Below are 72,089 nucleotides of genomic sequence, written 5' to 3' on the forward strand. Positions count from 1 at the left end.
AGTCCCTGGACCATGGACATTCCTCCAGAAATATTGGTCTCCATGATGATGCTGAGACAGCAATTGAACTCAATTGGGAAAACTAATGGGATTTTTGTGTGAGTGACAACCGTTTAGAGAGGGGAAAATGCTAGTTTCTCCTTATTTGACTGCTGGGAGCTGATCATAAGCATCTCTTCTCAGTTCCACACTTAATGATATCATGTTGGTGTCTTGAAATGAGCCATGGTGGAAATATTTATATGGGAGAAATCAACAAGCAGTCCAGGCTGCTTCCCTCCCCACTTCCTGGCGAGCGGTTTGTCAAGTGCTTGCCAGCACACCAGTGACTATTTCTCCTCTTGGGTGGGAAGAGATACGATCTCAGTTATGTAATATGAAAATGAAACCATTTTTTAAGAAATAAATTTGCTTTTCCCTTCCATAATACCTCACCTACAAAACTGTGCTTATGTAAACAAAACAATACTTCTTGATTCATTAACTTAAAGTGGGTTTATTTCCTTCAACGTTTTTATTGTCATAAGGAAAAGCAGGGTCTTCAGAAGTGACTTAATAGGATGTATGACACCACACATTTTTTTAAATTAGGATATTTATCTTTATTTTATTTTTTTAAATTTTTTTATTGAGTCACCATGCGGAAAGTTACGAAGTTTTCAGGTTTAAGTCTTAGTTATACAATGCTCGAACTCCCATCTCTTCACCAGTGCACATATTCCACCACCAAGAATCCCAGTATAGCTCCACCCTGCACCCCTACACCCCTAGCCCCCCCACACCCCTAGCCTCCCCCACCCTTAGCCCCTCCGCCTGTGTAACTAATAAATTTCACTTTACTTTCACTTTGATTGCATTCAATATTTCAACAAAACTCACTATTATTGTTTGGAGAGTCTCTCCCCTAAAGTCAGACCTGCTGAAAAGGAAGCATTAGATAATTTGTTTTCCATTGCTGAGAATAAGGAGACGCCACACGTTTAACCCTGGTATTGGACAACCAAATTTCAGATATATATGTTAAAATTCTTTTTTTTTTTCTTTTTGGGTCACACCCAGCGATGCACAGGGGTTATTCCTGGCTCTGCACTCAGGAATTTCTCTTGGCAGTGCTGGGGGATCATATGGAATGCCAGGAATCGAACCCGGGTCCACCACCTGCAAGGCAAACGCCCTACTTGCTGTGCTCTCACTCCAGCCCCTATGTTAGAATTCTGAAGTCTGTGGGGCCGGAGTGACAGGGCAGTGGGTAGAAGTGCTTGCCTGGCATGCTGCCTGCCAAGTCTAGCCCAATGCGTAGCACTGTATACGGCCCGCTGAGGCTGCAGGGAGCAATCCCTGAGTATGGAGCCAAGAGTAAGTGTTAAGCACCGCTGAGTGTGCTTTGCAAGCCTCCCGCGCACCCTGCCTTACCCTCCTCAAAAAATAGCAAAAACTATTTAAAGCACAGAGGTGATAGATACAATAATAGCTTCTGGAATAAAGCCTGGTAGTTTATATTCTGGTTTTCAAGAGACTCGGGGTAGCCCAGTGGCAAAAACTGACTGCCTTGCAAGAGTGAGGTTGTGACTTCCATCTCTGGTGATGTCCGTGTGTCTCGAAGGTGGCCCTGGAGCTCTGTAGTCTGGGACCCTTGGCACCACAACACCCACCAGGAGACCCCAGCTAGGGGTGGATGAGCATCACAACCAAAATTCGCAATTCCCAGCAACCACTGCCTCTGGAAAGTGTCTAAGTAGCACAACCTAATGAAAAGTTTCGGAGGAGCATGTGTGAGAGCACTGTAGCACTGTAGCACTGTTGTCCTGTTGTTCATTGATTCACTTGAGTGGGCACCAGTAACCTCTCCATTGTGAGACTTGTTGTTACTGTTTTGGGCATATGGAATACCAATACTGATACATCTCAATCAAATGACGCAACCCTTGGTAGAGCATTGCAACTGAGTGTGTGAGCACTGCAGTGTGTGTGTGTGTGTGTGTGTGTGTGTGTGCACCCGCACACATGCGCTTGCCTCCCAAAACAGCAATAATACTGGAAAATGGACGGGAAATGAAGCAGCCAGTGAGGTCAAAAGTGATCACTGTCACTGTCACTGTCATCCCATTCCTCATCGATTGGTTCGAGCGGGCTCCAGTAACGTCTCTCATTGTGAGACTTATTGTTACTGTTTTTGTCATATCCAATATGCCATGGGTAGCTTGCCAGGCTCTGCCATGCGGGCAAGATACTCTTGGTAGCTTGCCGGGCTCTCCGAGAGGGGCGGAGGAATCGAACTCGGGTTGGCTGCCTGAAAGGCGAACACCCTACCGCTGTGCTATCTCTCTTTTTTTCACTCAAAAGTGATCACAAAAAAACATTTTAAGAAATCTAGTTTTCTCACTTAGGAGCCAAACTTAGATCAGTTAATTAACTTTTCTGCTGCCATTCCAGTTGTAAAATGCAGAAACTGCTCTGCGGAAGTCTGGAGCCCTCTTTGAAGCAATGCAGCTCAAGAGAGCCACAACAGTGCCTGAGACACAGAGATCTAGCATTAAATGCTGGCTTCCATGACCATACTGTACCAGAATCTGGACCTAAAACCATCAGTGGGATGGACGTGCAAGCAAAAAAAAAAAAAGATGGCAGGAACTAGAGCAAACAGTGCTGCCATTCTAGGGTCAGAGCTGAAACAAATCTTTCAAATGCTGGAATTTTGGGCCACCGGTAGGAAAGATGTTTCCATACATTTTAGAGCCAGGAGGATTTATAAGGCCTCAGGAATCTCTTGGTGTCTTTCCTGCAAAAAAAGGTGGGTGAGCTTTCATGATCTCAGATTTTCTTCAGTGTCAGAATCACACAGGAAACCTAAAAGTTGTATATTTTCTTTCCCCTATTCTAGAAAACTCAGCAATTGGGCATCTAAGAATCTCTCTTGACCCAGCTTTCCTTGCCCGAGCAGGGGATAGTGACCAGCCAGGTTTGACAAGTCCTCCGCAGAACTTTGCATCTGTAAAACAAAGCTATGACTAGTTCATAACGAATTGCAGACCCAGCTCTATGTTGATTCTTCCTCAGACTCCTGTACCAGCATTCAAGGTCTCTGTCAACCAAGGCTAACAGTATTTTTAAAGTTGCTGCTGGAATTCCAACATTAGTCAGGTCAAGTTCCTTCAAGAACCCTGGTTTATGCTGAGTACATGTCTGTCTCCCCCTAAGCTCTAGCCATAATGTCTATTGCCTTACCTCCTGACATAGTACTGGATTGCTTTAAAAATATCCAGGAGAGGAGCAATAGGACAGCAGTTGGGAAACTTGCCTAGCATGCAGGTGGCTTGGGTTCAATCCCTGGCACCACATATTGTCTTCTGAGCACTGTCAGAGTGCTCAAAAATTTCCCAAAGCAAAAATAAATATATAAATAGGTTAAAAATCAATATATCAGCAAACTGTCAGAGCTGCTCTCCTCAGAAAAGTCTTTCCAGAAGAAACAGAGGGATTTGTTCATTTGTTTGGTTTTGGTTTTGGATTCACACCAGGTGGTATCCGGGGCTTATTCCTAGCTCTAAGCTTGGGGATCATGTCTGGTGGGCTTGGGGACCATCTGGATTACTGAAGACTGAAGCTAGGTCAGCTGGTCACAAGGCGAGTCCCTACACACTGTACTATCACACTAGCTCACAAGAAACCAAGTTTTAATTAGACATTGAAGGAGAAGAAGGGTTTGCAGGAATGGAAATCAGGAGTTAAGGAAAAGTGATTTTCTTTTTTTAGAAAGGAACAAGATAAAAAAAAATCTTTAGAGCTGTCACTTATGTGATGGGATGGTAGAGGGAGAGAAGAGAATTCTGGGATCAAGAAAACTCCCTGCACTAATACTGCAGGCAGCAAGATGCCCAGGGTAGATTGGTGAGAAGGTTTTAAGGCCATTAAAACAGGGGTGCCACTGAGGGGAGCATACATTTCTGCATATTTTATTATTAATCTCATTCTATGTCTATGTCCCCCCTGCCTGATTATCCTTATCTACATTGTTGTATTTCATTTTGTTTTGTTTTGGTTTTGTTGGTCTTTGGGCCATACCTGATAGTGTTCAACATTTGCTCTTGACTCTGTGCTCAGGGATTACTGCTGATGGTATGTGGGGGCCATCGGCAGTGTCAGGGATCGAGCTGGGGTCAGCTGGGTTCAGGGCAAGTTCCTTCACCCCTGTACTATATCTCTGAGCCTGGAAGATACCTGCTTATCCTTATCTATCTTTTTCTCATCTAACATGAAAGCAAACTGAAGACAAGGAAGATCATGTTTGTCTCCAGGCCACCCATGAAGACAAAAAGAAAAACTCAAAACTGAGACCAGATTAGTCAAAATGTCAATATAAGGAGTCTTGAGACCTGTGGGAAGCAAAGGAGAGTAACAACACAGTCTTTGGCGGAAGTTAAGAGAATCACGGTCACTGTCACTCTCATCCCGTTGTTCATCGATTTGCTCGAGCGGGCACCAACAACATCTCCATTGTGAGACTTGTTGTTACTGTTTTTTGTAAAAAACTAAGGTTCGCCGAGGGGCACGCACACTCGCGGGCTCTCCAGGCGGCTCTGTCTCACCGCCCACGTTTGGTGCCCTGGAACCACTGTGTGTGCTGTCGGTCAAGGGCAGGTGATGGAAGGAAGAAGGCCAAACTGGTTGCTCAATCAGTTTATTTCATTCTCTCTCCCTGCTTCTCTCCCGGCTCTCGGTCTCTCTCTGGATCTCTGGATCTGGTCCCCCAACCCACTCTTACAGCCTAGTTAAATCTCCCCAGCACGAGGGGCTTGGGGTGTACACATAGGTATAGTCACCATCAATAGGGTTGAGGTTCCTTTCCCTTAGGGGATGCTTCTCCTAGGACTTAATTCTCTTTCAGCAGGAGGATCCACCCAAGGGCGGAGTCCCATGAGTGTGTTTCTCTTCTCCTCAGCCAGCAAACATATAAGAATTCATAATATTAATCATTTTGTATGGACACAATAAGAGATGCATTAAAGCTTATAGAATTGCTCTCCTGGGGCCATCTCAATCTCAGACTACAGTGCTCAGGCCAGATCAGTCTTTCCTATCCCTGGCAGGGTCCTAGTCTCATCATTACTTTTGGATCATAACAGCATTTGTCTATGATTAAGCTCTTAACTTATAGTTAAGAATTAGGCACTTTGGCCAGGCCCATCTCGATGCCAGGGTAGCACATAACTCACCGCTTGCCCTGGATCCATCCCGTCCCTCGTCGGGACCCTGCTTTTAGGGTGCTAGGAACTGAGGACAACTGAGGCTTAAGTGGAGAAAGCAGATGCCAGGGAGGGAATAATATTTGGGGCCAATTAAATCCCAAGTTACAAAAGCATAATATTGTCTTCTCGTGTCCATATAAAAAGGACATTGCTTTAAAGTAAATTATTCAAAAGGCACAAGAAGAGGAGAAAGGCAATATTAACTTATATAATATAAATTCAGTATCCTAGGAAGGTCTGACCTTACAAATTAGCAGAGCCAGATTAAGGGAAATCCACGGATTAACTGTTTTGGGGAAGAGAGCATAGAGAAGTGATTATAGCTAAACAAAGGGATGGGAGAGATTTGGGAACACCTTGATGGGTGTGACTGGGGTAAGCCTTAACTCCGGGAAAAACCAGGACAAGCTACTCATGCCAAGGGGGGAGAGGACAAAATAATGTCATCCTACAGTTTTGGCATATTGAATACACCACGGGTATTTTTTCAGGCTCTGCCATGCGGGTGAGATGCTCTCAGTGACTTGCCAAGGTTCTCCGAGAGGGGTGGAGGAATCGAACCCAGGTCAGCTGTGTGTAAGGCAAACGCACTACCTGCTGTGCTATCATTCCAGCCCATTAAGAGAATAGCTACCCAGAAAAGGCAAAGGAAAGGGAGAAACAGCTACATGTGTATGTCCACACACACACATATAGAAAAACTCACTCTAATTATCTACTTTATACAATCTGAGCAGGCCTGACCCATTGTCCTTAGCTACATATTCTGGATGAGTTTAGAGGATCTACAAAAAGAGAGCTCATAGAGAGTGAGTGATTGCTTGGGATTTACAGATAATCCCACTCTCCTCTTCCCAACCCTACAAGATGCTTAAGCACCTGCATTTTCTTTCTTCTTATTTTTTTTTCCATAATTACTGACCTAGATTTTGTCTCTTGCCCCACTGGTACTTTGGGAGTATGTACCAGGAAACAGGAAAAGATTGAATCTTTGCTAAGGGATACACAATTAATGAAAACCCAAAACTGTTGACATTGGGCTTTTACATTCAGACGGGCATGTTGTCTCTCCCACTAGGGGCTTTCGCTCAAATTAAACTATCTCCTGCCTGTTGTTACCACAGCTGTCTATGTACCTGAGGCCTCAGCACTTGAGATAATGGGCAGAATCCTCTTTGTTAGTCTGGGCCTCAGGAGACATCTCTGCTGTTACCATCTTCCAAAAAGAGCCTATTGTGTTTCTAGCCCTCAAAGTCCCATTCTGTGTTTTGTGGGATGAAACTCAAAGGTAGTCAAAGTTTCCGGGTTTCCTGATCCTTCAGTTCCTGCTATATGAAGCTCAGGAATCTTTAGCATCCATCAAAGCAATATGGGGCATAGCCTCCATGTTCTACTGACTGGTCCTTTAAAACTCTGGTCTTTCTCCCCTCAATTCAACTATCACATCTTCTCCTGAATTCTTGTAAAAGATTTTCTGATACTTCTGGAATTTTTTCTGAAACCTTCCTAGAATAAATAACTTTACACTTTCCAATCCCTTAGGAAACATTGTGTCCTTCCAGATCTGGTCCTCTGACATATTTCTTCCTGTCCCCTCTTCATTTCACAAATACTTTCACCATTGGACACAGTTGTAAAAATTGCCAATCACCAAGGGCTTAATAGGTAACCATGTGCCAATCCATATTTATTGTATATCCATTTAGATATTTCTCTCACTGCAATTCTCTGAGGGATGTATCTCTATTATCTTCCTATTACCAGGCAAAGAGATGCAATGCAGGCACAAGGGAGTTAAGGGAGCTGCTTTCAGTCACACACTTCTATGTTGTCTATCTGACATTTAGGTCTGTCTGTCAGAAAATGTCATACTATTAAACACGAATGTTTGCCTCATGTATATCATATTATAACTATACAACCTTTCTCAAAAAATTATCAATCTGGATAGGTTAAGAATGTGCTTTGGCTGTTTGCAGTAGCCAAATTCTGGAAACAAACTAAGTGCAAATAGACGACTAGATGAAGAAACTATGATACATCTGCACATTGGAATACTGTTGGATAGCATTGGTTTGTTCTTTCCCCCTGCCTCAGGGAGCTTAGGTTTATTGAGTTTCACCCATCACAGTGCTCTCAAGGCACTCACATTCATCTTTAACTTCTCCTTTGTGTTCTGCTTCCCCTATCTGGTAATCCCGCATTTCCTCTAATCAGAACTTGTCACTTGTAAAGTCAGATTCTTCAGAGATCTTGGATTTTGTATTAATAGGTGAAATATTGCTTTTCTCTTTCCTTTATGCCCTTTGCAGTTTACTTTAGAGAATGTCCTTTTTGTGTAGACACAGGAAGAAGGTTAATCCTATGCTCTCGTTACTTAAGAATTAACTGACTCTGAATAATATTTAATTGTGGGCATCTGTCATTTTTACTTGACTTAAGCCTCAGTTGTCCTTAGGTCCTAGTAACCCAAAAGGAGGATCCCAACGAAGGGACTTGGATGGACTCAGGCAAGCCGTGAGCTACCTCAGCATCAAAAAGGGACAGGCCAAGCACCAAAAAACTAAGATAAGAGCATGGTCGTGAACAAACTCTGTCATAACCTAAAAAGAAGTAACTGGACAAGGACCCTGATGATTCGGAAGGACTAAACTTTCCTGAGTTCTATAGTCTGGGATGTATACCAAGATGTCCCCAGGAGAGCTACCCTTTAAGCTTGGTAAATCTCTTGTTGTGTCCATACAAAATGACTAGAATTGCTATTAAGAAGTAAATTTAAGATGACTGCTTGAAGTAATACTGGCTAAGGAATGGGGAAGGTAATAGACCTTAGATGGGATTCCGCCCTTGGGTGGATCTCCTAGCAGGATGAGATAGTGTCCTAGAAGAGCTTCTCAGGAAGGAAGGGCTTTCCATGTGTTAACTATGCTCCCTCATTTATGTGTGGTTGCTACCCTCAACCTTCGATGTTTTTTTCCCTTAACTAATTCTGGGAGAGTGCTGGAGAGATAGCACAGCGGGTAGGGCATTTGCCTTGCATATGGCCAACCCAGGTTCAATTCCTCCATCCCTCTCAGAGAGCAAGGCAAGCTACTGAGAGTATCCCGCCCTCATGGCAGAGCCTGGCAAGCTACCCGTGGCATATTCGATATGCCCAAAACACTAACAACAAGTCTCACAATGCAGATGTTACTGGTACCTGCTGGAGCAAAAGGCTGAGCAACAGGCTAACAGTGATAGAGTGAATTCTAGGAGACAGGAAGGGGGCAGAGTGAAACTGGATGAGGAGAGTGAAACTAAATGAGCGGTGTGAGACTGGGATGAAGGGAATGTGAATCTGATATGGAGACAGAGATTAGAATAAATGGTGACTAATCACCAACCAGCTTGGCAGCTCTGTTCCCTCCTTCATGCATCCATTGGCAGCGGCCAGCTGGGGTGGGCAGAAGGCTCATGATCACCAACAGTACACGGTGCACCCAACACTTTTTGAATACACAGAATACAATGCAGCTGTTAGTAATAATGATATCATGAAATTTGTCTAAAAAATGAACAGACATGGAGAGTATCATGCTGAGTGAAATGTGTAAGAACAAGAGGGACAGACACCAAATGACTGAATTCATTTATGTGATATAAAATAAATTGCATGAGACTAATATCTTCGGCCAGGGAAAACAGGAGCCAAGAGGACTGGTCAATAGTTGGAAGCTTTCCACTAAAGTGTGTGTGTGGGGGGGGAAGGTGTAAAGGGAAGTTAGGACAGAGAAGGGATCAGTATTACAATAATAGATAGTTTGAAATTATCTTTTTTGGACAGGTACTGAGTCTGGAAAGTGGGTAAAGGTATGTACCTGATAACCATTCAGTGTCTATATTACAAATCATAAGATCCAAAAGGAGAGAGAGAGAGAGAGAGAGAGAGAGAGAGAGAGAGAGAGAGAGAGAGAGAGAGAGAGAGAGAGAGAGAGAAAGAGAGAGGAGGAAGAAAGAGAGAAGATAGAGAAGGAGGGAGGGAGGGAGGGAGGGAGGGAGGGAGGGAGGGAGGGAGGGAAGAAAAATGCCTGCCATATGCTTGGGAAGGGAGAGAAACTGGGAACAATTGTAGTAGGATGTGTACACTGGTGAAAGGATGGGTGATGGAACATTATATGACTGAAACCCAGCCACGAACAACTTTCTAATTGTCAACTTTACTGTGATTCAATTATTTATTTTTAAATAATAGAGCTTTGATGGTGGGGCAGGGGAGAAACCACAAGTGATAGATACATGCCTAGCAAATCTGAAACTCTGAATTCTACCCCTGCATGACTCCTTGAGCAAAACCCAGTACAATTCTGCTAGACCTAAGTATCACCAGGTTTGCCCTTATATATAAAATAAAAATAATAATACTTTTTGTTCATCGGTTTTGTGTTCACTGGAGTAAGGCCATGGCAGGCAAGTAGAAAATGGTTTCCAAACTGTTTTTATCTATTCTCTCGTAGAGGTACATGAAAGTATGATCAGAGCTAGAGTCTTGCTTCAGACTAATTCAAATCATCTTCCTCTGGAACTTTTCCTTTTCAGGATGGCAGTGGTTCTGTGCCTTACTTTCCTATCTGTGTAACAGGGTACAAGTAAAGAGTACGTTAATTCATAAGTCACACTTGCTCACCTTTGAAAACTTGCAGGTATGGAGAAAGATCTCCCAAGTGTACCCCAAGTTGTCAGCTGACTTCTTGACAAACCATAGCACTTTGTGTCCACTTTTAGGAAAATACTTGCCCTATTGCTCAATTCACTCTGCTGAACCTTCTGAGATTGGAGCTTTGGCTTTGCTGATGTTTCTTGCCACTTCCCTTCAGACCCTGGCAGATAGTATGAGCACCATTAAAGTTTTCATGTGTGTGCACGATATTATGACATTGTTCATTTCACAGCCAGTCTGCAGGGCTCTCCAACCCTCTCATTCCCAAGCCTCTGAGTACTACATTTCACTGCCTCTGAGGTCCTGCCAAACATTAGCACAGACTAGTGACCAAAGCTGACCACACGCTAGGCAGGACCCATGTGCCAGGCACTACCATAAGAATCTCCCATGTTTTAATGCAAACACATTTATGGCAGAACCCCCAGTATGGAGACAAACTGATGAATAACATGGGAAAACTATGCTACTTCTGGAGGTGACAGAGGAATAGAGCTCTACATTCATTCATTGAGCATTTCTTACACACTCCCAGATAGCTCAACCAGGAGGCCCATCAAACTAGAAAGAAAAAGGTCTAGATAGGCTTCATACAAGCCAGAAATTCCTCATGAACAAAGGATCTGGCTCCAAACACCCTTCTGAAACAAATTCTTTCATACCCAAATATCTGTAAAGCATCACCTCAGCACACCTTCCACCACACAGGTGAAAATGGTGGACCAACTCATCAGTCTAGAAAGGCTAAGTTGGGTCCAATATAGATATTTCTGCCCATACATCTGTCAAAGGAACTGTTAGACAATGAAATGAGATGTTTAGATCAGTTCATATCAAAAGGTATCATCTAGGCAATCAGGTAGAAGTAGATTTGTAGGGGAGGAGGCTGACATTCCAAACATTAAATTTTGGTTTCCGCTGCCCCTCCCTTTTTTGTGCAGGAATTAGATTAGAGTTTCACCTATGTAAGGCATGTGCCCTACTATCTAACTCAGTCACCAGAACTAGGCACCTGTGAGTTTTAGCCTTCCTTTTCATTTGCATCTTATGAAATAGTAAGTGACATGGATAAATAAATATCTCTAAGACTCAGTTTCATCCTCCTCCAAACATTGATTATAACATTTGCTTCACAGGGTTGCTGGGAACTTTAAGTGGGGTGATGGACATGAGTCACCCACAGAAAAATGGATGGAACATTATCACTGTTCAAATATTCTTTCATCAGAACGGGAGGCTAGCACCCAAGAATAGTAGAGATAAGTACCAGGAAGTTGGCTCCATGGCTTGGAAGCTGGCCTCATATGCTGGAGGAAAAGGCAGCTCAGATAGAGAAGGGAACACCAGGTAAAGTGTGGTTCAAGGACCCACTGGGGACAGGAGAATCGCTCTGAAAATAGACTATAGATGAAACACGATGACCTCTCAATACCCCTATTGCAAACCACAACACCCAAAAGGAGAGAGAGAACAAAAGGAAATGCCCTGCCACAGAGATGGTGCACGGTGGGGAGGAGGGGTGAGATAGGGGCATGGGAGGGATACTGGGATCATTGGTGGTGGAGAATGGGCACTGGTGGAGGGATGGGTACTCTAGCATTGTATGACTGAAACACAAGCACAAAAAGTTGTAAGACTATAACTGTACGTCATGGTGATTCACTAATAAAAAAAATTAAACCCCCCCCAAAAAAAAACCCTAAATACTGTTTCATTTAGAAGAAATTGGATTAATTGCTGGGGGTAGGGGGTAGAGGAGCTGGAGCTCCCAAGAAGTGCTCAGGAATCTTGGCAATTCTCAGTTAATCAAGCCACCCTGAAGGGTTATTTTCAGATATTTTACAAGTCATCTCTGCAGCTTAGCTGGTTTCTCTATAAAGATATTGGACCACTGTCTCTTTCATTTGTACCTTCCATCATCTGGTATAAAACTGCTTTCTGTGGAAACTCTTATCACTGACTCTAGACCTGCTGATTTCTTGGTGATGGTTTCTATTTAGCTGAAGTGTCACTCCAGGAAAACAAAATTGCTATGGCATAAATCTTTGACCTTTAAGCATAAAAAAAGAGGAAGCAGAAATTACTTAACCCAGTTACACAACTGACAATAATCTTTAAGTCAGTGACACATTCCCTTCACAATAGTGATTCTCCATCTCCGATGTTGAAACGTTCCAGAAACTCTTTCTGTTTCTTGAAAGGGAGGGTGGAATGACTCCAATTGCAGGAAGTTTTTAAAGCAAAACAAATAATCAGTCACATCTGATTTACCATTTCCTCAGTGTCACGCAACAAGTTTATGGCAATACCACAACAAGAATTTGAGTCCTTAATGCCCCAGGAACTCCATCAAGGAACTTTATGCTAAGAAATTGCCAAACTTTCATTCTGAATGTCTTCTAACTCTTAACAAAAGCACACCTATAATATTAGTATTTTTGAGTGATTGATCAGTGCCTGGTACATTACATATGTTAATTAATTTAGCATAACCTTTCCTGAAATAGAGCAAATTGAGACACAATTCTAATAAACAACTTTACCAGGGTCCATTTAGAAGTAGTTATTGTCATCTGCACAATTAACTATCTTCAATCTATCTTTTCATCACTCTACTATGACCTGATGTTCCATCTTCCAATTAAGTTGTGATTTCCCCAACTTAATCCTCTCTATTTATACTTTCTTTTTTGTGGAACAATTTCCTCTTTCCCTACGCTCTCTAACTGCAAAGATAATCTTTAAAAATGTTCAGCTTAAATACCACATCTGCTTTGAAGGCCTTTTTTCAGCTTCTCAAAAGAATAACCCTGCCTTCCATGGTGACCTAACAGTCTGGTGTGTGTGTGTGTGTGTGTGTGTGTGTGTGTGTGTGTGTGTGTGTGTGTGTGTGTGTTATTCCTTGGCACAGCTCCCTCACCAAGTTTAATCTGAATCTCACAACTTTGAGAGCATGTCTTTGTTATTTATTTCTGCAACCTTGTGTGTATACTGCAGTATGCTAATAACAGAGCAGCTTCTCCATAAATGTTAGATGAAAAAAATTAAGACTTTCAAGAGAAAGAAAAAGGCTCAATTTTATTAGTAAGCTATCAAAAACCATAGCAGTATGGGACAGAGAATGCTTACCTTGCATGCAACCAACCTGGGTTCCATCCCTGATAACATATATAGTCTCCCTCAGACCTGCCAATAGTGATCATTGAGCACAAAGCCAGGAGAATACACTTAAATTTTTAAATTCAGAAGCCATTTGTGGAGCTCATAAGTAAGGGAAGAAAGAAAAGAGGAAAAAGAAGAAATATCCGAAATACAAAGAGTGAAAAATTGAGCTGACAAGTAGTAGACGCAAAAAAGCACTTGGGCAAGAACCAACTTACTGACAACTTAGGGGCTTTTGTAAGACAAGGAAAAACCCTACAAGAACAACAAACCCCACAGAAAGATGACACAAAACCCCAAGACAATAATCTCTCTCAATGTCAATGACCTAAATGCACCAATTAAACGCACCAATTAAAAGACAAAGTGGGTTTTGTTTCGGAAACAAAACCCAACATTCTGCTGCCTACAAGAAACACACCGAACAGTCAGAGCAAACACAGACTCAAAGTCAAAGGATGGAAAACAATCCTGCAAGCAAACAACTCCCTCAAAAAAGCTGGGGTGGCCATACTAGTATCCGAAAACATAGATTTCAGGTTGAAAAAGATTAGAAGGGACAGCGAAGGTCACTTTCTATTTATCAAGGGATATGTACAACAGGAAGAAATCACACTCTTAAACGTATACGCACCTAATGAGTGACTGGCTAAATACTTAAAACAACTCCTAACAGACTTTAAGGAGGACATTGCTAGCAGCACAATAGTAGTCAGAGACTTCAACACCGCCTTATCACCTCTGGATAGATTGAAAAGAATAAAACTCACCAAGGAAATACTGACTCTGAAGGAAGAAATAGAAGAGAGAGGCCTAATTGACCTATACATGGCTTTACACCCCAAAAAGAAAGAATACACTTTTTTTTCCAGTGCACATGGAACATTTTCCAAAATAGACCATGTACTGGGCCACAAAGCATACCTCAATAGAATTGGAAAAATATAAATTGTATCAACTATCTTCTCAGACCACGATGCGCTGAAGATAGAAGCTAACCACACACAGATGCAGAGAATCAAAGCAAACACCTGGAAATTAAACAGCTCAGTGTTGAACAGTGAGTGGGTCAGGAAGGAAATCAAGAAAGAAATAAAGAGATACCTTGAAATAAATGAGAATGAAGATACAAGTTACCAAAACCTATGGGACGCAGCTAAAGCTGTGTTAAGGGGAAAATGTATAGCTCTGCAAGCATTCCTCAGGAAGAAAGAGAGGGCCTACACAGATAGCTTGACTTCACAGCTCAAGGCCTTAGAAAAGGACCAGAAAAAGGAACCCAAACCAGACTGAAGGAAGGAAATAATAAAAATTAGAGCAGAAATTAATGACATGGAAACCCAGAAAACAATCTGAAAGGTCAATGAAACCAAGAGCTGGTTCTTTGAGAAAGTGAACAAGTTTGATAAACTGCTAGCAAGACTCACAAAGAAAGAGAGAGAGAGAACCCTAATAAACCGAATCAGGGATGAAAAGGGGGACATCACAACAGAAACCAATAAAATTCAAAAGATCATCAGAGACTACTTTGAAAGTCTGTATGCCATGAAACAAGAGAACCTAAAAGAAATGGATGAATTCCTTGACTCCTACAATCTCACCAGACTGAACCAAGAAGATTTGGAATACCTGAATAGACCCATTGATATCAAGGAAATTGAAACTGTAATCAAAAGTCTCCCCAAAAATAAAAGCCCAGGTCCAGATGAATTCACTGGTAAATTCTTCCAAACATTTAAAGAAGACCTGTTGCCAGTTCTACTCCAGCTTTTCCAGGAAATTGAAAAAGCAGGAACTCTCCCAAACAGATTCTATGAAGCACATATCTACCTAATACCAAAAGCAAACAAAGGCAGCACTAAGAAAGAAAATTATAGACCAATATCCCTGATGAACACCAATGCAAAGATCCTCAACAAAATATTAGCAAATAGGATCCAACAACTCATCAAAAAGATCATACACCATGACCAAGTGGGATTCATCCCGGGAAGGCAAGGATGGTTTAACATTCGGAAATCAATTAACATAATCCATCATATCAACAAAAGTAAAGATAAAAACCATATGATCATATCAATTGATGCAGAGAAAGCATTTGAAAAGATCCAACATCCATTCATGTTGGATCCTTACCAAAATGGGTTTTTGAGGAACTTTCCTCAAGATAGTCGAAGCCAACTACCACAAGCCTATGGCAAGCATTATCCTCAATGGGCAAAAACTAAGGGCCTTTCCTCTAAGATCAGGGACAAGACAAGGATGCCCACTCTCAGGGCTGGAGCGATAGCACAGCGGGAAGGGCGTTTGCCTTGCACCCGGCTGACCCGGGTTCTAATCCCAGCATCCCATATGGTTCCCTGAGCACCGCCAGGGGTAATTCCTGAGTGAAGAGCCAGGATTAACCCCTGTGCATTGCCAGGTATGACCCCTTGCCCCCCCCAAACCCTCCCCCCCCAAAAAAAAACAAAAAACAAACAAAACAAAACAAAAAAACAAGGATGCCCACTCTCACCACTTCTGTTCAATATAGTACTGGAAGTACTTTTGATAGTTGTTAAGCAAGAAAAAGATATCAAGGGCATCCAGACAGGAAAGGAAGAAATCAAACTCTCACTATTTTCAGATGATATGATACTATATCTAGAGAAGCCTAAAGCCTCTACTAAGAAACCTTAGAAACAATAGACTTGTTCAGTAAAGTTGCAGGTTATAAAATCAATACCCAAAAATCTATGGCCTTCCTATATGCAAATAATGAGACAGAGGAAATGGACATGCCAAAAGCAATCCCATTCACAATTGTGCCCCAGAAAATCAAGTACCTCGGAATCAGCTTAACTAAGGAAATAAAAGACCTCTACAACAAAAACTATAAGAAGAAAATGCCATGGAATATTGCAGTGACATTGGCACAGATTTGAAAAGCACCAGAATTAAATCCCAGTAAATTGCACAAGATTTCTTCAAAACTGTTTCCAAAGCAGGAAAAAATAAAGATGACAAAGACAAGGACCCATACCCAGCAAAAGGAAAGAGTGGTTGAGAGGCAGAATCTCACAGTTCTGGAAGGGAAGACTTGAACGTGCTCCATGAGAAGAGAAGTACCCAGAAGTTCTGACAGCCTAGCCACCACGCACAGATTTTGTGGTGTTTCTTTGTTTGTTCAATTAATTTATCCCCCCCCCATTTTTTTCCTTACACTTTATATAAACATGATGGTTTACAAAGTTGTTCATGAGGATTAGTTATAGGTATGCAATACTTCAACAGCAATCCCATTGCTAGTGTTTTGGGTGGTGACATATGGGTAAGGAACGAGAGTAGCCCCATGGTGATAGAAAGTATAATTGTGGATGGCATTTTAAGAAAGAAAGCAGGGAGGAAGAAGAAACCAAATATCTCTGCTATTATCAATAGGCAATTGTGCAATTTTTGCAGTGTTTACACTCCCTGGTAAGAATTCACAGATGGCGGGAGGCACTAGGGGTCAGTCAGTGCCTCCATAACTAACTGCTTAGAAGCCTTCGAGATATCACTTTAAATGTCAAGTGTGGGAATGAGGGAAGATAATGACATGCCTTACAGTGCAAGAAATTGCTTGATTTTAGACAAATTGTAGTTTCCTTCTTCAAACAATTCATAGTAGCTAAGCATACATATAACCACTATCTAGTATAAAAGTGATGTGGACTCATTTGTTTCTTTTTTATTTTTATGAATATGTAAGCAAGATGGGAAGTATGCTTGGGATTACTCAGTTACACAGATGAGGTATGTTTCCTTAGGGAGTTTTCAATGCTGGGTGATACTAACTTCTTACATTTATGTATCATATACTAACTTGGACTGGAGCGATAGCACAGCAGGTAGGGCTTTGCCTTGCATGTGACCGACCCAGGTTTGATTTCTCTGTCCCTTTCAGAGAACCTGGCAAGCTACTGAGAGTATCCCACCAACACGACAGAGCCTGGCAAGCTACCCATGGGTATTCTATATGCCAAAAATAATAACAACAAGTCTCACAATAGAGACATTACTGGTGTCCACTCAAGCAAATCGATGAACAACAGGACAAAATGCTATAGTGCTATACTAACTTACCTCTTTTATTTATGTAGTCGAATCTTTTTATTTTTAATTGTTTTGGGGTCATACCTGGCAGGCTCAGGGCTTTCCTTGGGTTCTGTGCTCAGGAATCATTTTTGGCAAGTCTCAGGGGACCATATGAGGTGCTGGGGGTCAAACTTGGTTTGGGCCATGCCAGGCAAGCTTTCAGTCATCTGTACTATCTTTCCAGCCCCTTCATATAGTACTTTTTTTAACTGAAGTAACATTGGGTTATAACATCACATTCATTTATAAGAAAGTATGCCAGAAACCTGTGATGTATATTGTATATTGTATTTTATTATTGTTATATTTTATTATTATATTGTATATTATATATTTTATTATATATTTATATTTTATATCGATCTGTATATTTTATATTGTTAACTACTTAAATTCTAGTTTCCCCCATCACCAAAACACTGACCCCTTTCGTTTGCTTTATTTACCCCCTTTGCCCATTTCTCTTAGGCTAGCCATAATTTTGTTCTGATAATCTGATATTTCTTGTTATTTTGCTTCACCTAGTACTTACTTTCTAATTTACCACACGTAAGAGAGACCATATAATGTTTTGTCTTTATTTGGCCTCATTTCACTAAGTATCAAAACCTTCCAGGTCCATCAGTGCTGTCGCAAATGGCAGAATTCCAATCTTTTATTTTATGACTAAATTGTCGAGTAATATGGGCCACATCTTCTTTATCACGCATACACCAGTGTGCAATCGGGATATCTACACTTCTTGCTAAAATTTCAGAAATACTTTGTTTAATTTGATTCTTGTGACTGTCATAGAAGTAACTCTCTAGGGGTTTGAGCAATAGTACAGTGGGTAGGACAATTGCCTTACATGTGACCAATCCAGGTTCAATCCCTGGCACCCCATTTGTCCCCCTTAGCCCTGAAGAAGTCATTCCTAAGTACAGAGCCAGAAATAAGCTCTGAGCACAGCTGCGTGTGGCCCCAAAACCACAAAACAAAGACCCCTTACATGATTTTTCTGGACAAAGAAACAGAGACCATGAAACAGAATGCTTGTTAAACAGAGAGTGGAAAGGCTAATTTAACACGTAATTGTTTTAACTCTTGCTTCCAGAGTCCTTGTTCCACCCCTCAACTCAGATGACAACTAGATATTCTCAGGGTGAAGGAAATTGCAAATACATGACTAAACACCATCAATTATTGAGTTCCCTATTTTCATGTTGTGTCAGGAGCTTTAAGTGGTCAGAATCCTATTGTGATAATGCTGGAGCATCTACATGTTGTTGTTATACTTCTATTCACACAACACAGTTGCAGGAAAGGACATTTACTTAAGCTGTGCATTTTATAAATATGAAGCGGTCAGGCGAGGTGAAGAGCAGTACTAGAGTTTCAAGGAAGTGTTCTGACCCTCAGAAGTCATTTGGTCCATTGCTTTCCAATAGGCAATATTTCTTGGAGCAATTTATTCTGTTTCATTATTGTTGATGTTTTTAAAAAATGAGGACATGGTTAATTCACATTTATTTGCACATACACATATCTGTCCTATAGTCTTGGAACTGTTACTGTCTACTTTCAAGATTTCTACTACAGATGCAAATAAAAAGTGTTTTATGCTTTCTATCTCTTTGATCCTGGAAGTCAGGATTCAACAGGGAAATATAGGATAAATCCAAAGAATGTTAGCAACTCAGAAATACCTTTATAAGCAGTAATAAAAAAAACCTTATTTATCTCCAAAGAAGAATTGAAACTTTGAGTTTGTAAGGTGTCTCTAGAAAAGTGTTCCTCTATGCTTGTATTTCTGGTTCACTGCATTTATGAAAGCTAATGGGTAATGGGGCTGGAGTGATAGCACAGTGGGTAGGGCGTTTGCCTTGCACACAGCCTACCCAGGTTCGATTTCCAGCATCCCATATGGTCCCCTGAGCACCACCAGGGGTAATTCTTGAGTGCAAAGCCCTGTGCATTGCTGGGTGTGACCCAAAAAAGAAAAAAAAAAGCTACTGAAAGCTTTTTAACTTTCCACATGGTGATTCAATAAAAGAATAAATTTAAAAAAAAAAACAGCTAATGGGTTAAAACTGATTAAAAGTAATTCAGGGGAAGAATATGTATAAACAAAAGTATGTACATATGTACACACATATGTATATATATATGCAACATTTTAAGGGGTCATAGTCCTTACTCTTTACAAATCTTATCATAAATAGAAAACAACCATTAAAGGTAATATAACTACCTATTAACTGCATACAATAATTCTATTTACCATGATACCACCTTGGGAAATGATGACACTTAATTCTTCCATTTTACAGGTAAGAGACAAGTTCAGAGCTGAGCTCTAAAGCATACTGACATTATTTCTGCTCACTTGTTGGATCTCAGTAGCTGGTATTCCATTACTATAGAGTGTTTCTGTCCTTTGAAGTGCTGTTCCTAACCCTGGACACTGAGTCACAACCAGCTTAATAGAAGATGATGTGCAGGAAGGATCAGCTATGAGCTAATCATAAAGACATCCCCTGCCACTCATTTGAAAAGTAAATTTTTGCAGGTAGAAGTTTCCACTGTGGACCTTCCCAAAGGGTCAATTGACTTCTCTAGAAAACAAAGAATCTCAAGCTTTTTAAAAGACTGAACTGAACATCAACCTCAAAAGTTTATGATCTACTTCCACTAACAATATTATATAGGGGGCTTCTGGGGAAAATGACAGTGTTCCAGCATGTCATTATATAGGAGATCCTGGCGTTTCCAACAGAAAGGCATTTTTTTTTTGCATTTTTCATAGTTAATAGAGCTGAAGAGTCCATTTGCAAATGTGGCACTAATGGGCTTTGTTGGGGGAACAGAAACATTATACAAATTAAATAGACAGCAAATGACTTGAAGGGTTTGAAAAAAACCAATACTCTTTTTTTTTTTTCTGGTATAAGTTTATGCAAAGTTTCAGCTGTCCTGGAGAATGAAGACAGGGCTCTGACAATGTACCAAAAGAAACGAAAGAACCAATAATTCCCTTGGTCACAACACCTAGAGAGATATAGTAAGATCATAGTAAAACCAAACAATTCTAAGAATCCCAAGGAGTCTTACCTAAAATGATTAAGAATATGTACTGGTAGAAGGAGAAAGAAAGAGAATGGCTGTAATCAATTAAGGGTGTCTTTTCCCTTAAACAAGAAGAAATCATATATCCCATTCTCTTCGACCGTGCCTTGGCTGTTATGAATATTAGCAATAAACCTAAAGGACAAATCCAGTAACCATACTAAAAGTGGGATACTATCCTGCCTTTTCTACTGTAACTGTCATTCTGAGAACTGCCTGTGTTTTAAGAAAACTTGGAGGATAGTATAGAATATAGAATCTAAAATATAGACTTTAAATTCCCTGTTACCAACTGAGAATTACCAGCAGTTAAGATCATAAACAGGACTCAATCAATACACTCCAAGGTTTGGTGAACTTTATCATGTTGCTTTATGATTTCCATTTTTAATAGTTCTATCGACATTGTCTCAATTGCTCGCTGCATAAAGTGCTTGGATGAAAATAGATGCAAGTTTAAATGAAGGGTGAAAGACAATCTAGAGGAAAAAGAATGTGTGTGTGTGTGAGGGAGAGAGGAGAGAGAGAGAGAAAGAGAGAGAGAGAGAGAGAGAGAGAACAGAGAACTCTAAGGATATAAAAAAAATTAAAACATGTTAAGTCCAAGGAAATAGTACAGTGCTTGCATTCACTTCTCTAGGAGTGAACCCTAAGCAGAGGAAGCCCTGAGCACTGCCAGAAATCACAACCTCACCCCCCCTGGACCTCCTCCCCCCACCACAAAACAAAACAAAATTGTTAGATAAAGTAACTTCTTTTTAATTTCACGATTTTAGAATCTAGACTTCTGGGAGACTCTTTATCCATCTAGGAAATAAAGTTAGGGGCCAGGAAATAATACACAATGCATGCACCTAATCCAGACGTGACCCTCGCACCACCTGGCCCTAGTCAACACCAGTGTAGTTCTGGAGACCCCTCCCACCCAGCGCCACCACGGTGTGAGGGTAAACCTTAAAACTGCAGGACCCGAGTAGCACCACATCCTCTGGTCCTTACTATTGAACCTCTGACTAGGTTGGCCAAGAAAAGCTGGGCGGGGTCCTGACATCGTGAAAACCACCTAGGAGCTGCCACCCTCCCCCCTAAATAGAAAGAAAAAATAAAAGGCATTAAGAAACGACTTCTCTGAGAACTTTGTGTGTTGTGCAGAACCTCAACAGCATTTGCAAGTATTTGTGTATTTCACACCGATACATTTTCTTTTTAACTCTCCACTTTCCTATAGTTAATTCCTACCAGTCAATCCCTCTGGGGAGAGCACCATTCCTTGTAGTGAAGGTGGAAGAAGCACCAAGAGATAAGGAAGGGGATATTGAGTCCCAGAAGATAAGCCGCGTGATGATGTCTCACGGTTAAGCTCTGGGAAGATGGGGGAAGTTGGTTCTGGGGAGCAGTGGTTAGGAAACAGACGGGGTTATTTTAGATCAGTCCCATGATGCTTGGCTCATGGGAAATGGGGTGTTGTTAGTTTGAGACAGGAGCTCAAATTGGCAACTGGCTGGTTTTGATTTAATTACATAGTGAGCTAGTTTCTTAAGAGCATACAACACAATCCTTTCTCCTAAACATGGGTTTAATTTCCAACCAAACACTTCTCTCACAAACAACATGTTGTTGCTAAACCTTTATTGTAATTCCCAGAACTGCTTGCAGCCTCTCAGAAACCCATTATTTTATAATTATAATCAAGGCTATTAGGACAGGACAATTTGTGCCAAAAAGCTCAGAACTGTCACTTAGCACTGTCACAGGGAGGTAGCATCTCTATTTCTGTAGAAATCAAGGAGAGTAGCAGACACTGCGTTTTAGACACTTTCTAGATGGCATGGAGTTACTGACCTTGTCCTAAATATTCTCTAGTCGTTCTATCAATGACCCCTGTGGACTAGCCCAGGCATCGTGACAGCTGTTACATAGTGGGAAAAAGTCAGTCCTGGGACTCAGACTAACTTGGCTTCACATTCAAATTCTCCCCCTCCCCCTTCCCATTGAGTAAGCACCTTTGCTTCTTCACTGGAGAAATGACCAAGCTACTGGTATATGCCCATAGGGTTATTATAACAATTAAATGAATCAATACACAGCTTGCAACAATCCCAGACATGGACCAAAAGCTTAGAAAAATGTTTTGCTGATGCATACATACATGCTGGTTGACCTTGGTCAAATTACTCATCCATCCTCCCAGAGCATCTAAACTCTCACAATTCAAAGAAGGAGAGTGACTGCAAATTCACAAGACACAACTGAAATTGAAAGGAACAATTTCAGAAGCAGACCAGTTGCTCAATATTTTTAGTTCTCCTTTGTCAGCCACATACTCTTCAAATTTCACTTTGAGATAGAAAATTTTATTGTTCTCCTCAATAGACCGAAAGGGTATGATCTTCCAACTCTCCGGTAATCCTTTAGTTTTTGAAATCCTTTCTCCCTGCCCCCTCCACCTCCTCTGTGTTCAATCCCAGGTCTGGTTTTCATCAGGAAATCAGACTGTCCATAGAAATAAACAGCAAACTCAGTCTATTTTCTGCATGAAGTCCATCACTGTTAGAGAACATTTAATCAGAGGTACCTTTGTTGTTAGAAGAGAACATTTATTCATTGTTAGAGAACATTTAATCAGAGGTACCTTTATATCATTTCCCCCAAGCTTTTAGGACTTTCATACCGATAAGTAATTATTATAACATTTTGTTTATATTAATTACAATGATGTGAAACAGAATTCTTTGTACATTTTTATAAGAGCATAGTGCACTCATATAAAGTAATATGTTTGAAAGTGTCAGTTATGAAGTGGAATGGGATTCTATCCTGATCTCGAACTGATATTTATGAATAGATGACCTTTAATATTTTATAGAATGACTTATTATCTTTGGTGTGGTAGAATAAAGAAGATATCTCATACAGAGCCTTTGTACCAAATGATGGTTCTATTTAATATAGCTACTATTATTAACACTCTTATCTCTGTTTAAGTGATGTCTGGGATTGAAATCTAAGCCTCAAAACACTTGCAGGATTTGCCCTGCACACCACAGGGGAATGGAGAACTTAGACCCAGCCACTGGTCTACTCTTCCGCAAAGGTCACTGAAGTTCATGATACCATACCAGTATCTATCTACTCTATTATAAATGAACAAATGAGCAGGGCATAATTTTTCTCATTTGTAAATTCTAGCAACAGCAGCAGCTGGAAATCCTCGGAGATGGAATCCTGTCTTCCAGTTCCATTCTCTCACCATGAGTCCAATTCCTGTGTTACTCGACGGCTGTGAGGCCTGTGCTAGAAAAACTCAGGAATCCGGATGGCTCTCTTCACCAAATATCAGGCCTGAGTATTTCCTGTCATTAATACAGTCTCTTTCAACAGGTAAATTTAGAACAGTGCTGGTTCTCGACTCATCCTCTTTATAGCTGCTTAGCAAACTTTCCACTGTTAGTCACAAACACAAACTAAAATAAGAGAGCTTAAGAGATCCATCCAAAATTACACAGTGAAAAAGTGGCAAAACCCAAGTCTACTGTAAGCAAGCTGTTAGACTGGCAGTCAAGCCATAAGTATATGTAAGAGTTTAAAAGATCTGCTTCTTTCATATTTAATGACAATGGCTAAAATTTTCCAAGAGGGGCAAAGTACAAACCAAACTTTTTAGCTCCTTCTGACTTTCAAAGTATCTTTATCACTTTTAATTAGCAAACCAGGGGCTGGAGCAATAGCACAGTGGGTAGGGCATTTGCCTTGCATGCGGCCGACCCGGGTTTGATTCCCAGCATCCCATATGGTCCCCTGAGCACTGTCAGGTGTAAATCCTGAGTGCATGAGCCAGGAGTAACCCCTGTGCATCGCCGAGTATGACCCAAAAAGCCAAAAACAAGCAAACAAAAACAATTAGCAAACCAGATGATTCACATCCCAGGTAGTAGGCTGAAACTCTGTGTACTGACTCAGCTGCTTGTGTCCTCTCATTTACCAAAGCTAGAAGAGAAAATAACGGTGTCAGTGGGAAATTCAGTCCAAAGTCCAACTATTGGTACTTCTCTTCTAGAAAATTCAACTTTAAGTGTGTCAGGGTGAATTGCTACAATTTATATGCTCAAATCCTATGACTTAAGCTTTCTTTCAGGATGTGGTTTAAGATTTGGAAACTTCATTGGGAGGTACAGAAGGCAAGAATCACTGTAGATATAACTCTCCATTCCTCCATCAGCTCCTCAAATAAACAATTTTGTCTGTCTTTCCTGGGTCAGTCATCAGGTTCAGGGAGGCAAATGGTAAACAGACAAGCCCTGTGCATTCTGGTGAGAACTCCTGTAAGTTTACAAAAGTACCTTCCACACTTTCCTACTGGCAATTTCTCAGAAAGGTTAGTTTCCAGAGGAAATTGGGGTTTAGACAATTCTGAGTCAAGGCTGAGATAGAAAGAAACTGCAATTATAGTGACAGTTCACCTGTGTTTCCAGAGGCTGTGAAAACAGTTGTTTAAATGCTATTATCTGGGGGTTTGAGAAAGAGTTAGAAGAACTGAGTGCAAGCTTTGTCTTTGGAAGGTTTGATCCAACCCTTGTCACCAAATGGTCCCCTGAGCCCTACCAGGAATGACCCCCAGACACCAAACCAAGAATAGCTTCTGAGCACTAAAGGTGTGAGTCATTCAAATTCTAATTCTAGTCTAGAATTCTACCTAATAGTGTTCTCTGTGAACACTTTATGGTGTCCCAAAAGAAAAAAATCACACCCAAGTAGTGTCTTTTGTATTGGACTACATATTATTTCATATACTGCTATATTACAATAGTTTTACCAAATAATTTTTATGCTAATTTGGTCTTTTGTAAACTAGACACTCAGGATAAGTAAAGCCCAAAGCAGTTAGAGTAAATGAGGGTTGTGAGAATCAAATTTCTCCTGAAGTTCTACTATCTTCAAAAGCATGTTGTTGGGAAAGAATGGGTCAGGGTGGGGCTGGAGCGATAGCACAGCGAGTAGTGCGTTTGCCTTACACGCGGCTAACCCAGGTTCAATTCCCAACATCCAATATGGTCCCCTGAGCACCACCAGGACTAATTCCTGAGTGCAGAGCCAGGAGTAACTCCTGTGCATCACCATGTGTGACACAAAAAGATAAAAAAAGAGAGAGAGAATGAGCCTGGGTAGTGTTGATAGTATCTCTAGATTTAAGATGTTAGGATTAGAAAACACTATATTAATGATTATTGTGTTGGTATTCCCACCGTTTTGTTCTTATCTAGTTCTAAATTACTAGTGTTAACTTGTTTACTTTTCTAATTTTCCACTTCTGATGAATTCATTTTATTGTCCACATAAACTCTGGAGCTTTATCATATCTTTTATGGGAATGAATGTGTTATAAATTCATCAGTTTGTTTCTTTTATATCTCTATGAATTTTCCTAATGAGTCATGCTTTTAGTGAAGAACCCTTAGCTAGAGTCAATATTCAGAGAACTCAGAGGTTTCACTTGTCGTTTTGTCAGCCATCAGCACTGAGCAATGAGATGTAGTGGACTATGAGTCGCCCTGAGTAGGCTGGAGGTCAATACCAGGCCAGTCACTTGCTTCTTCTGAGTCCCATTGACATCTCTTCAGATTTTATTGTCAATCGATTGGGAAAACCAATTCTTAATCTGCCACCTCACCTGTATAGAAGATTCACTAGTGATTATAAGTGTGTTATATAGTCCAAGATGAAGTCCATTACACAGATTGAGATATTATAATCAGTGCTAAATTCTCTACAATCCACATTTCTCTTTAATCCAGAATCTTTTGTGGTTACAAGGAGCCCTTTTTAGATCCAACTTTCTTCTTTAGATCACTTCCATGCCTGTCATATTTCCTGTCTGTTCATTCTCTGCAAACTTCTAAACTCTAAACCTAGCTAAGAGCACTGAAGAAAAGTCAGCGTCTTATAAGTAACTTGTAATAGAAAACACTCTCATATTCTGATTTCCTCCTCGTAGTCTTGTAGAGTTGCATGAACTAATACACATATGCAGAACACATACTGACACAAAGTGTCAAATTACATAAGGACACTTCAGGCATACATTTATGTATAAGAAACACGCACAGGGACATTGCTAAGAGATCAGTGGCACAGGCTTTGCATTCACAAATGTCTCTATGCATTTTCATGTCCCTGAGAACTACCAGATGCTACCCCTAAGAACCTCCAATGATAAATCAAATTGTTCTCAGCACCACTGGGGCTGGAGCAGTACAACTACATTGCTGCATCATTGAAATACCTGGTCTAGTTGGTCAAGTATCTCTGAAACTGGCACCTGAGTGCTGTTTGGGAGGCTCGTCCAAAAAACATTTACAAACACCAGAGTAGAGTATTCATCTTTAACTGCTATAAACATCCACATCCAAGATACATAATCCCCTTGCAAAAGAATCATACTTTCTTGAACAAAGATATGATCACATAGACACACACTGCCATCTAATCTCTCTCTCTCTTTCTCTCTTTTTCTTATTCTCTCTCTCTCACACATACACACAAACAAACATGCAGCGTTATGTTCACAAATGCCGACATCTACTTTCACTAACATTTGAGACCAAGAAAACATGTGAAAGCAAGAAACACACTAAGAGACATCTTACAGTGGTTAAGGCATTTGCCTACGATGCAGCCAATCCCGGTTCAATTCCCAGTACCCCATATGGTATCACAAGTTTTACTAGGGGTTATTTCTGAGTCTGGAAATAGGAGTAAGTCCTGAGCACCATCAGGACTTAACAACAACAACAACAACAAAACTACAACAAAAGAAACACCCAGGTACATTCAACAATTCCAACCTTGCTGCAACCAAAGTACACTCTATAACACTCAGTGACAAACACAATCCTGAGAGCAGGGAGATATTTTACCAATTTCAACATCTCTCTTCTCCACATTTCTCATTGCCCTTTCTCTGAAGGTATCATTCTGGGGAAGTTGGGTGAGTGTACTTTTCTGAAAATTCCTCTTCCATGGAACCAACATTAGCCTCAGGGACACTATATTCTCAGTGATCACATCTGCATTTTCCTAGATGTACTCAAGGAGGAATTCCCAATAAGAAACCACAATGTTGACTCTCTACCTTTAGTCAGTCAACAGTCCTCATTCAGAGTGACCACTTCCCTCTATTATTACCATAGTGGTCCTTTCTTTGACCCATCCTCCACCACCCCCGTACCCCCTCCTCCCTAAGAACTGGGTGTTGAAAAACAGTAAAGTGATATTCCTAATACCCTATCAATAGCAGTCTCGCAATCCACAGAAACTAAAAGAAAAAAAAGGAAAATAAAATAAAGAAAAAGATAAAAGTGTCTGCCATAGAGGCAGGTTGGAGATTGAAAAGAAACTGGAGATATTGGGTGAGGGAAGTGGACACTCGTGAAGGGAACTGGTGTTGGAACATTGTAAACCCAAAACTCAATCATCAATTACTGTGCAACTTTGTAATTCATAGTTATTAAATAAGAAAAATTTGAAAGAATTCTTAAAAAAAATAATCCAGGCTGGAGAGAGAGCATAGCGGGTAGGGCGTTTGCCTTGCACGTGACCGACCTGGGTTCCATTCCCAGCATCCCATATGGTCCCCCAAGCACCACCAGGACTAATTCCTGAGTGCAGAGCCAGGAGTAACCCCTGAGCATTGCCAGGTTTGACTCCCCCTCAAAAAGCAAAAAAATCCAGTCCTCTAAGAGAGTCACGTTTCCACCAGAAAATACTCATTTACTTGAAAAGGAAATCCTTTCTGCTCCTTTTCATATGTGATTGCCTTAGGTCTCTCAGTCATATATTTCTGCAATCACTGAGAAGAACTGGCTCCCTGAGGTTATACCATCTCTTGCCCTGCCCCTAGCTAGAACTGTTTATTATAAACTAGGAAGTTATGACGTTAGGCTTATCTCACTCTATTGCAATACAAGTCAATTTCAATCAAATTATTTGAATACTCTATTCATTACAGTCATAACTTAGTAGGTAATAACTTTAGAGTGACATCCAGTGACAAAGTGAGTGTCTTTACATAATGAGAGATAGAGAAGCAGAGGCAGAGCCATGACAGGCTTATAAAGAAGCCAGAAGGAGGAAGGCCTAAGTTTCGGTTCCAGAATTTCTGGAATTGAGCACAAATACCTGGAATTGCGTTATGATTTCCCCGAAGTGCGATAGCCATGGTGAGGTCAACTGAAAGTTACCATTCAGATGCAGGTAGGGAAGCCCCCCTATATAACCCCTATGTAACTCTACACAACCCTTATGTAACTCCAATTTATAACCAATCAGCTAAGTACAAGTAGTGAAAATCCCCTCAGATTGTGGCCAAAAGGGTGATCTGTGGAAAGTACCTGTTATATAATGTTATGGTATAAAAGCCCCTCACTTTTGAGAGTTGGGACCTCTTGTTCCAAGAAGGCTGCCACTGTGACAGTGAGCTGGACGAGGGCCCTAGTTTAAGCTAACCAATGCAGACCCTTTGCTTATTGTATTGCAACTTGTCTTCATGTGATTCCTCTGGGTAGATCTAGGCCCAGTTTAACAATGTTTGCCTGAAAATAATGGTTAAATATGCATATTTCTAGCATATGTCTAATGACCTTCTTTATGATTAAAATTTATAAAGATGATAAGAAAAATGCTTGTTTGATAGCACAGTGGCAAGGCTTTGGCCTTGCACATGGCTGACCCAGGTTTGATTACTCCACCCCTCTGGAAGAGCCCAGCAAGCTACTGAGAGTATCTCGCCCAAATGGCAGAGCCTGGCAAGCTACCCGTGCCGTATTTGATATGCCAAAAACAGTAACAACAAGTCTCACAATGAAAACCTTACTGGTGCCTGCTCGAGCAAATCAATGAGCAACGGGATGACAGTGAGAGTGACAGTGATAAGAAAAATAATAACTTATTTACAAAAATAAGAATATATCAGGGATCATTATTTAGTAACTAGAGCATGCTACAAAATGATGAGGGTATTTTTGAATAAAAAATATAATTAACACATATTCCAGAGGACTCCAGTCATTTTGTAACATTTCCTTTCTTTAGGTTTAAGTTAAGTTAGTTAAGTTAGGTTTAATACTTGAATCCCTGTTAAGGAAAATTGTGATTAACTGGAGAGAGTTCTGAATCAGGTTTGTGAGTCATCAACTAGAATTTAAATTGTATTCAAAAGGGAAACAAAAATTAAGCAATTATCCAAATTGGTTGAAACTACCAAAACATCTTTTAGATGGCTAAAAACACAAATACTAGTAGTTTCCACTTGGAGATGCAGAATTATGTCTTCCTCTGTCTTCTGAGACTAGTCTCTTAGTTCTAATTCCATTTAATGGGGTAAGAAAGGGGTCGATCTTTCCCGTAATGAACTCCTTGACTGAGTTGGTTGAAACAGCTACCTACAGGGTCTCTAGTTTAGCATGCTGATCATTTCTTCATTCCTGTAAACTCCACGAGATTAACAGTCTATGTATCCTATGCACCATTAAATCCCCTGCCTCTAGCACTAGTTGTTGTTGAAAAAACTATCTGGTCCAACTGGATAAAGAAGCATCTCAGTAGCTTTGTCTCTTTAGGTGGGGTCTTCGGCTTCATGCTGGCTGTCTTCTGCATCCTCTGTTTCTTCTGGAACCCAAGTTTTACCATCCAGGAGAGCTTTCCTGAGTCGTCTCCAAAAGATGTGGCGCCCCAAGACACTGTCCTCCCATTCCAGGTATGTATTCCTGCTAAGAAGACGATACAGCTCGACCTGCTGCTTAAGCAGAGACTTTTCTAGTTTCTGCAGGACAATGAAGATGATGCCAGCACGGCGGCTGCTCAGAAATTGCCAGGTCTGGGCTATTTCATACTCAAAGATACACCATCGGCTCTGGATGAAGTGCTGAGACACCACAACGATAACCTTCCGGCTTTTATGGAAACCTTCCTGGATGATGTTGGCAGCAATGGCCACACCAGGTATAAAGTCTCTATAGTGAAGGCAGAGTTGAAATCGGGGCACCCCTTCCTCCAAATTCTTCACCAATTCATTCCTCACCCAGTCCTCATCCTGGCTTGAATAGATAACAAAGGCATCATAAACACTTTCACCTCGGCCATATGTTTTGCAGCCAGCAAGAAGCATCAGGTGAAAATAGAACTTATAGAGAAGAAGTAAAACCACGGCTACAGCAAGTACAGTGAGAACCAACAGACTGATAACAACATTGCTCATCTGACATGTTGAGTTTTTAAAATTCAGCACAGGCATGCCCTGCATATTTAAAGGTGACTTGCACAGCATTTGATCAGTAGCCACCAAGAGTTTCTTCTGGTCCTTGATCCACTGAAGGAAACTCTTGTGTTCACAGACACAAGCAAAGTTGTTTTGAGTGAGATTTAAGAAAGTGAGATTACTTGGGAACTGATGCAATTTTTGTACTGTGGAAGCCACAATGCGATTAAAACTGTAATCTAGAACACGCAGGTTGCTGAGAGATTCATAAGGAAGTGTGTCAAGTTCCTTGAGGTTGTTGTGACTCATATTTAGTAATTGAAGTCTAGGCAGTGAGTCAAATGCCACTGAGGACACCTGTTCCAGTTGACAGTTAGAAAGGTCCAGAAAGGTCAAGTTAGCCAGTTGCATGAAAATATTCGGAAGGAAGTTGTTTAGAAAAGAATTACCAGACATTTTTAACTTTTGGAGGCTAATTAGCCCATCAAAGATACCATGGAAAACAACTTGGGTTTGAGTATAAGAAATATCAAGGTAAATGAGACTCTTTAGGGATGAAAACATTGAAAATTCATTGGCCTGTTTCAAATGGGAATACCGGACATCTAGATATTCTAGTTGCTCTAAGCCCACGAAGTTTGAATTCATGGAAATAATGCCATTGAAGCTTATATCTAAATACTTCAGTTTGGTTGTCCCAAATTGTTTTTTAGAACAGCAATGCATATAACTGATGCCATTTCGACTAATATCTAGATATTCAAGGTTTGGTAGATAAACATCAGTAAATATCATCTTACCTCTACTGAGAGTAAAAACTAACTTACTGAGAGATGTCAGCCTTAATATGGGAAATTCTTCAAATTCACAACGAACAAATTCTAATTGCTGCCACCTGAAATCTTTAGGAAATGTTCTTAATTGAGTTAAATCCAAACTCACTAAAGCTATGGCAGAAGCATTTGCAAAACAATTAAATATATCAGTAGTATCCTTTGGGAATTCTCTCAAATGTACAATTCGAACTTCCCCAATGGTTAAGTTGCACAACCCCTCTAGTGTAGATATTTCTAGAAGTTCCAACATCTTTATATTTCTAAATTCTCCCAGAACCAACCTATCAAGTTTTACACCAGCCAGCCCTTGAATGCAACTTTTCATTATATTGCTATTCCTAAAACTACTTCTGAAAATCAACTCACGGAGTTTAATCTCTTTAAAAGTATCTGGCTGTATAAAGTCTAAAGGGTTCATAGACAAGTCTATAGAAAGTTTGGGCAGAGGTATGTCACGTAGAACTTTTAAATCTTCATGATAAATATTTTGGATCTTGTTATTGCAAAGGTCCAATTTCTCCAGGTTGGGCAAGTTAGAAAAATAATCAGGGAATTTGAAGGAATGGATGAAATTATGAGCCACATTCAAGTCCTTCAAGCTTCTGATATGACTAATGGGAAAATCCTCTAGAGATGCTAGGTTGATCTCCACAGCCACCAGCTTCTTTAAGTTTGATAGTCCTGAAAAGGCTCCAGGGGCTAAACTCTGAATCGGGTTTCCTGTCAATATCAAGGCAGACAGGTGGTTTAACCCTTGATAGGCATCATCTTCAATAACATGAATTTCACACCTACCAAGAAAAGAGGTATCAATTGTTATTTATGCTGAATAAAAATCCCACATGAAATATCATCTCTGTCTAGCTCTTCACACAGAACTGATATGCCATATAAGTACATATATATAAGAACTATATATAATATATATCTATATATATAAGAACTAGAAGCAACCCCTGAACACTGCCAGGTATGACCCAACCCCCACCGCAAAAGAGCAGACTTCTCAGGGAACACTGATATTGAAATATGAAAGATAATCAGGAATTAATCAGAAAAATAAGTGAGTGCAATGGCAGAGACAAAAGCCTCCACGTAGATCCAGGTAGATGGAAACTATGAAACATCGAAGAACTAAGAGAAACAGTTTCTATGTCTAAAGTACAAGAGGCAAGTAAAGTTGTGAAGGGATATAAGATGCCAGACAAATATTTCAAATTTCACCCAGAAAAATAGAAGTCATGTTATATACAATATTCATAGGGGTGTCTTTAAAGCAAGGATCTCCTTCAGTCAACAAGCAGTGAGCTATGATAAACTCTCGATAGCTCTGTAAATCACAGTGGTTACTCTCTACAAAGGAGCACTTTCCTAGTGCAACCTGAACTACATTTACGGTGTATTTCACATGCTCTATTCTCTTAGGATAGTCAGGGGTAGCCAAAGCATGTTAGTCCAGATTTTGTTAATTTTTGGTAACAGGATAGTAAGTACAGGAGAAAAAAGCACTAGAATAAGAACAAAAATACAAATCAAGGTGCCTCTGTTGTGTCTCTAAGTAAGTAAATGTGGAAACTTCTTTACTTCCCTGGACCTCAGTTATCACATCTCTAAATAGGAATTAATTCTTAAGTTTCTTTCAGTTATAAGATTGCATAGCCCAAAATCATGTGTCTGTATGGTTATATGTATGTTTCATCAAAGATGACTCATTGCTTTATTTTTTTCTTCTTTTTTTTTTTAAATCAAATTACCATGAGATACATCAAAAACAAAGCTGTTTTTGGCCGGTTTCAGTCATAAAATGTTCCATCACCCATCCTTCCACCAGTGTACATTTCCCACCACCAATGTCCCTAGTTTCCCTTCTGACACCCCTCCTCCCCCACCAGCCTGTCTCTCTGTGACAGGCACTTTTCTTCTCTGTCTCTAACTCTATTTCTGTCTCTGTCTCTGTCTTTCTTTCTGCCTCTGTCTCTGTTTGCCTCTTTCTCTTTCTGTCTCCTTTTGGACATTGTGGTTTGTAACACAGATACTGAGAGGCTATCAGACTCATCACTTTAAAGAGTAAATATTAAGATGAAGACAGCATTGTAAGTGGAAGCAGATATGAACCCCTAAAAGTTGTGAACATAGATAAACACATATCTATGTAAATACAAATAATGCACATGTAAACACACAGAATACATATACTTTCCAGTATCAGAGAAGAATGGCTTAGCTATTATTCCTTCTCATAATACATCTCAGCAGATGATTTTTATTTGGTGTTTTCATATTTCTGCTTGGGTTATTTGTTTCTTCCTTATTCCCTATCTCCTATGTCACTTCAATATTTTATGTTATTTTAATCCTACTCAACTCATGAAATCAGTTGACCCATCACTGCAGAGAAGGGAACTCTTGTAAATAACATAATGTATTACACTTTAAATTGTATATAGCTTCTTATGTACTGTGATATTACTATCCCTGTCTCAGGTTTAAAATTCAAACTAAGGGGGCCAGAATGATAGTACAGTGGTTAGCGTGTTTACTTTGCACACAGATGACCCAGGTTTGTTCCCCAGCATCCCATATGGTCTCCTGAGCACCACAACTAGAAGTAATTCCTGAGTGTAGTGCCAGAAGTAACCCCTGAGCATTTTCAGGTGTGACCCAAAAAGCCTACCCCCCACACAAAAATATTCAAACTAAGAATCTAGTACTGTGCTAACAATTCTAACATTTTTTTGTTGTTGTTGGATGCCTTTTGCTCCTTCTCTTCCTCCTCTTTCTCCTCTGCCTGCTCTTCCTCCCCTTTCTCCTTCTCTTTGTTCTCTTCCTCTTGCACTCTCAAGCGGTACGCAGGGACCCTGAGGGTTACTCTTGGCTATTGTCAGCCAATTGGGCCAGACAACTCAATACAGAAGACCCAACGCAACCTTAAAATATTGTGCTGTTCAGGTCTTGTATTGCCAGGGGCCACCAAGGACATACCTGAAAGTGCTCAGTCATATGGTATCAATATACTCTTGTTTCCTAGAAAAATTCACAACATATCTTGTTGGATATCATTGGTTTGTCCTTTCCCCCTTGCCACTAGGAGCTTAGGTTTATCAGTCACACCCATCAAAGTGCTCCCGAGTCACTCCCATTCCTTTGTTTATCTGTAACCATTTCTACCAGTTTATCTGCTCCTAGTGGCAAGGGGGAAAGGACAAACCAATGATATCCAACAATATCTCAAGGAATGAATATATCTGTTGATGAAAGTGTTTGAATCCATTTTCCTTCTTAACTTAAAATAAATTCCTAAATGGATCCATCACTAGATATTGTGTCTAGTTCTGCTGTATATTTCACAGAATAAGAGGCACACACCTAGAGAAGGGAGATGACTTTCCCAAAGTCATAGAGCAGCTAAGAGATATTTTGAATGACTAAATAAGTGAATGGAGATGATACTCCACCAGGTCAGAATTTCTGGGTCAAAAGTTTAATTATAGTGCAATGAACATTTTTATCATGTGTATCATGTGTAGCTTTTAGTATGTAAAACTTGTTACTTACCTGCTTAAATCCAGCACCTGCAGTTCTGGAAAGTTGGAGAAGCTATGACTACTTAAACGCTTCAGCGGATTAAAGCTCAGGTCCAAATTCTTGGTTGATTTAGGAATGTTGTCAGGGATTTTGTAAAGATTCTTCTCCATGCATTGGTATGTGATATTAGGAACCACCTGCAATGATAATACATTAGATGCAGTATCTTACTCATGCACCTCAACAGAATGCTATGGAAACTCACTTCTACTAGGCCAGAGTCTAGGAAACCAATTTTACCAGTACACAGTATAGTCGATCTTCCTTTTATTTATTTATTGTTTTATTTATTTATTTATTTTTATTGTGGCTTGGGTAGCATAATTACTGTGTTACTTTTTATCATTTTGATAAATTTACTGCATTTACACCATAACCAAAATGTCCCATAAAATTCACTTTTTCCCCCTGTGTCTCAATCTTCTTAAATCAAGTCATCCATCTATCTACCCATTCATCCTCTCTTTTATTCATCCATATATCCATTCATTTATTCTATCACATCATACCTTAAAAACACCATAGATGGAGAAGAAAAGAACCTACTGTCTACTCAATACTTTCACTTCTCCTATCTTTCTATGATAAAAGCATATTATGAGAATCAATAGAACCAGGTGGTGGAGAACTGAACCACTAAAGTTCAGAAGTTCTCAGTTTCATCCCTGTTCTTTATTGTGATTTAAGACAAAGAGATTTTGGTGTTTGCTTCTAACATACCCACCCATAGTATACATCTACAGTGAGACTGCCAGTCAAGGTTCAGATCTCTCAAGGCGAGTTGTCAACTGCATTTTCTCAACTTTGGTTCTTTGACTATGTGGTACAGATTTGGAGATGAGTGGGGTGGGGAATGAAATCTTTGAAGTACATGGATTCCTAGCAACAGTGGTGGGTCATAGGAAATATAGTCTATCCGTGGTGGAGTCTAGCAAATCAGGTCAAGAATTAGCTGCCTGGCTTCCTATGCTGGTTTCTGTCAAACTTTCTCTCATTTGTTATAAGCCTTGTTCTCTAGCATCTTTTTTTGCATTTTCAATTCTCTGATTTCTTCAACAAAGTTTCTTGATTAAGCTAGATTATTTTCATTTTCTGTTTTTCAAAACCAAAAGAATACATTAAATGATTAAATCAGACAATACATTTCAAAAGATTATCTCAAAATATATTTCAGTATAAGTGATCAGTAAATATAATATTTACTATTGCTGATTATTAATTTCATACCACATACCCACATATTGTAGCACTGTAGCACTGCCATCCCGTTTTTCATCGATTTGCTCAAGCGGGCACCAGTACCATCTCCATTGTGAGACTTATTGTTACTGTTTTTGGTATATCGAATACTCCATGGGTATCTTGCTAGGCTCTGCCATGCGGGTAGGATACTCTCTGTAGCTTGCTGGGTTCTCTAAGAGGGACGGAGGAATCGAACCCGGGTAGGCTGAGTGCAAGGCAAATGCCCTATCTGCTGTGCTATCGCTCCAGTCCCAGTGGATATATGAGTAATACCAGTCCAGTAATATATGAGTAATACCCACATATTACTCATAAAATATATGTTTTATCTTTAAAAACATTTTTTAAAGAAGAATACATAAAGATATAACAAAACATAAAGTCTCCTGGGACATACATGCAGCTCTTCACTTAATTTGCATGTTTGTTTACTTAAATTTTACCCTTGATGAGAAACATAATATCTTATAAAGGATAATACTGGGTGCTCTTCATTAACCACTTTTGTCCTTCACAGTTGTATCTAATATTATATTGTCCATGTGACTGTTTCATAAGCTTTATTTCTCTCCCACTAAAGATTGAAAGAGGTGAAGGTCTCATTCTCTGCTAGGCCAATAGCACTCAGAACAGTGTCTGGCAAGTTGTCAAGGCATAAATATATTTGTCTAATAAATGACTGGATAGCTGATTGAATGTAAATTTATTTAAATCTATATCATAGGCATTGTCTGCTAAGTACTTTTGGAAGTACAAAGACAAGTGTGATATGATTCCAACTTCAATAATCTTTCTAACTAGATTTTAAAGAGTCACAATACATACAACCAAAAAGGGCCATAAACTAGGCTTAGAGGGATTTCTTCTAGTACAGGAAAGAAAACGGTCCATTGTGGACTCAAGGATCATAGAATAACTCTGAGGAAGAGAGGTTTCAAGCAAGTCCTCAAGACATGAGTAAAACTTGAATATATGGGAAGAAATGAAAAGAAAGAGAACAAGGTCAATTGGGAAGTGGTGAAAAAGTCATTCAAATGAGGTAATGTGTGTTGAGAATGATGAACCCTGAACCAGAAGGTATAGAGATTTATCAGGAGGGACTCATACTTTGTCTTATAGCAATGCACATTATAATTTAGTGCATACAAATTGAGTAACTACTGTTGGGGTTGGACTGAACTGCCAGGATGAGCCCAGTGGTTTGGATGATGCTAAACATATCCTTTTGGCTGCCTTAGTAAATAATTTCCGAAATTATAACAAAATTCTCAGTCTTCATTTTCTCACAGATCTGTTTCTGCTTAAGCCTATTTGTTGTCAGTATGCAGATCCTACATTGTTTTCCTATATGCAGAAGAACTTTGCATGATCTTCCTGTAACTTTTTTAAATGACTTTACTGTATTGAGCCCTATGAATTATAGAATGGTAATAAAAGGAGATCACAGGGCTCTCTACCTTTGTCAAGAGTCAGAGGGAACCTTGGCCCTCCATGAAATACATTTCTTCCACATTCCTTATCTCAGTGCCTCTAACCTCACGAATATTCACGCAACACACTACTATATGAAAGGCACTGAAACTTAGGAGTAAAGAAATTCATTCATAACCCTTCCTTTTCAACAGTTTTACTGTCAAAAAGAAAGCAAACATGGAGCTGGAGAGATAGTACAGCAGGTCGGACGCTTGCCTTGCATGCGGCTGACATAGGTTCCATCCCAGATACCAATTATGGTTCCCAGAGCCCAACAGAAGTGACCCCAAACACAGAACCGGTAGTAAGCCTGAATACCACCAGCTGTGGACTAAAACAAACACACAAACAGAAAACAGTGAAGCCAAACAGTGAAAAAAATAAGCCAAACCATAATGACATACTATAAAAGATAAAGCGGCATAAGGAGATTAGAAGCAAATATGGTAAGAGTTATACATGAAATAAGCTTCTTCAAGAAGGAGGTATTAAACATAGACCTGGTTTCTGGGAGGGATTATCCATGAATATAACATAGGTTGTTAACTATGAAAGTCATATTTAACAGCTTATGAGTTGTCATATTTAACATATGTAGTCATATTTAACATATAATGACTATTGAGCATAAGAGTTTTGAATGATCTACACTAATGTATATGGCACACTTAAGATACATATAAAATCTCAAAGACACAATGGAAAAGAGAATACAAATATCTCATGAAGAGCTTATAATGAATTGCATTTTGAAATAAAGTTTTAGCACACTAGGTTAAACAGAAATATTAGAAGTAACTTAATCTTGGTGCCATTTATAGCATAGCATAAATGGTAGAGTACATGCCCTGCCTGTCCAAGGCATTGGGTTCAGTCCCTGGCAGAGCATGGCCTACTTAAGAAGCACAAGCTGTGACTAGCAGACCTAAAAACAGTAGAAGGAAAAAAATAAACAATAGAAGGTAAATTTATTTCTTTTTTTTTTTTACTGTGACTACCAAAAAAAAAAAAAACCTATGTGAAACTTATAATCTTCTCATCAGACACCTTCCAGAACTCACAGCTGCTTCTCCCGGAAGGGAGCATAAAATGAGGCCCCCATAACTATGCCACTGGACTCCACACCAGGGATGCCCCAGAGGGACCGGGGTGAGAGCCCTCCCGGCCCCAAGGGACCCAGCCTCAGCAGCTGACTTCCAACTACCCCACCATGCTCCAGGCCGCTTTCATATGGTCAGGCCAAGCCTTACGCATGAGTGAACATATTCCTGGACACATCACCATAAAAGGAAATTTATATATATAAATATATATTTATACATAAATATATATAATATAAATATATTTATATTTATAAGAGAGCCCGGCAAGCCACCGAGAGTATCCCACCCACACAAAAGAAACTGGCAAGCTCCCCATGGCGTATTTGATATGCCAAATACAGTAACAATAACAGGTCTCATTCCCCTTACCCCCAAAAGAGCCTCTAATCATTGGGAAAAACGAGTAAGGAGAGGCTGCTAAAATCTCAGAGCTGGGAACAAATGGAGACATTACTGGGACCTGTTCAAGTAAATCGATTAACAATGGGATGACAGTGACACAGTGTTACTTAAACTGTCATTAATTTAGCTCAGATTCAGTTGAATTTGGAGCATTAAAATATAGTCCGCCTGACAATACCATTGGGCAGCACTGCCCTAGGAGGAAAGCATTCCAGATGAAGGAACTGTACTCTAGGCCAGTGCAAAGATGGGATAGGAGAAAACCCCCCTAATTGCAACCGGCAGTTATTATTAGCTCTTTTGTTTCTATTTGAGGAAACACCCAGTGGTGCCCAGTGTCGTACAAAGGAAGATACCATTGCTTTAGCTGGCATTTGCATCTTTTTCTTCCTGTTTTTCTTATTTCCCCATCTCTTTCTCTATTTCCTCATCTCTCCTTTTCTTCCAGTCTTGTTTCTTTTTCAACCTTTGAACAAAACATTATGCCTAGATGCAAAAGTCTGAAATTCACATAGAAAGTTCTTCATATGGGGACACAAAACCCTCTTTTTCCTGAGATGGAAAGGGAACTAACTTACTCTGGCTCTGCTAAGAGATCATTTCTGGTGGCACCTAAAGTGCCATATGTTGTCCTTGGAAACAACCTTACAATAATAACCATATGATATATCCAGTCTCTATTATAAGTTCATATGGGTAGTCATTATTTAGAACAGAATCACAGGAAAAGAAACACACCAAACATATGCAGAGAGTGGATTTAAGGAGAGGACCTAGATAGTTATCAAATCAGTTACTAAGAGTAAACGTGAAAGAAACTAAGGATCTGCTCAGGGATATAACTGAGAGAATAGATAGGAATAGAAAACCTTTGGAGAAGCAGATTGAAACAACCTAGGGAAAGGAGTAAATCAAGTGTGAACACAATTGTTTTCCCAAGAGTAGCCCTAAATGTAGGGTCTATGTCTCTATTCACTCCCCAGCAAGAAGAGGCACAGGGAGAGAGACAAGGAACAGGGGTGCATGCAGGAAATTAAAAGAAAGGAGAGCTTTTCAAAAACTAATCTTTGTTATATAATAAACAATTGCCTCCCAAATCCTTAGTCTTTGAAACTAATTGCAAGGGATCTTAGCCATGTGTAAGGGAAACGCCCTTCCCAGTTGTGCTATCGCTCCAGCCCCCATGTCTTTGAGTACTCAAGTTTCTAATCTGTCCAACCCTTTATTCCCCAAACATATCTCAGCTATTGGGTCCTACCATAAACTTTCAAAGAAATTGTCAAATTTATGCAAAAAAAAAAAAGCAAAAGAGATTCTCTTTAATGAGGATACTGACCTGTTGCTTAGTGTTGCACAAAGATACCATTGCTTTATCTAACTTTTACATCTTTCTCTTTTTCTTCCTGTTCTTCTAATCTCCCCATCTCTTTCTTTATTTCTCCATCTCTTCTTTTCTTTTCCAGTCTTGTTTTTTGCTTTTTTAAAAAATTTTTTTTGTTAACTTTTTTTGGTTTGGGGGCCACACCTGGAGCTTCTCAGGGGTTACTCCTGGCCCTACACTCGGGAATCTCTTCTGGTGGTTGTTCAGGGGACCATATGGGATGCCATGATGCAAGGGATCTTAGCCATGTGTAAGGGAAACGCCCTTCCCAGTTGTGCTATCGCTCCAGCCCCCATGTCTTTTTTTTTTTTTTCGACCTTTGAACAGAACATTATACCTAGATTCAAAAGTCTGAATTCCACATAAAAAAAGTTCTTTATGGGGCTGAAGCAATAGCACAGTGGGTAGGCATTTATTTGCCTTGCACGTGGCTGAACTGGGTTCAATTCCCAGCGTCCCACATGTTCCCCTGAGCACTACCAGGAGTGATTCCTGATTGTGTGAACCAGGAGTGATCCCTGTGCATTGCCGGGTGTGACCCAAAAAAGAAAAAAAAAAGTTCTCTATTTGGGGACATAAAACCTTCTTATTCCTGAGATGTAAAGGGAATCATCTCAGGAAAACAACTAGAAAAAAAGCGGAAAAGGAACAACTGAGAGCTTGAAACCCAGGAAGAGCAAGCAACTTTCTTCCAACTCTCTACTGAAGAGCAAATCATTATAATTACTTCAGAGTCGGGAGAAGAAGTTTGGAGAAGTTTAATAGCACCTTCAGCTCACCTTCAAGCTCAGAAATCAAATGGTAGAGCATTGAAGCAAGACTGTCTCATCTAAAGACATTACTTGTAAAACTGGAAACAGGACAGGATTCTAATGGATCCTCTTTGTGTCCCGTTATCAAGAATGACTTGATCCCGGAGATTTCTCAAGTCAAAAGGTAAAATGAGTGCGCCCTCCGGCCCCTTTTTTATTTCTTTGTACAAATGAAACCTGTTTGCGTGCCCAGTGGAAACAGTGCGTCAGAAGTAAGGCAAAGCTCCCAGGAGATGAACTACCGCGACCACATACCTGCACGCAAGGGTCCCACCTCTCCGATCTCAGACAGGAGAAGAAAGCCATGGCTGGGATCAGAGTCCCAGCCAGGCGTGTGAGAGGCATCATCCTGGCATCTTCTGTGGCCAGAAGTGCCCTGCATGACACGCTGAAACCTCCTGTCTTACTTTACCGCCTGCCAGGGTAGTTGGTTGCCAGGCCTCTGGGGTGGTGCCTTCTCCTCAGCGCGGTGCTCCTTACCACTAATTGTATTCAAAGCAGGGTTGGCTTCAGAGGCAGGAGGAAGTGAAAGTAGCAACCTTAGCATTCTGGACTTTTGTTTCTTTAATATCGATCACCCCTGTCACCAAAGGGGAAGTTAGAAAAGGAAGAAGACAATGTCTGCACACCCAGGAGCGGCAGTAACAACAGCAAGAGGAAGCTGGCAGTTATCCCAGGACGTAATCTGACAACAGGGCCCGTGCATTTAGGAAACCCATGAGACAGGTCGCATAGTTCGCAAAAACACCTCAGACCTTAGTCTTCCAAATCTGTTTTTCATCAGTGGAAGCTTTCTACTTAGATAAGTTGGCCAAGTTTCCCATCAAAATGGGTACCCTAAGCAATGCAAAGATGTTTCCTCGTGGGTATAGAGGATGAAGCCTAAGAAGAAGCTGCAAATTGGGTCTTTTCAGCTGAGCTCTACCCTTGGGTCTCATTGGCCAATCTCCTTTCCTGTGGCAGTATTTTTTCCAGTTGTGGGTGTGACTGTCCAAGCATTCTTCCAGTCACAAGAGAATTGACCATTTTAATAGAATTACCTTATAGTGTGATCTTTGACATATAATGCAGGTGGAGGGGCATGACTTAGATCAACAGAGCAGCAATATAAAATCTTGCAAATAAACTCTTTATGAAACTGATTGAAGATAGAACCCTAGAGAGATTGGTAGCCATTTATAACGTACAAGAAGATAGGGAAGAAATTTGGATGAAGAATCAAATAGCACTAAAATTAGCATCCAGGTTGGATAACCTAGAGGACTTCTCAAATCACTTAAATTACTGAGTCTGCTATGCAAAATAGGATCATAATTTTTAATCCCGAAAGAGGCCTCATTATGCAATTCATTTCTAAAAATGGGACATTGATCAAATGATTAAAATCACTGACCTTTTGTTTCTATACCTCAAATGGTTGTCACAGCTTAAATATGTTTTCTGAGATGAATAAGTACAATGTAAGTTTCTGTTAAATAAGAATACAGTTCAAAATGGAAATACTACTAATATTGTTTGTTAGAGCGTTCTATCAAAATGTTCTACAGAGACCTCAAATATCTGAAATCCAACTCTCAGAAAGTATGCTGTAGGGAAGCTGAGCACAAACTCTTGCACACTTTGACAATAAAACCGTGAAATTCAGCTAAAAGCTGCTCCCAGGTCAAAACTTTGAGTCTTACAGTTATACCCTACATTTTGAAAGCTCATTTTATACCACTTCATTTTTATAAAAGACCAATATTCATACCTATTTTTAATACCCCAGAAGAAAAAAATGAAGAGGATTGTCACTTTTCTAGTGAAAACAGCATTTAGTCTTTTTTTGCAGCAACTGTTATTGAGGCAGGCACACTCTGAACAATAAGTGTGACTCTGCCTAACTCCTTCTCCCAGAACTGCTTTATACAGGCTGTGTATTTATCCGATCATTCTGCTTTTATACTATATGAATGTTTTTTAAGGTTCTTTTTGTGTTACTGTTACTAGTTTTTATGTTATTGTATTAGATTGGATAAGCTATTTGAAAGGTCTTGGAATGCTCACAAAAATTTTTCATATAAATAAATGACAATTGCTTCTTTGCTTTACACCATCTCCCCTTACCAAAGGTTTTATAAGTATGCTCTGCATCAGATGGTGAGGAAACCTGAAACTGAGACTAGATAGCAGATATTCAGGGCAGTTAATTCCCTGAAAAGTAATGGCATTTCACTTTCACATCGTCATCCAAGATGGAAATATTTTTGACTTCCTCATTTCTTTTTTTAAAAATTATTTATTTATTTATTTATTTATTTATTAAATTTTATTCTTTTATTGAATGACCATGTGGAAAGTTACAAAGCTTTCAGGTTTAAGTCCCAGTTATACAATGCTCAAACACCCATCCCTTCACCAGTTCACATATTCTACCACCAAGATTCACACCTCCCCCCACCTCCCCCACCTCTTCAACCCCCCACCTCGCCTGTGTAACTGATAAATTTCACTTTACTTTCACTTTACTTTGATTACATTCAATATTTCAACAAGAAAAACTGAGTATTATTATTTGGAGTTTCTCCTACTTCCTCATTTCTTATATCAAATGCGCACTCCTTTTCTTATATTTGATGCGTTTGCAATCTGGGCTCTGCTGACTAGGGCAGACTGCTTCTACCAGGCCTCCTTTACTCCTAGCAATAGAAAGTGATTTTCCCACAGCACGCCTTTCACATTGCAAACTTCCTGTCCAAAGCCATGCTCTGAACACCCTCTTCTTGTACTCTAGAAAGTATTAACCTTCTGATTTAACCATCAAGGATCCAAGTATTAGAAAACTAGAAACAGCCGATACCCGAAAGTCTACTAAAAATATTCAAACTAAGGAGTCTTAAACCCTGCATACCCTGTGTATGTAGTAGAATAATTTTTGCTCCTCTGCCACCTGATGGACACTAGAAGTTGTGCACATGGCCCTAAAGGGATGGTGTGTTCCCTTCTGTTAGGAACCGTGAGTAACAAACCATCTTTTGCACAGCAAGTGTCTCCTAAACTGTTGGTGTCACTGCTTTAATGCCTACCCTTTAAATAAAATACTCTACCAGGATATATCCATAAACCCATTCAGTAATTATAGTACTCATTCCTATAAGTATTGTCATTATCATCGAATGTGCCCCTTGCCACAAATACATACAATATAAGCCTCAGTCCTGACTTATTTCTTCCAATGTCTTATTTCTGTTCATCTAGCCCTTATTCGCAAAGTCATCTCCATGAAATGCAAACAAATTGCTGCATGCTATGTCAATTCTGAGTCCCTGCATTAGATTCAAATTTCTTGACCCATGCAACACACACATACACATGGCATATAAATACCATCTCCTAAGAGAAGCTGGCATATGTATTCACATCAGGTAACAACTCAACCTCATTATCATTTGCACAGTACATAGTATTTAGATGAAATAATACAAATGCCTCTATTTTCACCCCTGGAGAGAAAAACCCTATGATCAAAATGAGGTCTATGAGGAATATCTAATTTCCAAAATTATGCTTTAAGAGATAATACAAATGTTTGATGGAAGAAGTCCTGGAACTTTTTTACTGGACAATTCTTAATGTACCTTGTAAAAATGTCTTCATTTTATAAGATAAACACACAGTTATCTGCTGACCTTAACCAAACATAGCCCATTTCTGGGTGCCTATTCTGGTAGAACATGTACCAAATCCAGAGGTATAAATTTATGCTATTGAATCAGTTTTGTTTACTCGTGTTGATAAACTTACCATAGTAGCCTTACAATGAATAAAGAGAGTTGTAATTTGTTACCATACTGGATCCAGTATGGTAAACATTCATGATCATGGTATTAAAGACTTGATAATTGCATTGAAAGTACTTGGTTTTTCATTGCCTTTATGGAAAGCAAGAAGAACCCATAGTCACATGGTCTATGAAGGAATCCTACCTTCACCAGTGATATGGAAGATATGCTTTGTAATATTTGGCAGGAACTGAATATTCAGTAAAAACTGAAGAAAGAACCAAATTAACCCAGGTTAGCTTAGGCCAATTTCTATATCACACTGTAAGCAACATGGCAAAAATTTATTTCTTGCTCATAAAATGTTCACTGAGAATAGTTCTGGTGGAGTTACTCCAAGAATGACTAATGACTTCATACTTCTTTTATTATGTTATGTTAACACAGTCAATAGGTACCCTCTAAACCTGTTAAAGAATGTGAAAAATGTCTGTAAGACTTGGAGGTACTTAAATACCTCTTCTCATAAGTGAAGTGCATCATTTCTATATTGGTCAGAACTGGTCAGAACACACCCTCCTAAATTTCAAGTTGCTTAAACTCACCCAAAATTCTCACTTTCTGTGCTACAATCTGAACATCTTATCACAGAGGCATCCAGCTACTGCCACCATCAGAGAAGGGCTCAACTTTATGACTGATCTCAGAGGGATGCTGGCAGTTGATCAACCTATTTCCAAAGTTCCTGAAGTACTCAGCCATGTATGAGGCCACATGACATCCCCAAACTTCACAGAGCTGACAGCAAGTAGAACCACAGAAAATTAGATGGGAAAGTTGCACAGAAGTCCATTAAGCTCAATGACTGAAAACAACACAGAAGACTCAACTAGCACTTAACAGATTAGTAAATCCTCAGACAATGGCTTTAATAACATCTAAGAGATAAATACTGCAACAAGAAATACAAAATAAATTATTTTGTGCCTGCTAAGGAAGCAGGTGGATGGGAAACTGGGGACATTGGTAGAGAGAAGGTCATATTTTGGTGGGATTGGTGTTGAAATATTGAATACCTGAAACAACTATAGTGTGAACAACATTATATAGATCAATGTTTAAGGTTTTTTTCCATAAAGAACACATGACTTTATTTTCATAAAAATAATAGTGATACAATGAGGGGAGAAAACAGAGTCATGTCTTAGCCTTTACTTAGGGAAATTTTTTTCACTAAACACTGGTAAAGGAGCATAATTCTTCAGAGTGGTAGAGGATACAAAGAGAAGCATACAAGATTGAAAGCATAAAAGCATATTCTCATAAGAACCAAGCAATCCTCGTTGTTAGCGGACCAAATGGAATCATCATTAATGTAAGTAGAATCGAAATTCACAATCTGTAAGTCCTTCTTAAGATACACATGATTCAGCTTATTTACAGTTCGAGCAAAGGCATATTTAGAAGCACAGCTATATGCTTCCATACGGTACACTTTTTTGAAGTGCAGATCAAAAAATGGATTGTCGGTATCTGCTTCTTTTCCATCAATTTTCTGCAGATCTTTCAAAGACCATCTTTTGGTTACTTCATATTTTTCATCTAAACCTGTCCTGTAGTGTTTCACCATAATTATTTTTACTTCTTCTTTTTTGGTCACTGACACACAGAGGTAGTACCTGTCCTGGACCGAGAACTCTATTTCAATGAACTCGTACAGATTCTCCGACAGAGGCTTAAACAGTTTCTTCTCCAAGTCCTTCTTCACCAATGATGACATTGCCTCCAGTTCCACTGGGCTTGCTCTCTCGACTCAAGCCCCCTCGTGCAGTTTGCTCTCTAAATTTTTGGCTTGGGCTTTGCAGCTCCGGGATGAGTCCTGCCCACCTCCCAGCCCTCACCTGCTTAACTTCTCAGTCGTAGCCAGAGCCAGGCCGCCAAGAGCGCTCAGCTGCGGCCAGACCCCTCACTGATGTGGCAGAGGCGGGCGCAGCCGGAGCGCAGCAGCAGGACCAGCCTCACCGTCACTTTTCAGCATCCAGGCTCCAGCAGGCTGTTCGCTGAAGTCCTCCCGAGGCTCTCTGCTGGGGAACCGGTTTCTGAACACCAGCAAATCAACTTGTGGAGTCCCCTGGTTATTCTCCTCTAGTAGCCTTGCCCTTCCACTCCACTCTGCAGATGGAGACCACGACTTCTGCTTGATTCCATTATATAAATCAGCTGTCTGGCGCTATTGATTGAAATCATCTTCCATTAAGAACTTCACTATCATCCGCAAGAGAAAAAGCATCAGTGCAAACACTCTTGACACTTCCAACAAGTCTTCTTGCCCCTCCTGCAACTCTCTCAGATCTTTGCTTCCTGACAAGCAGCACTGAATCTTGGGTTCAATTTCTTTTTCTTTTTTTCCTAAAAGGGATGACTTTTTAAAAAAAATTATTTATTTTTAATTAGTGAATCACCGTGAGGGTACAGTTACAGATTTATACACTTTTGTGCTTATGCTTCCCTCATACAAAGTTCGGGAACCCATCCCTTCACCAGTGCCCATTCTCCACCACCAGTAAACCCAGCATTCCTCCCACCCTCCCCAATCCCATCTCCCCTCACCCCACCCTGCCACTGTGGCAGGGCATTCCCTTCTGTTCTCTCTCTCTATTTAGCTGTTGTGGTTTGCAATAAAGGTGTTGAGTGGCCACTGTGCTCAGTCTCTAGCCCCCATTCAGCCCGCAACTCCCTTCCCCAGCATGGCCTTCAACTACATTATAGTTGGTGATCCCTTCTCTGAGTTGCCCTTTCCCCAGAATGTGAGGCCAGCCTCCAAACCATGGAGTCAACCTCTTGGTACTTATTTCTACAATTCTTGGGTGTTAGTCTCCCACTCTGTATTCTATATACCACAGATTAGTGCAATCTTTCTATGTCTGTCTCTCTCTTTCTGACTCATTTCATTCAGCATGAAAATTTCCATGCCGATCCACTTATATGCAAAATTCATGTCAATGTTTACGTTTTATACAAAAAACAGAGGTGAATGTATATTCAAGAGAGAATAGATACTTCCCAGAGTGGCAAGGCTTATTGTTTTAATATAAATATACATCTAAATATATTTTTCTTTAGGGTCAAGTATATTAATGATGTATCTTACAATCATCTTATGTTCAATGTTCTATCAGAAGGACAAAAACCACTTATCCTATACAAGTAAATAAAGTAAATAAATGATTAAACAAAGAAAAGGATATTTATTTCCAAAAGAACATGTCTTATAGACTAATCTTGATTTCACATCTTAGAAAGAACTTAGAGTTTCACCCTTCATACATTCATTCATCTGTCCATTTGCTCATCCATCTACTAACCATGTGCTATTCCTCATTTCCCTAGTCATTTTGGGCATTAAGGATATATTAATGAATAAAAAATATTCCTGTTCACATGAAGCAAGCCTACAGCAAATATTACAATGCAATATTTATATGGTATATATTTATACCAGATTGTGTGCTATTATATAACATTATATCATAATATATGGTATATATTTATACCATATTGCATAGTATGGTATAAAATGTGAAAGTCTAGAATATAAAGATGAAGAGAGTAAGAAGAATTAGGAGTGGTACTTGATTATTGGATTCTAAATAAGGTAGTCAACATAGATATCACTGAAAATGTGGCGTTTTGAGCAAATACTTGAAGAACTCACAAGCTGTTCATATCAAGAAGGAATATTTCAGTTAGAATTGGAAGTCAGGTTGAACATATTCAGGGCAAGCACCTTACATGCTGTATCATCTCTCTGGTCCTAATTTCTTTCTTTCTACAGTGCTTCATAGAGAGTAGAGAATGAGGTCACATAGGCTAGAGCCATGACAATTCTAAGATTTATTATTTTGATTTATGATAGTAAGCGTTGAGGGTATTTTATTGCTTATGCAAGAGTAACACTGAAAACTTCTCTCTGGTATTTTGCTTTGATTACTTGGATATCATAGATATTATTAAATATTTAGAGTGTCTTTCCAATTAAGAAAATGCTAGGCAAATGGCTGATGGAACTCCTGTAATTTGGAAGTTGAATTTTAATTTCCACAACGTGTTTTTTTTATTATAAATATAACATTAACTAGCACGATTCAAGCTAAGTACCAAAGAGGGGATTGAGTCAAAATGTTTGGAGTAAAGTCTTATCTTCTAAGGCTTTAAACCCAGCTCAGGGCCTATCTCCACAATCTATTTTAGTTCATTCCTTAGCACTCCTTAATATCAGCTCCACTCATTCACAAATACTAGGTCAAAGTGATCTTATAGTTTACTCTGAATTTCTTAAAAATATCTCTTTTGTCATTACACATATTTTTTGAAATGCATTTTATCATGCTCATATCTGCATCTCAAAACTGAAACTTCCCCAGAATTAAAATCTAATTTTTCTAAAGTAAATATTTTACATAGGACTTTATGCTGTAATAAAAGTTAACTAACAAAATTGAGGAAGGAGGAAAATAGAAAAAAAAAGGAGAGGGAGGAAAGAAGGATGGGAAGAAGGAAAGAAGAAGGAAACAGGGAAGGAGAGAGAATAAAACAAATGAGTGGATTTCCTAGAATGATTTTTAAAAATAAAAATTAGAAATCCTTTGTCTCCAGAAAAAAATAATAGAATTATTTGACCCTACAATAAGCATAATGTGAAGTTAAAAAAAATAATATCACTGAAAAAAATTCTCCATTGTCTAGGGACTGAACTGAACTCATTTAATTTCCTTATACTAAGAACTCCATCAACCTCAAGGAGATCAACATGAGGCAGCAGATGTCCCAGGTGCTGCCCACAGACACAGGCAGGTTCGTGTTTGTCAGTGTGCAGATCCTTACAACATGTCAGTCAACCAAAAGCTTACATTCAGTAGGCTGGGAACACCCGTAAAGGCGATTAGAGGCCACTCCAAAAGCCTCTGACCAGCTCAGAGAACCCACAAGCTACCGAGAGTATCCCGCCTTCACAGCAGAGCCTGGCAAGCTACCTGTGGCGTATCCGATATGCCAAAATCAGCAACAATGACAGTTCTCATTCCCCTGATCCTGAAAGAGCCTCCAATAGGCCATCCAGCTACACTAGTCCACGGCAGGGACAAATGGAAACGTTACTGGCACCCGCTTGAGCAAATCGATGAACAATGGGATGACAGTGATATAGTGATACTAAGATGCTCTGGGAGTCCATAGTCAGGGTTTCATGGTGAAAACCTCAGGCTCAGTACCTTGCGACCTCCCAATAGGCCCCCTCTTTATTTCCACCAAACTCAAGCTTTGGTTTCCCTCTCTCTGTCCCAGTCCAGCTGGAGTAAAACATGCTAGAAGACTGGCCATCTGAGTCCTCATTTCTGCTCTTGGTAGGTGGTTTTCATGGAGGCTCCTCATTCCTGTCTAAATATTTCACCTTTAAATGTGCTGAAAAGTGAGTTTGAAATTAGAATCGGAGCCATCTGGCAAAGCCAAGGAGAAACATATGGTTGCAGATTGCTCAGTGCTGATCTATAGCATCTTTAAACTCACCTTCCACTTCTCTTTACACAGAAGACAGCATTAGGGTTGGAGTGGTATCCTGAGCTGGTCTGTCCCTCATGTGGGAAAGTGATGCTCATGATACAGTATCCATGTTTAGACTTGTTCTCATTTGTTTATCACAGGGTGGGGAGTAGAATACAGAGAAATACCTATGCACATACTCCTAAACAAAGTAGACTATTAAGGGTAAATAGTCTGTGATACTGAGCTATATTGTGTCACGTAGAAACCCTACTTTAAGTCAACTTAACTAGGTTTTGCTTATAGATTTAGGTAATGCCAACATAAACTGCGGACAAAACAAATCACTTCAATGGAAATAGGGACCATACACGGCTAAACTGTTAAGAAGACAGAGTTGTTCGTTCATGGTCAGAAATGAGAGCCAGCTGAAAAGCCAAATAAGAATGTTTTACAGTGAAAAGAAGGGGAGTTCATTACATGGAATTGAGGAGTGATTTAGCACACATAGGTACATAGGGCAGCAGGTAATTAAGAGTCTCTCTCTCTCGGTCTCAGCTTAAAACTCTCTCTCTCTCTCAAAATGCCATGCCACAGTATGTAATCTTTACTTACTTTACTATCAATACGATCATTACCACAATGACAAAGAATATCATCATAATTCAGTCAAATTAAAAAATTCTCATGGGGGGCTGGAGCAATAGCACATTGGGTAGGGCGTTTGCCTTGCACGCGGCCAACCCGGGTTCTAATCCCAGCATCCCATATGGTCCCCTGAGCACCGCCAGGGGTTATTCCTGAGTGAAGAGCCAGGAGTAACCCCTGTGCATCGCCGGGTGTGACCCAAAAACAAAACAAAAAAAATTTTTTAAAAATTCTCATGGGACAGCTAGGAGAATTTGGGTGATGTTCTGCTATTTGTCTTTTGTATCGAGTCAACTTTCCAAGAAAATAAGTTCTTGCATCCAAGAGTCGAGAAATTATATTTTTTTTCTTTGCCAAAATTGAAGCCCAATTGTACAAATGTATCTTTTTATGCAATTAAATGTGGCAGAGTATAACTTTAAATCCAGATTTATGTTTAAATTCTAGCTGTGTAATTACACTATACTGCCAGTAAGAAAAAAAAAATGAATAAGTAGACAAAGGGAAAATCCTTTAACAAAGAAAAGAGGTTGCACAGGGGGAGGAAGACAAGGGAGTTTGAAATGCAAAAATTATTTTGATCCCCACTAATCATAACTACCATTGCCATAAGTAATTAAGATCTAGTTTATATGTTGGGGGTCATCTTGAAACAGATATGGCATTGATCCATCATAGGTGTCCTACCAGCTTTATGAAGAGTACCATACAATTTATCATTTAAATCATAAAATTCAGTAATTTTTAATACACTGACAAGTACATCTAAATTTCTTAATAGAAATGTTTAGAATTTTTTTTCTTTCTTCTCTTTTTGTTTTTGTTTTGTTTGGGTGCCACACTGGAAGTTCAGGAGATCATGAGGAGGGGAATTAAACTCAGGTCTTCTTGGGGCTAGAGCGATAGCACAGCGAGTAGGGTGTTTGCCTGCATGCGGCCAACCCAGGTTCGATTCCCAGCATCCCATATGGTCCCCTGAGCACCGCCAGGGGTAATTCCTGAGTGCAGAGCCAAGGGTAACCCCTGTGCATTGCCAGGTGTGACCCAAAAAGCAAAAATAAATACATAAATAAAACTCAGGTCTTCTACTTACAAAGTGCTTCAGTCCATCAAACTCTCTCAAATTTACCTATTTTAGAAATTTTCCGTATATTGAATATGTTATTTTGTGACTGACTTCTGTCACATAGCATACTGTTTTCAAGTCTCATTTTGAGACTAAATGAAGTTGTATTGGTATACCATGTATAAGTATTAACCATAAGTTTTGTGGTTCTTCAATAGTTAAAAAAAAGCTTGGTTTGCTTTGCTTTTTTTTTGCTGTTAAGAGAGTAATAATATTTTTTGAGTAAATATTGTGAACAAGTTTATGCATGGACATATTTTCCTTTTGTGTATATTCCTGTGTGGAATTGCAGAATTATAGTAAATATATGGTTAATCAGTTGAATAACTACCAGACTGTCTTCTAAAATGATCCTTTTATAACCCCACCAGAAAAATGAGACTTCAAATTTCTGTATATCCTCATCAATATTTGCACAGTTTTTAAAATTTTATAGATCCTAATTTAAATGAAATAATATCTTTGTCAGGTATATTTTTTTTATTTCTGTGAGGAATCTTTATAAAGATTTGCCATATGTGCTTCCTGTTTTGGAAGGGTGAATGCAAATGCCATCTCCTTCATCGAATGATCTCCTGGTTCCCTACAGCTGCTTTGATATTGGTTCTCTCCATTTTTCAAATTTTGTTAATGTTTTATTTGTCTCTTTATTGTTAAATTATTATTTCTCCTTCCCTCTAGTTATTTGGTTTCTTCTTTCCCAGAGATCACTTCAGAAATTGTAGTGTTTTTCTCTCTATTTTTTTATTAATCATGATAAATTTTGGAAAATAACCCTAATTAATACAGGTGTATATGCGAGTATGGGAATATATTGGCATATGCTCATAAACCATTTTCAATCACCAAATGAATGACTAAAACAAAGTGTGTATATTATCAGATTTTAAAACTAAGAACACAACTCAACAACCATGTGGAGAAAAAAAGTAGAGACAGAACAGAGAAACCCAAATTTCTTCTCAATGGTCACTGTCATCCCGTTGCTCATCGATTTGTTCGAGCGGGCACCAGTAACGTCTCTCATTGAGAGACTTATTGTTACTGTTTTTGGCATATCCAATACGCATGAGTAGCTTGCCAGGCTCTCCGAGAGGGGTGGAGGAATCAAACTCGGGTCGGCCGTGTGAAAGGCGAACACCCAATTGCTGTGCTATCACTCCTCTAAAAGTTGTTATGTGATTTTGTGCAAAGTGCCAACATGAATACATCATTTATTTCCTTTATAAGGTAAGAAGTATACTAAACTTTGTTTCCTTTCTGATATGCTATAAAAATAAGGACTATTTTAAGACAAAATTTTAAAAGTAGCAAAGTACAATATTAGTGTATGTTAAAGATTAAGGTCAAAATTCAAATTAAATGAAAAATATAAATAAAGAAGTAACTCAAGTTCTAAAAGCTACACTTGTCTGTTCAGCTTCCAAAAGGACATTTTTCATCACCTCACTCAATTACATAATCAAGTTCAGAAAGAGCTTAAAACTTAGAATGTTTATTTTTAATTGGACTTAACATCACAGTTTGAAAAATCTTATCTCTCCAGAGTTTTCAGCCTAGAAATTGGATCAGGCTCTTCTCATAAATGTGACTAGTTTCTTAGTCTTAAGAGAAATCTGATTTAAATGGTCACTCAGAACTCTGAAGGACCTTAACATCCCAATTAAATAGTTGACATAAGAACAAGAGGGGGGAAAAGTGATAAAGTTAACTGAATAATCAGGGGAGGAAAAGAATTAGATGACTTCACAAATGAAACATAATTTAAGTAGAGTTTGTCAGACATAATTAACTCCAAATATATACATATAAAACTACAACAACAAAGAATTCCAAAAAATGTATACAATTTTGTCACTTAGAATTGAAATTTCCATATCTAATTGCACAAGAGAAATTGAGTCACTTGACTTCTCGCAGACTCCAGAATGTATTTCTCTTGGGCATACTGTTTGGAAGTCAATAAAATAGACTGGACTTCTTAATGATAGTTTGCCAAACGTCTAGATGATATAAAAATATCACTAATAATGAGAGGAGAAAAATAACTACTAGATTATATCAAAAATATATACTCATCATAAAAGTGTAGGATAACATTGGTTTGTCCTTTTTACCATGCCTCAAGGTGTTTAGATTTATTGGATTTCTCCCATCGCATTGCTCCCATTCCTCTGTGTTTATTTGTAACTCCTTTCTTTGTGCTCTGTTAACTTGTAAGTACTGTTTTTCTCTTCTTTTTAAGTCCTTGACATAGTTAATTCAGAGCAAAGTCCATTTTGTATGAGCACAAAAAGACAGTAAATGCTATGCTTTTGTAAATTGGGAGTTAATTGACTCTGAATGATATTTTCCTCCTGGACACATGTGCTTTCGACCTATGCCTCAGTTTCCCTTACTTCCTAGCACCCCAAAAGCAGGGTCCCGACAAGGGACTGGATGGACCCAGGGCAAGCGGTGAACTATGTGCTACCCTGGCATCGAAATGGGCCTGGTCAAAGTGCCATAATGCTTAACTATAAGTTAAGAGCAAGGCCATGGACAAATTCTGTCATGATCCAAAAAGTAATAACAAGATTTAGACCCTGCTAGAGTTAGGAAGTGTTAATCTGGCCTGAGCACTGTAGTCTGTGGTGAGATGTCCCCAGAAAAGCCACCTTACAAGCCTCAATGTATCTCTTACTGTGTCCATACAAAAATAACTTATGTAAGAAGTAGAATTAAGATGTTAATAAAGTTATTGGACTAAGGAGAAGAGGAACACCCCTTGGTGGTGTTTCTGCCCTTGAGCCTGATGGGCAGTCAGGAAGGGCTTTCTTATATTGATTTTGCTACCGGAATGGGTGTAGCATTGGCCCAGAGTGCTGGAGTTGAAGAGAGACGAGAGAATTGGGGAGAGGAGAGAGAGCAGGGCAGCAAGATGGAGCACGGAGAGATGAGCGGGAGAGATGAGCTGGAGAGACAGGAGGAGACGGGAATGAGGGTCAGTGTGAGACCAGAATAGGGGCTCAGAGACACTGGAACAGGCGTGTAGGGAGAATGGAATAAACGGCAACTGACCAATTAACCGGCTTGGCCCGAATTTCCTCCTCCATCTGCCCCATGGCCTGGGCTATCCCAGCTGGGCAAGTGGCCCGAGACCACCGAACTCGGGTGGTGAGGGGGACAGCTATTGGGGCTCACCCCCTAGTCACTCCAAAGATTAAACATAAAAGGACATCTGTAGCACTGTAGCACTGTCATCCCACTGTTCATCAATTTGCTCAAGCAGGCACCAGTAATGTCTCTATCGTGAGACTTCTTGTTACTGTTTTTGGCATATCGAATACACCACAGGTAGCTTGCCAGTTTCTGCCGTGCAGGCAAGATACTCTCGGTAGCTTGCTGGGCTCTCCGAGAGGGATGGAGGAATCGAACCCGGGACAGCAGTGTGCAAGGCAAATGCCCTACCTGCTGTGCTGTTGTTCCAGTCCAAAAAGGACATCATATAAAAAACCCCTCTCTTTTAGAGCAAATTGTCAAGTAAATGTATTAAAGATAGCATGGGTGTGGGGAATCTCAAAAAAGAGACATACTGAGATTTTAGATGAGGGTTTCTTAAATAATCAGATAACTAGAGGGAGGGAGTATAAGGTAGGATAACAGTTTTCAATATTATTGTAGACAGACCAAGTCTCAAATTTTATGAACCCCAGTAGAGATCTGAGACCTTTCTCTTTTTTTTTTACTGGTCTTTAATTTTCTCTTTCTTTTTTTTTTTTTAAGAAATATTTTATTGAACCACCGTGAAAACAAGAAAAAAATACAAAGCTTTCAGGTTTAAGTCACAGTCAAATACTGATTAAACCACCATCCCTTCACCAGTGCACCCGTTCCACCACCAAGAACCCCAATACACCCCCCTCCCACCCCACCCCCCATCTAAGTAGCTAATGATATTCCCATTATTCTCTATATATATTGAGTACATTCCATATTTCCATACAGAACTCACTATTATTGATTGGAAATTTTCCCCAACAATCAGGCCTGCCGAATAGGCATCATCTAATAATTTCTCTTCATTGGTAAGAGTGAAGACTTTGAGTTTTGGGTTTCTAATATTTTAGCTCAGTTCACAGTCAAAATGGATGGCTGCAAGAATCCGCTCTGGTGCCAAAATGGGTTAGGAGACCTCAGGATCACAGTCAATAGGCGCGGAGGCTCTGCTTCTCGTGCCGCGGCTCTCGGTTCATCTCTGGGCGGAAGGCGCGCCGGGAACACCTCCCCTCCCAGGACCACCTACAGGCTACGTCACTAAAGAAAGTCCTACCTCCTGGTGGAGGGGTCTTAGAGGGTGGCTCTCACCGCGTGGCTGCTGCCGCTGCCGCCATTTTCGCTCAGAAAAATGGGGTGGAGAGGGAAAAAAATCCCTCCCCGGGCTGCACAAGGTTGTAGCTCAGTTCACAGTCAAAATGCATGGCTCAAGCATCCGCTCTGGTGCCAAAATGGGTTAGGAGACCTCAGGATCACAGTCAATAGGCGCGGAGGGTCTGCTTCTCGTGCCGCGGCTCCCGGTTCATCCGAGATCTGAGACCTTTCTCAGTGGCTAAGATTCCAATAAGGAACTAGCATACAACACTCTACTGTGGAATTTTTAGACCTATCCATCCCTGGTTTTCTCTGAGCATCAAATGAATACACAACACATACACACACATGCACACACACAGCTAGAGGACATGCTTTCCAAACAGGAAGTCCATATCAATCCTTGCCCCTGCATGGTGTTCTGCATACCTACAGGAGCCATCACTAAGCAATACCAAGAGTAGCCTCTGGGTAAGGATCGCAAACAATCACACACAAACACACAAGCAATCACACACAAGCAATCACACACAAACACACAAGCAGATACCCACTCCCAGGCACAAACACAGATAATCCATAAAGAAGTGAAATTAAATAGTTGTATGAAGACTTCAACTAATTGTTGTAGAATATGATTTTCAGCAAAAGAGAATCATAGATTATTTCTAATGCTTTGCTTTTATGTTTAACAAGAAAGCATGAGTTTTCCTTGGTGACCAAAGATTAGGAATACTTATTTGAAAATAGTTTTACTTTATATGATAATAATTGCGATCTAAAATGAATACACATTCACATAATAGTCAGGAACTTAAATCAGTCTCCACTCCTGCAGGAAAAGAAGTAATTTAACTGACAGGTAACAAACATTCAAATATAATTGCCAATAATAGTCTCTGTCTCTCTCTGTCTCTCTGTCTCTCTCTATTTCTGCTTCTGACTATCTGCCTGTCTGTCTGTCTGTCTGTCTGTCTCTCTCTCTCTTCTCTCTTTCTCTCTCTCTCTCACACACGAACACCCCACCTGATGATTAATAGCAACAGATTCCATGAAAGTGATTCTTAAAGAGGCAAGCAGTGTGGAGATAATACATAGATGATTAATAATCAAACTCTTTCCAATCCTTGAAGGAAGAAAGGACGAAGAATAAGGCATTATCTTTCCCAGTTGTTGACTCTAGGAGGACTTTTTTTGACTTTAAATAAACCAGGGAAGATGTTGAAGATAGAAACTTGAAAACAGAAATTATTCATGAAATATTGAATAAGTCATTTAACTGTTTTGTATCAAATTCTCATTTGTAAATGGGACAATGTGACAGCTCAGGACTTCTCTGTTTCACTGGAAGATTAATTATTGCTATTTTCTATAAGTGTCTGTTCTTAAATAATGAACTCAGTGGATGAGAGGAAAAAAGGAAGATTAGGTCAAAAAGGTTTAACATAAAAGACTCTGAGAGACAAATGTTGAATATTTGCCATTAATTGAAATGAAGAATCTCTGAGGTTCAAACCTCAAAGTACTGATTCATGCACCAGAAAGTGTGTGTTGAATAAATTGTCTATTAAGCACATGCATCTAAGTTAAGCAGCTTTGGCATATCTACATCTTCCTAAATAGATCTTTTAAGTTGACTTTTCTGAGACATTTCAGCAAAACATTTTCTTTCAAGTAAATGATCAGTCTTGAAGAGAATGAAGAATAGTAAAATCTTTTGCTCAACACATTATAGATGTAATCCTCAAAAAAAAAATTAATTCCAGAGCCTGAGAAATAGTACAGTGGGCAAGGCAGTTGCCTTGCATGCAATCAACCTGGGTTCAATCCATGACACCCCATATGACTCCCCAACTCCTCCAAAAAAAATCCTTGAACATAGAGCCAGGAGTAAGTCCTGAAAACAGTTGGATGTGGACAAAAATACAGACAAAAATTATGGGACATTTATAATTTATGTATAATTTTTATCCTGCTGAACAATAAGTTCTGTAAGATAAATTAAAATGCTGACATCCCAATAAACCTTTTTTCTAGAAAAGACTCCAGGTCAAGAGACAAACATTGACTTCTGGTAAGGATAATTTTTAGTAATATAATTGTGCCTACAATATTAAGTTACAAAGGAGTTTAAGTAATTAATCAGAAGAGCATAAGATAAAACTATTTGTACTTAACCCTTACCCTGCTTTAACTATCAAATATGAACTAAGTTTTATTTAAATAACAAAGATTGGGAGAGAAAATTGGCTCTTACAAAGTGGTCAAATGATATGGCCAAGAATAGCCCAATCTGGTAAGTATTTTCTGTACAGTTATATAACTGGCAATCTTTAAATTAGCAAAGCAGGGTAAAGAAATCTTTTAAAGTGTATGTAAATCTTATAGTTAATCAAATTAAATAACTAATGTTCCAAAGTATTTAGCTAAAAGTACTTTCCCTTGAGGGCTCCCCACATAGCAAGAAAATAGGTCGCTTCAAAACAGAAAAAAAACAAAACAAAACTTAGACTTGAAGCTCAAGGACTAAATAATATAAGGAAGAAATGTAATGAGATGGTAGAGGTGCATTTTTATGATTCCCCCTCCTATTTGCAATACTCCAGTAGGATCTGAGAGAGGTAGAGGGAGTTTTGGGCCACACGCAGTGATGCTCAGGGTTACTCCTGGCTCTGCACTGAGAAATTACTCCTAGTGGTGCTTTAGAGACCACATGGGATGCAGAGATCGAACCTGGGTTGGCTGCAGCAAAGCAAATGCCCTACCCACTGTGCTATCTCTTTCCCCTGGATTTATTTACTGGGGGGAGGGGGTGCAGATAAAAGTACTTTCAACTTTCTGTCTTCGTATTAATGGAATTAAAGCCACTATGATCTGTTCTTCACAAATGTATCTAATCAAAAAAGTCTTCAAATCCTAGACTATTACATAGATAGCCCATGAAGTCAATCATAAGGAATATTTCACGTTTCAAGTTCTTGATTAGTGACAGAGCAAGGAACAATGAAGCAGATGTCTTTCTTTTAAGTTCAGTATTAAGTACTAGACTGAATTTAACACAATTTCCATCCCCAGTGACTTTACTTTGGAAAAATTACTTGTCTTTTTATTTCTCTTATCATTGAAGTGGGAGGATTAGTTAGTGGTCTTGTTATGGATGTTCTTTCTATCTAGTTATTCAGATCCACTTTCTTTGAGAACTTTATCATAGAGAAATGTTTTTACTACTTTGCTATTTTACACAGTGACATCATAGGCTTAACAAAAGAACCAAGGGAAATTGGGGGAAGAAAAAATTAATTAAAAAATATTTTTAAAAATTATTTTAATTATTTTTTTCTAGAAAAAAATTTTTAAAAATTATTTTTGAGATTTTAGGACCATGTCCAGTAGTACTCAGGGTTTACTCCTGGCTCTGTGCTCAGGACTCACTCCTGGCAGTGCTCATAGACCATAGGCAGTGCTGGGAGTCAAAACTGTTACAGCCAGTACCTTATCCATTGTATTATTTTTCCAGCCCTGAGGACATTTTCTTTGGAGTTTATACTCATTGGTGCTCAAGGCTTACTCCTGGATCTGCACTCAAGGATTAATCCTGGCAGCGCTCAGGGGATCATATATGGTGACAAGGATCAAACACAAGTTAGTTGCATGAAAAGCCAGCATCCTGCCCACTGTACTGTCTCTCCAGCCTCTATAATATTATTACTGCTCTTATTATTATTATTATTATTATTATTATTATTATTATTATTATTATTATTATCAGCAGCAGCATCCTGGCAAACTCACATAGCATTTTCTCTCTCCGGCACTCTTGAAAACCTTATGAATTTTTTTAAACCTTATGATAGAGATAAAAATCATGAAGTAGAAAAATTATATTATAGCTTGAGTTATAAAAATTCATCTTGCAACTATCCTCTTGAAAATTAACTGTTTTGGTCACTCTAAAATGAAATTACTCTTGTGTTTATTCATTAGTTTAATTTTTTTTTCCAGGAAGATTTGTCTTACCCCCTTCAGTAGGGATACGCATATTGCCTTTCACTAAGTAGACTTTAGTTTGCTCTACCTTAGATGTCCGATCTGTGATGGATTCTAATGTTAGATAGATCATAATTTGTATTCCCTCCCAAACTGACATTATTGACTGAGAATAAATCATACTTATTCACTATGATGTCTCAGGGCCTGAGTACCCAAGCAAATCATCTTGCTTGGGAAATGAAATGTGTTTGAACATAAAGTAACTCTAGAAACCAGAGGCTTTATTGGAATTTAATTGTGCTGTTTCCTCTCATCTCTCGCAGTCCTGCCCTGCATCCTATCAGTGCCTAGTAAATTCTGATCCTTAAACATGAGAATAAGATAGGACCAACCTATTCATTGTTTAAAGCAGAGCTTCCCAGATGACTTGAAGACCTGTAAGGGAGAAATAAATGTTTGTCATAAACTATCGAAATTTGGGGAGGGGGTTAATTTTTATACAGAATTATTTTAACAATTGGGTTGTTGTTGTTAAAATAATTATTTTAACAATAACAGTTTGAGGTTCTTCCTGTTCCTGGAGCAAGCAGATATCACTGGGCTGCACTAGCACGCGCCAGGGACAAATGGCGACATTACTGGCGCCCACTAGAGCAAATCGAAGATCAACAGGACGACAAGTGATACAAGTGATTTTAACAATGATCACCTGATACACTCTTCTATGTTCAAAATTATGCCAATTAACTCAATTATTCATCCTTTACCACCCTAAGTCTTTATTTTCAAACTAACATACATTTCTATTTTAAGTGTATTCTCCACATTCTATATTTTTTTTTATTTTTGGGTCACACCAAGTGATGCACAGGGGTTATTCCTGGCTCTGCACTCAGGAATTACCCCTGGCAGTGCTCAGGGGACCATATGGGATGCTGGGAACCGAACCCAGGTTGGCCACATGCTAGGCAAATGCCCTACCCACTGTAATATCACTCCAACCCCCACATTCTATTTTTGAGTCAACGAAATCGATAACAATGATAATAAAGCATAAATATTTTTGTTCATAAACTTCTACAAAGAAAAGATGAAATTACACTTAAAATTTTATTTTTTTAAAAGTTTAAACATATTTTTACTTAAAAATTTAACATGTAGCCTCAAGTGACTTTATATGCAACATGAGTCTTTTCATATATATATTTTTTAGTGAATTATGGCAATATCAGATCCACAATGTCACTATTTTAATTCTTTACTTAACGGTTTCAAACGTCCTGTAAATAACTTTTTCAAATTCTTAGACAATTGTTTCTAAAACTCTTAAGATTGCACTCTCACATATAAGTATGAACAACATGTCTCTCTATTGTATAAAGTTCTTGCTAAAGTATTTATTTACTAAATATTTATTTACTAATTTTTTAATCTTAAAAAATATTATTGACTGAAAAAAGAAAGATTAATAGCATCATTATCATCACAATCAAATTGATGTTTGACCTACTTGGTTTAAGTAGATTTGTGAATTTTCTTGAAATGAATGCCTCTTCTAATTCCTTCTAGCAAAAAAATTAGACTACTCTTTTTTCAAAGTGTTCTAATAATCTTGAAATAATAGTCCACAGAAAACCTCTCAAAGGAGAAAATAAAGGCCAATAATAAGCTGGTTGTAATTAATGGAAAAGGGTGAAAAAGAATAAAATTTTCTGTAAAAGCCTTATGAGAAGCTTTGTCACGGCTTGGAAGGGAAGACCTTAGAAACGTATCTTGTAAGTTTTATTGAGGTTTAAGTATCACTGGAAATAAATGTGTTTTTTTAAATAAATACAAAAGTCCTTAATAAGCTCCTAGATTCTATGGTTCTGTAGGAACTCAATTTTTCTTCTTTGCTCCCCATTGGAAAATTGTGTTCATCTCTCATAGTCAGTATGTTGAACTTCTATGAATAACTTAACAAGGGAATAAAATTAGGCTTTGTGTATTCAGTTGCCATAATTCAAACCTACTGCATTTATTTTTAACTGATTTTTAGTCTTTCATTATGTGATTTTCCTATGCCCTGTAATATTTCAACCTTATATACTTAATTTTGTGTCCTATTCTCCCTGGTTTATCCAGTTGAAAACTTCTAAGTACTTTATTTCTCTTTCCATGTTTTATCCCTATCATGTTATTTATCAATTATTTGTTGTTGTCATGTTATTTACTGTCTCCAGTTCACGCCTAAGCCTGATAGCATTTGTTGGTGACCTTGTTTGAATCTCACTGCCTCCCAAATAAGTCCTCTTATATGCTATATGTTGAACCATTTTCTAAGTTTATAAGTTTCCAATACTTCTTTGCAGTAAATACCTCATAATAGAACTTTGAGAAATTGCTCATCATCATCATCATCAACATCATCATCATCATCATCATCCCGTTGGTCCTCGATTTTCTCGGAGAACCTGGCAAGCTACCAAGAGTTTCCTGCCTGCATGGGAGAGCCTGGCAAGCTCCCCATGGCATATTCATATGCCAAAACCAGTAACAATGATGAGAAATTGCTATTAAGATAAAACATTTCATTATGGATGTCGGTAGACATTTATGTGATTATTAATGTAGAAGATATGTATGTCTCAAATATTAAGTGTTTTAAATAAAAAGTATAATCTTGGATAACTCAAGGTATGTTTTATATTTCTGTCACTAATGATCAAAATGAAAGATATACTAATATCAATGTTGTATTTTATATAAGATTTGTCAACTTCCTAATAGGTTCTTAAATTAATGTGTAAAATGGAAGCCATACTAAAATTTTTAAAGGAAAATATTTAACTTAGAATAGAATTGCAACTTAAAACAACTGAAGAACAAGTGAAAATAAATATAAAGAGAAAAGAAAATATCCCTAACCCACCGTAGTCTGACACCTATGGTGTAACACTTGACAATTGTGCTAGTGTTCTTTTTTCACATGACGCATTATTTATTTATCTATTCTGACAGTGTAAAAATTGAAATATATAACAACTGTATCGACAGATATGATCTCCGTTTCACGTATAAAAAAATGTCACCTCCTAAAAGTAAGTAACTCACTCAAGTTTGCAAGTGATAATAAGTCAGAAAGACCAATCTTGTCAATGTCTTATAAATATCATATTTCTGTCTTTCCTATTTTCTGTATCATGGGTGTGCATTCCTTTCCCCCAACAAAAGATTTTTTAAAAGGATAAAAGCATTTCTTCTGCATTCTCTGCCTAAGAAATTCAATTCATCCTTAAAATACACATCGATGTTATACATACAACTTTTGGAGTCAGATCTATATGGCCTGGGCATAGTTAATTGTGTCTCCTAACCCATAATTGATTGATACAGTTTAAAACCAATTCTGATGTGCCTATTAGATCATGCTGCCGCACAAACACTTGAAAGCCCGCACACTCAGATTTGCCCCAATTTCCCCCTGCAAATTTTTGCATACAGACTCTGTCTTTCCTGTAAAAAGTACTGTTTTCAGATATGTTCACACTAGCTCTGTTACCCTGGGCAAATTCCATCTTATTTTCTATTATTGTGTGCAAAATAGAGATACAAGTAATGTCTAATTCATAAGTTTGTTGTAGATATTGAATTACATGGCTCATGTGCATACTCAAAAGATGATGGACTATGTTATTTTATTATAACTACAATGGTACATTAGAAGTTGGTGATTATATCTAGACCCCTTGGTGCATTCCACGATTTTCATCATCTACTCTGATTTTCAGTATCAGGCGAGAAAATACACTATGCAAGTTATCATTTTCCTAGAAGAAAATAGGAAGAATGGCAATAAAATTACCTCAGGAAAAAAATTTTAAAGCAGACAACTTTGTAATAAAAGAAAATGATGAAGAATAAAAGCAGGAGGAAGAGTCAGGTTGTCATGAGGGCTTTCCTTCAGCAGGCTACTCACCATCTGTCTTCCTGCCCAATTGCAGCCTACATGTAGAGGACATGCGTGCTCCTAAGGGTGTTTTTTCAGCATAACGTATGAAAAGGAAACAGTAGGAGAACCCCAGGGATTAGATAGATGGAACAAGAATAACGAGAAGGGGGTGAGGAGTGAAATAGTTTGCACCAGAGGAACTAAGGGAAATATAGGAAAATGTAAAAGAAAGAAAATGGGTAGAAAAGAGAAGTCTGAGGAAGAGAAAGAGATTAAAAATAAAGGTGACAAAGTGAAGCAGAGAAATATTTTGAGTAAGGTAATAAATCACAGAAAAGAGAGACTTGAAATGACAAGACAACACACAGAAAGGCTAAAAATAAATTGCCAGTTGTCTTTCGCATTTAGTGAAAGGAAAGGGATGAAAAGATCTAAGGAAAACCTAAAAAATATGAACACCCAGTGCAACAGGGGCAAAGAGATAACTCAATAAGCCAAACTCGTGTTTTGAATGCAGGAGACCCAGGTTTGATCCCAGGACAGAGAGATCCCATGAGCAGTTCTGGGCGTGCCCCATCACCACCAAAAATAAAATAATAATAAAAGTTGAATGAGCAAATGAAAAAAGAGTTATGGTTATACTGAGGAAAATAGCAATCAAAGTGAAATGAAGAAAAGTCACAAGAGAAAGGGGATCAGAAAAAAATCAAATAAAAGGGAGTAAAGAATTGAAGTAGGTGCTAAAAAGAAATATGCTACTGCTACTGTCTTAGTCCACTTGGGCTACGATAGCAATAAACCATGAACTGGCTGGCTTAGTTATGGAAATTCATACCTCACACTTAGAGACATTGGAAGTTCAAGATCAAGGTGCTAGCAATCTTGGTTTCTGTTGGGGATTCTCTCCTTGGGTTATAGATAGAAGCTTCCTACTATTCTTACCTGGTGGTGGAGTAGGGAGAGAGGATAGAGGGAAGGAAATGGAGAGAGAGATAAAGGAGAAAGGAATGAGGAAAGGGGGGAAAGAAGATAGGGAGAGAGCAAGAGAGAGAGGGGGGGAGGGAGAGAGAGTAGAGAGAAGGGAGAGCCGATGTTTTCTCTTACAGAGCTTTAATCTCATCATGGGAGGGGGGGCCCTGTGTAGTGACAGTACAGCCGGAGGGCGTTTGCCTTGCATGTGGCTGACCCAGGTTTGACTCCCAGCATCCCCCATGGTTCCCTGAGCGCCGCCAGAAGTAATTCCTGAGTGTAAAGCCAGAAGTAACCCCTGTGCATCAAAGGGTATGACCCAACAAGAAAAAACAATTTTTTATCAGGGGAATTCCATTCTCATTATTTTAAGACTGTCTCTCTGGGGCCTACCTCCAAACACCACCACGTTAAAAGTTAGAATTTTAATATATGAATTTGTGGAATGGGAAGACATTAAATCTGCCTTAATTAGCCACACTAAGAAATAGAAAGTGGGGAGTATAAGGTTATACTCCTTATACTCCTTATACTTAGTTTATTTACTTAATGCTTCAAATAATATATTGATATATACATCAAAACTTTAAATAAAATATATAAATAAAAATATAAATAAATAAAATAGATTTCATAAATTTAAATAGTCTTTTATAGATGTTTGTAGCTTCCTTCTTGCCTCTATAAGTAAACTTGATGCCATTTTTTCCATGAAAATCTCAGTCTATTTTGTTTTGCACATGTACTCATTCTATTGTGTGATCGAAACTATAAGGCCTTTAGGTGATACTGTCATCCCCCGTTGCTCATCGATTTGCTTGAGCGGGCAGTAGTAACGTCTCCATTGTGAGACTTGTTGTTACTGTTTCTGGCATATCGAATACAGCACGGGTAGCTTGCCAGGCTCTGCTGTGCAGGCTAGATACTGTAGGTAGCTTGCCGGGCTCTCCGAGAGGAATCGAACCTGGGTCTGCCACGTGCAAGACAAACGCCCTACCCACTGTATTTCCCAAAAAGTGTGAAATTTAGACTCTTCAGGATGTTTCTTAAATATGCAGATTCCAAGGCCACAGTAGGAATATCAAGAAAGAAAATCAGAGGGGAAGATGGGACCTTATCCAAGAACATGAAACAATTTTTTTCTGAATAACACACAAATAAAAGAGATTATGCAAAAAGTGGTACCTGGAAGAAATGTTAAAAAATACCAGATATGGCGGAGAAGCCCCGTCCCCGCCCCCTGCCCGCCGCGGCTCGGGGCTTCTCCTGAAGCCCCTGCCTGGCACCTTTCTGCCGCCGCCGTCGGATCCTGACCAATCTCCATCCTGCAGGTAAACAGGCAATCCCTTGGAGAGCCTGCCTCAGCGCGGAGAAGCCCCGTTACCACCCCCTGCCCGCCGCGGCTCGGGGCTTCTCCTGAAGCCCCTGCCTGGCACCTTTCCGCCGCCGCCGTCCGATCCTGACCAATCCCCACTCTGCTGCTTAGGGGCGTGTCCTCATCTCAGGGGGCGTGGCCTAAAAAGTGGGCGTGGCCTCTTTCCGGAGCACAGGCCGCTAACGCGGCCGCAGTTATATTTCTTTTTACCATTCCACGCCTTCTCCTTTGGCCACAATTGATAGAATTCATTCCTTCAAAGAACTCCCTGAGGCCCTCCCTTTCCCCCACTTCCCGCTGCCGTCTGCGTCTCCCGAATTTCTGAAGTCACTCCCTGCTCGCCCGGCGCACCCCGTCTCCCGAACCGGCTTGTAACTGCGCACGTCCCCCCCATCAACAGGAAGACACTGGGGGCGTGGCCTGTGTCTTAGTGGGCGTGGTCTAAAGTGGGCGTGGCCTCCTCTCAGAGCGGCCAACGCTAACGCGGCCGCAGTTATTCTTTGCTACCTCAGCTCAATCCGTACTGTGTATTCCTTTGAAAACTCACTTTTGCGATCTCAAACATTTACGCAAAATAGCCATTAGCTTAGGCTGACACTATAAAAGCTATCAGTGAATAAGGGAAGTTTAGCACAATCGGAGCCCCTTCTTCCCACAAAAAGGAAGAGGAATAAATAACTACAAGGTGCCAACTCTGCACTTCCGTGACAATATGAAGAAACAGCGAAAATCCCCTCCACGAAGAGAGGGAGAAGAAAAGATACTAGAAACCTCAAAAGAGTCTCCCAACATCTACGACCTCTCAGATAAACAATTCAGAGAGGAAATATGGAGGAGACTCGACCTACTCCAAGCAACTATGGAACAGACATCCAATAAATTAAGGGAGGAGATGAATCAAGCGCTGGAACGGTCTACCAAGAAAATACAGGAAGAAATGAGAGCAGAAATGAGAGCAGAAATTTCAAACCTTCGAACGGAAGTCTCACAAATAAAGCAATCGGTAGATGAAATAAAAATATCACTAGATGCCCTCAACAGCAGAATGACTACAGCCGAAGACAGAATCAGCGAGCTTGAGGATGAGCTGCAGAAAGCTTACAGACAGCAACAAATAATGGCGAAAGACCTCAAAATGGCTATAGAGCGAATCAGAGCCCTGGGGGATGACTTCAAGAGGAACAACATAAGAATCATTGGAGTACCAGAACCACAGGGAAGTAACCCCAATGAAAAAAACATAGTCAAAGACATCATCACCAAGAAATTCCCAGAGCTGGAGAAGGCAGGCGTCCAGATACAAGAAGTCCGAAGAGTGCCAGCAAAAAGAGACCCGAATAAAAAGACCCCAAGGCATATCATAGTCAGAATGGCGGATGCTGTAGATAGAGACACAATTCTACAAGTAGCAAGGTCAAAGAGGGAAATCACATACAAAGGAGCACCCCTCAGATTTACGGCCGATCTGTCAGAAGAAACCCTCCGAGCCCGAAGACAATGGTGGGACATAGTGAAAAAACTCAACGAAATGAATGCCTCACCAAGAATACTTTATCCGGCTAAACTCTCACTCAAACTCGAAGGAACCATACACTACTTCTCGGATAAACAACAGCTCAGGTCCTTCATAGACTCAAAACCAATCTTGAAAGAAGGTCTAAAGGGGCTACTGTAAGACAAGGAGGAGCCCCATAAGAACAACAAATCCCACAGAAAGATGACACAAAACCACATCACAATAATCTCTCTCAATGTCAATGGCCTAAATGCACCTATCAAGAGACACAGAGTGGCTAAATGGATCCGGAAATTAAACCCAACATTCTGTTGCCTGCAAGAAACACACCTGAACAAACAGAGTAAACATAGACTCAAAGTCAAAGGATGGAAAACAATCCTCCAAGCAAACAACCCCCTTAAAAAAGCTGGAGTGGCCATCCTGGTATCCGACAACATAGATTTCAGGATGAAAAAGATCAAAAGGGACAGCGAAGGTCATTTTCTGTTTATTAAGGGATATGTACAACAGGAAGAAATCACACTCTTAAACGTATATGCTCCTAACAAACGACCGGCTAAATATTTAAAACGACTCCTAACAGACTTCAAAGAGGACATCACTAACAGCACAATTGTAGTCGGAGACTTCAATACGGCCTTATCACCTCTAGATAGATCCACAAGAACAAAACTCAACAAGGAAACACTGACCCTGAATGAAGAAATTGAAGAGAGAGGCCTAATAGACCTATACAGGGCCTTACACCCCAAAAAGAAAGAATACACATTCTTTTCCAGTGCACATGGAACATTTTCAAAAATAGACCATGTACTGGGCCCCAGAACATACCTCAATCGAATCGGAAAAATAGAAATTGTATCAACCATCTTTTCAGACCACGATGCGCTGAAGATAGAAGCTAACCACCCACAAATACGGAAAATCAAATCAAACACCTGGAAATTAAACAATTCAATGTTGAACAATGAGTGGGTCAAGAAGGAAATCAAGGAAGAAATCAAAAGATACTTAGAAACAAATGAGAATGAAGACACGAGCTACCAAAACCTATGGGACGCAGCTAAAGCCGTGTTAAGGGGAAAATTTATAGCTCTCCAAGCATTCCTCAGGAAGGAAGAAAGGACCCACATAGATAGCTTGACTTCACGACTCAAGACCCTAGAAAAGGACCAGAAAAAGGACCCCAAACCAGACCGAAGGAAAGAAATAATAAAAATTAGAGCAGAAATTAATGACATCGAAACCAAAAAAACAATCCGAAAGATCAATGAAACAAAGAGTTGGTTCTTTGAGAAAATAAATAAGATTGATAAACCACTAGCAAGTCTCACAAAGAAAGAAAGAGAGAAAACTCTAATAAATCGAATCAGAAATGAAAAGGGGGACATCATAACAGAAACCAGTGAAATTCAAAAGATCATTAGAGACTACTTTGAAAGTCTTTACGCCACAAAAAAGGAGAACCTAAAAGAAATGGATGGATTCCTTGATTCCTACAATCTCCCAACACTGAAGAAAGAAGACCTGGAATACCTGAATAGACCCATCAATGTTAAGGAAATTGAAACGGTAATCAAAAACCTCCCCAAAAACAAAAGCCCAGGCCCAGATGGTTTCACTGGCGAATTCTTCCAAACATTTAAAGAAGACCTATTGCCTGTTTTCCTCAAACTTTTCCAGGAAATTGAAAAAACAGGAACTCTCCCAAACAGTTTCTATGAAGCACATATCTCCCTAATACCAAAAGCAAACAAAGACACCACTAAGAAAGAAAATTACAGACCAATTTCCCTGATGAACACCGATGCGAAGATCCTCAACAAAATACTAGCAAATAGGATCCAACAACTCATCAAAAAGATCATACATCACGACCAAGTGGGATTCATCCCAGGGATGCAAGGATGGTTTAACATTCGGAAATCAATCAACATAATCCAGCATATCAACAAAAGTAAAGATAAAAACCATATGATCATATCAATAGATGCAGAGAAAGCATTTGACAAGATCCAACATCCTTTCATGATGAAAACCCTCGCCAAAATGGGGTTTGGAGGAACTTTCCTCAAGATAGTCGAAGCCATCTATCACAAGCCTACGGCAAGCATTATCCTCAATGGGGAAAAACTAAGGGCCTTTCCTCTGAGATCAGGCACAAGACAAGGATGCCCACTCTCACCACTCCTCTTCAATATAGTACTGGAAGTACTTGCGATAGCTATTAGACAAGAAAAAGAGATTAAGGGCATCCAGATAGGAAGGGAAGAAATCAAACTCTCACTATTTGCAGACGACATGATACTATATCTAGAGAAGCCTAAAACCTCTACTAAGAAACTCCTAGAAACAATAGACTTATACAGTAAAGTTGCAGGCTACAAAATCAATACCCAAAAATCCATGGCCTTCATATATGCAAACAATGAGGCAGAGGAAAGGGACATGAAAAAAGCAATCCCATTCACAATCATGCCCCAGAAAATCAGGTACCTCGGAATCAGCTTAACCAAGGAAGTAAAAGACCTTTACAAAGAAAACTACATAACGCTACTCCATGAAATCAAAGAGGACATGAGGAAATGGAAACATATACCCTGCTCGTGGATAGGGAGAATCAATGTTATCAAAATGGCAATACTCCCTAAAGCATTATACAGATTCAATGCGATCCCTATAAATATACCCATGACATTCTTCAAAGAAATGGATCAAGCAATCCTAAAATTCATATGGAATAACAAACGTCCAAGGATAGCTAAAACAATTCTTGGGAAAAAGATGATGGGAAGCATCACCATCCCCAACCTCAAACTTTACTACAAAGCAGTAACAATTAAAACAGCATGGTACTGGAACAAAGGCAGAGCCATAGACCAATGGAACAGGGTGGAATATCCCTACACACAACCCCAAATGTATGACCATCTAATCTTTGATAAGGGAGCAAGAGATGTGAAGTGGAGCAAGGAAAGCCTCTTTAACAAATGCTGCTGGCACAACTGGACAACCACATGCAAAAAAAATGGGTTTAGACCTTGACCTGACACCATGCACAAAAGTCAGATCAAAATGGATTAAAGACCTCAACATTAGACCACAAACCATAAGGTACATTGAAGACAAGGTCGGCGAAACCCTCCACGATATTGAAGATAAAGGTATCTTCAAAGGTGACACGGAACTAAGCAATCTAGTAAAAACAGAGATCAACAAATGGGACTACATTAAACTAAAAAGCTTCTGCACCGCAAGAGATACAGTGACCAGAATACAAAGACTATCCACAGAATGGGAAAGGATATTTACACAATACCCATCAGATAAGGGGTTGATATCAATGGTATATAAAGCACTGGTTGAGCTCTACAAGAAGAAAACATCCAACCCCATTAAAAAATGGGGCAAAGAAATGAACAGAAACTTTACCAAGGAAGAAATACGAATGGCCAAAAGGCACATGAA

At 39.4% G+C, this 72,089-nt stretch overlaps 2 protein-coding genes across 2 annotated transcripts; both read right to left on the reverse strand.

The window, feature by feature from the left end:
• Positions 1-28,973: 28,973 nt before the first annotated feature.
• TLR4 (toll like receptor 4) lies at positions 28,974-41,762 on the reverse strand. The gene is made up of 3 exons (XM_004615682.2): positions 41,670-41,762; positions 34,972-35,138; positions 28,974-32,207 (listed from the first exon to the last, which is right to left on the reverse strand). Exons 1-3 carry the CDS (start codon positions 41,760-41,762, stop codon positions 29,939-29,941), a joined length of 2,529 nt encoding a protein of 842 aa, XP_004615739.2. The 3' UTR covers positions 28,974-29,938.
• Positions 41,763-46,436: 4,674 nt separating this feature from the next.
• On the reverse strand, positions 46,437-46,955 carry LOC129406613 (exocyst complex component 1-like). Its single transcript, XM_055144975.1, has one exon. The coding sequence runs from the start codon at positions 46,953-46,955 to the stop codon at positions 46,437-46,439; it is 519 nt and encodes a 172-aa protein (XP_055000950.1).
• Between the last annotated feature and the right edge of the window lie 25,134 nt (positions 46,956-72,089).

Source organism: Sorex araneus, chromosome 1 (genome assembly GCF_027595985.1).
Source record: "Sorex araneus isolate mSorAra2 chromosome 1, mSorAra2.pri, whole genome shotgun sequence".
Taxonomy (NCBI): Eukaryota; Metazoa; Chordata; class Mammalia; order Eulipotyphla; family Soricidae; genus Sorex; species Sorex araneus.

What these genes read in the sequence shown, in the direction of transcription:
- TLR4 (XM_004615682.2), bottom strand. Translation starts at nt 41,762, where the DNA reads ATGATGCCTCTCACACGCCTGGCTGGGACTCTGATCCCAGCCATGGCT. An exon ending in GGTGGGACCCTTGCGTGCAG is followed by an intron (nt 35,139 to 41,669) that starts GTATGTGGTCGC and finishes TTATCATTGCAG; the next exon opens with GTGGTTCCTAATATCACATA. An exon ending in CAGGTGCTGGATTTAAGCAG is followed by an intron (nt 32,208 to 34,971) that starts GTAAGTAACAAG and finishes TTTTCTTGGTAG; the next exon opens with GTGTGAAATTCATGTTATTG.
- LOC129406613 (XM_055144975.1), bottom strand. Translation starts at nt 46,955, where the DNA reads ATGTCATCATTGGTGAAGAAGGACTTGGAGAAGAAACTGTTTAAGCCT.